This window comes from Nerophis ophidion, linkage group LG06 (genome assembly GCF_033978795.1).
Source record: "Nerophis ophidion isolate RoL-2023_Sa linkage group LG06, RoL_Noph_v1.0, whole genome shotgun sequence".
NCBI lineage: Eukaryota > Metazoa > Chordata > Actinopteri > Syngnathiformes > Syngnathidae > Nerophis > Nerophis ophidion.
In genome coordinates this window covers 48,586,033-48,658,121 of record NC_084616.1, presented here as the reverse complement: position 1 = coordinate 48,658,121, position 72,089 = coordinate 48,586,033, and the positions used below count along the sequence as shown (strand labels likewise).

Genomic DNA, 72,089 nt, shown 5'->3' with positions numbered 1-72,089 from the left:
GGATTGGAAACAGGATCTCCTGACTGTGAGGCAAACGTGCTAACCACTACTTGACCGTCCTGCTGGCACATTTACCGTGCTCAGTAAAATGAAAAAATATGAATTGGTGTTTGCACTGTTTTGTAAAAAAAATTAAAATAAATGTGTAAATGCAGTTAATGACCCTTCAATCTTCAATATCTGCAAAGTGAATTTAACCATGTCATGGTCTAATTGAATATATTTCTATATATTTAAGTAATTCTTAACCCGTACTGATCCTGATGCAGTGTGTTGGGATTTAAATACAGAAAAATTAAACGTAGGCTGTCATTAGGACCTAAACAGAAAAAAACAAGGTTCCAATGGTCTAAGGAAAAACAATCGTGGACTATGAAGATGACTAGATGAAAGTCATTTTCAGTGATGAATCACAAATCTGCATTAAAGCAAGGCGCTGATGCTTGAACTTGTTTGGTGCCATTTAAAGGAGATTTATGAAGACAAACGCCTGAAGAAAACATGCATATTTTCACAGTCATTAATGATATGGGGCTGCATGTCAGGTAATGGCACTGGCGAGATGAATGGATAAAACCTTTAACTGGTACTACTGTTTATTAAAGCCAGAAAGAAATGGCTATAACTTTGTCTCATGTATGTTATCTTACTTTTTCTACAAAATTAATAACTACTTAATCAACATCCCCAAAACTGGTGATTCCATAATCTGTCCCAGGGCTCGGACAAGACTGATTTTCACTTCCATAATACTTATAATTGTTGAGGTCGAAACGTCAAAATCAAACCAGATGTACTTTTAAGAAAAGAGTGCATCTGATAATCGAGGAAAGTTTTGTAGCATCACTTTGAGGAACAGGGCAATAATCAGAACTTCCAGTCACTGTTACGATAGTTGCATGAAGGCCTCCTTTGAGTTTGACAAATCAGCCTTCTGTGTTGACTCATACGGGCTGAGATGTATTTCTGCTGAGTGTGGATGTTCTCTTCATTAGAAGAGACCCCACCTTGTAAGAATATTCACAATACATATGTAAACTGAACTATATGGAAAAACAAGTTCAGGTAACATCACATATACAGAGTTTTGAACATTTTTCACATTATAATCGAGGTGCTAAAACAGATTTTTTCTTATGCATTCATTTAAAAATAGACAGCAAACAGGTTACAAAAAGCACTCAATGGATCAATGTAATAGATGAATGTTATCAAAACACATTTTCATGAGTACATTTTATGGACACTTTCTTTATTTATTACCAATGCACAAATGTTGATTCCTTACAAACACAGCCTTACAGTTTTTTTTTAATTCAAATTTCCAATTGTATTTTATTAATTATTAGAGCATAATATTGAAATACTTTTCTAATTATTTTCTGTCATTTTAACTCAATGTACTGTAGCAAAATGCAAAAGTCACAGTTCCTAATGTTACATAAGACAAGAAGCAATGAGCATGTACAGCCCTATGGATACACAAATATCTTATTTTTCTCTAATTTCATTAATATTGTATTTTAGTAATACATGTGAGCAAGTAAGGAGTTTCTATTTGATATTTATCAAATGTTGTGGAGCATTATATTGTCGTTGTACCAATTGTGAAGTAATAAACTTGTCTGATTAAGTTGATATTTATGTGATGACTTTGATCTTTTTTCTTGGTGTGCATTACAGATTTAAGTGGGGTTTTTTTTTTAACTTGTATCTATACATTTTAGTGCGCATTATGTAGTATTTATTAAAATGTATTTGTTTTTCATTACGTTTTACTTCAGCTACTGTATGTAAAAACCTGCACTGCAAGAATGACATTTCTAAAACTTAAATAAAAGTCTATCCTATCCCATCCAGTATGTATGTGTTTCCAGTAGAAGGTTTTTTGTGGCGAAAAATAACGTTTATAGACATCAATTCATTATTTTTTATTTACCTACTTATTAAAGCTTGAAAATTAATATGGTAAATTTGGTACATGGAGGACCAGACAATTACTTACTTTAAAAATATTGTTTTTTGACCATTAAGAAAGATACAGTATAATAACTGTTTATTTGAATGTTCCAACAGCACTTAAAACAGTAAGCTCCTGCATTAAAATACATCATGAAAACCTCATTTTGCAAACCTGGGGTATTCTAACGAAAATTAACAACCAATTTAATGTCGCTTGTTAAAAAGCTCAAGACAATTGTACTAAAGGTACAACAGCTGCTGATGCTTGACACTTAAGATATTTTTTGTACTCGTCAGTGTTTGGAAAATTACTTTTAAAAAGGAATCAATTTTAGTTACTTGTTACTTTGCCAGAAAAATTATTTAATTAATAACGTAATTACTCTTTAATAAATGCAATTAATTGCTATGGAATGTATTTAGGGCAGCACGGTGGAAGAGGGGTTAGTGCGTCTGCCTCACAATACGAAGGTCCTGCGTAGTCCTGGGTTCAATCCCGAGCTAGGGATCTTTCTGTGTGGAGTTTGCATGTTCTCCCTGTGACTGCGTGGGTTCCCTCCGGGTACTCCGGCTTCCTCCCACCGCCAAAAAAACATGCACTTGGGGATAGGTTGATTGGCAACACTAAATGGTCCCTAGTGAGTTTGAATGTTGTCTGTCTGTCTGTGTTGGCCCTGCGATGAGATGGCGACTTGTCCAGGGACCAGGGTATACCCCGCCTTCCGCCCGATTGTAGCTGAGATAGGCACCAGCGCCCCCTGCGACCCCAAAGGGAATAAGCGGTAAAAAATGGATGGATGAAGGGAATGTGATTATTGTGTTACTTAGAAAAACAAAACTTAAATGGCTGCCATATTTAGTTGAAAGACGTTTCATGAAAGCAGAATGTGTGCCTTTAAAAGGCGGAGCCTGTTGCCAAGTAACGTGAGAAAAAGAGCCAGACAGACCAGAATTAGCTCAGTTGCGTTTGTTAGCGCTTGTGGGACGGCAGCTCTTTTGAATCTTTTTACTGGATTGTGTTACCTCTGTTTCATAAAAAGATTCAATGTGCTTTGTTGGCTGTTATCTTCTTGTCCACCAAAGGGGTGTTGTAGAATTGCAAGCTTGTCACTTCAATCATTGATTTGTTGCTTATTCTTCCGACATAGTAGTAGTAGTGTGTGTATAAGTGTGTGTATTTACACATTGTTTGTTGTTTGCTGTGAGATGTTGCCTCCGTCTATTTGCTATCAAGTTCATTTCAGTGAGGTGATGGTTTTTGCTTTCACTTTAAAAATGATATTTCCTTCATTTAGCTAGCTGTGTTTCTAATGCTGTAATGTTGACATAAACCCACATTGAAAGTAAGTAACATGCCACGTTTCATCAAAAAAATTGGTAATGTTGTTGTAACATACATACAAATAATTACTTAGATTACTCGTTACTACTGAAAGTATGGGCGTGAGTAACGGCGTCCAAACACTGCTCGTTGTATACCATTTCCCTTCTCTGGCACAGTTGGAAGTGATAAACAAGACCCGACACCTCTCCGCTTGTAACAGAGAGATGTCAGAGAATGACGGTACTATATTTTAATTCAATTTTATTTAGAACCCCTTATAGGCAAGTTGATCTGCCGTCTCTTTTCTACTCTGCCCCACTCTCCTTCGTGGAAAGGGGGGCACTCATCTGTGCATCAGTTGAGGACATCTCTGTGCTGCTGACTTGTCTCCACCCAAAACGATCTCCGGCTGGCCCCGCTATGGACTGGACTCTTACACGATGATCTTGATCCACTCGACGTCCTTTGCACCGGTCGCCCAGGAGGGGGTCCCCACATATGTGGTCCCTTCCAAGGTTTGTCATTGTAATCCCATTGGGTTGAGTTTTTTCTGGTCCTAATGTGGGATCAGAGCCAAGGATGTTGTTGTGGCTTATACAACCCTTTGAGACACTTGTGATTTAGGGCTATATAAATATTGATTGATATTGCGATGTGTTGATCGCTAATTCTTAATAATATCTACCACCTTTTTTAGTACACATAAATAGCAAGAAGATCAACGGCATGTTAGTTATACATGTTAAACAACTCGAGAATAAAGATCATTGGTGTATTTGTGGTCCGCTGACTATTGACTATAAAAGTGAAAAAAATATGTACTGATAGGATTACTTCAATTACAAACAATAAAAAGGACATTCAAAATAAAATGGGGTTATTCCTTGACTCACTGTGTCACATGGTGGCTGTTGGCATAAGCCCAGGGTGCAGAGTAAGACTGTCCCTTTATTAGGTGCCAGCAGGCCTTAAGTCATAAAAGTTATGCAGAAACTTAGGTACAATATTCATGCACTGTTGCATACAAGAAACACTGAACCAATAACTTCAAAAAGATGCTTGTGGGCATGATAAGTCTACAAATTGTGCTTTCTCTCAGGTCAGTCTATATCAGTGTTTTCCAACCTTTTTTGAGCCAAGGCACATTTTTTTGTGTTGAAAAAATCTGGAGGTACACTACCAGCAGAAATCTTTAAAAAACAAAAACTCGCAATTGTTGGATATGACTTTAAACCATCACCAACCATGCATCAATAGAGCTCTTGTCTACTGTCACCACCTGTCACATCACGTCGTGATATTGATTTTTTTGGGTGTTTTCCTGTGTGGAAGGTTTTAATTCTTGTCTTGCACTCCTATTTTTGTGTTTTTTTCTCCTTTTTTTGGTGTTTTCCTGTCGCAGTTTCTTGTGTTTCTTTGAGCGATATTAACCGCATTTACTTTGTTTTAGCAATCAAGAATATTTTAGTTGATTTTATCCTTCTTTGTGGGGACATTGTTGATTGTCATGTCATGTTCGGATTAACATTGTGGGCGCCGTGTTTGCTCCACAGTAAGTCTTTGCTGTGATCCAGCCATTTGTTTTCTTTTACTTCGTAGCCAGTTCAGTTTAAGTTTCGTTCTGCATAGCCTTCTCTAAGTTTCTATGCCTTTTCTTAGGGTCACTCACCTTTTGTTTATTTTTGGTTTAAGCTTTAGACACCTTTTTACCTGTACCATGCCTCCCGCTGTTTCCGACATCTACCAAGCAATTAGCTACCAGCTGCCACCTACTGATATGGAAGTGTATTACATGGTTACTCTGCCAAGCTCTAGACAGTACAGACGCTCAACAACAACACATAATTTTCAGACTATAATTATTGTTTTGCAAAAAATATTTTAACGCAAATAGGTGAAATTAGATCATTTGCCACTGCACACCAGACTGCACACTGGTGTGCCGCGGCACAGCGGTTGAAAAACCCTGGTCTATATCACCAACCCAGGACAGGTGGAAACAGCGAGCACTCCAACAAGAAGTCAGGAAGAGGTGAAGAAAGAGCGCTGACACAGAACCCAACACCAAACACAGAAAGAATATGGACACAAGACTATAAATGATAAATGGGTTGTACTTGTATAGCACTTTTCTACCTTCAAGGTACTCAAAGCGCTTTGACACAACTTCCACATTTACCCATTCACACACACATTCACACACTGACGGAGGGAGCTGCCATGCAAGGCGCTAACCAGCACCCATCAGGAGCAAGGGTGAAGTGTCTTGCTCAGGACACAACGGACGTGACGAGGTTGGTACTAGGTGGGGGGATATGTAATCCTGTTATTTCATTGTTTTAAGTATTTGAATAAATTCATCTTGTGTTCAATGAATGACTTGGGATATTTTTTTTTATAGCTGTTTTCGTTTAACTAGTTACAAGCGCAAAAACAAATTAATAGCTAGATTGTTGCTGACCATGTCAATTAAACGTGAGCAATATTAACTTTAGAAAGACAGGATTTGTGTTTTATGTCGGGACCAGTAAGTGTACGTGCGGTAGCCTCAAAGGTCAATGACATAGTGATACATGAACTGTTTTAGTCTGTTTTTTTTTTCTCCAAAAATGTGTAAAATTCTGTGCTTTGGAAGTTTTTAGCTCCCTTAAAAAAGCTAAAACACAATAGGGTTCTTTATTATTCCAGCTAATGTTCTTGTTTTCGAAGATGGCCTTATGTTACACAATAACTGGGCAGAGGTACTTGCTGTGTAGTGACCGCAAGTCACTTCTGCTCCTCAGTTTTGTGTTCTCGCAGTCATTCTGCATCGAAATAGCAGAAGTGGATAGAGATGTTGAAACTTTGGTTCACTTCAAGACCGATCATGTTCATGGCCGTTTACCGTAGCTCAGGCGGTCTAGCTTCCCGTTAGAACCCATGTTCAGGATGTCCGGTGCTCCTTTCGTTTTGCAAAGACAACTGTCATCAAGCATGCAAAACAACCAAATCACAAACAAATATACCTAAAATTTAATATAGATATTTTAATGTAATTGGATACCATATTTTTACACTTTCAAAATAGCATATCATTTCTGTACCTTCAGGTAAATTTTTTCCCTCAATAGTACAGTACAATATTGTTTTTTAAGAGGATAGAAATATGCTTTTATACTACTAATAATGGTACAAGGTGATATTAGAAATGTGTTTAGGTCATAGACAATACCTATTAATGGTATGATTTTAATCAGGGCATACTATTAGTCCATCCATCCATCCATTTTCTATCGCTTATTCCCTTTGGGGTCGCGGTGGCGCTGGCGCTTATCTCAGCTACAATTGGGCGGAAGGCAGAGTACACCCTTGACAAGTCGCCGCCTCATCGCAGGGTCAACACATATAGACAGACAACATTCACACTCACATTCACACACTAAGGCCAATTTAGTGTTGCCAATCAACCTATCATATTATTAGTATTATACTTATAGTTAGGGCAAGTAGAGTAATCATTAATAATAAAATTAATAATAATTATAATATATTTTTCTGTTTTTAGCATCTTTGAGTATTGCCAACATCCTTATTTTGTTAACTTTTATTAATCATCCCTGTCATGATCAACTTTATCCTTCTAGTTTTTTACATATTATGGTGTCTTGGGATTCTACTTTGTTCAATTATGTCTTCAAGCACAGGTTTAGATAATATGGGCACTATCAGCTATTTAAGAGGTTCCTGCTATGTAAAGAACTTTGGGCTGTATGAGGTAAGGGGATTAAAAGGATTGTACTTTAAAAGTAAAAATTGATAAGGTACACCAGGGTCCCCAATCTACAGTCCGCAGGCCAGAAACGGCCCGCCAGAGTCCAAAATCCGGCCTCGTCCCTGGCCATATTTTGCGGCCCCCAGGTCAAAAAGTTTAGGGACCCATGAGGTACACAAACATCTGTACTGAAGGGTAAATAAATGTCTCTCAAACATACACACTCAGCAACAGGCATTGCACAATTTTTACGTACAAGCCGGTACCTTCGATTTTTGAGCATGTGGAACAACACACAGCCTTCTTGGCTTGAGTATTGGGATATGTTCTGTAATTTTCTTTTAAAGTCTGCTAAACTAAATGTTTTCATTCCTCAAACATTCTAAAATCAGCTACAAGTTCTCTAAAATAAAAGTTATGAGTCACCATACTCTGCATGGCTGAAGGTTATATGTTACAACATTAAATGGATCTTCAGTGTGGAAGACTTAGGATACATGTTTCACTTCAGAAGAAGTAGTTTGTAGCCCCAGTAGACTCTGTCTTTGTTTGACTCACCTATTGTATCATTTGGGCTGTCCAGGTCATTTTCCAAAATGAAACTGAAAATTCAAAAAAAGCCCAAGAAAATAATTTTGAGGCGTTGCATATCTTAGAATTTGAAAGGCAGGTCTGCTCGTTTTTTGCAAATCAAATATTCAAAACACATGTATAATATATTAAGACTGGAAGCTGAATTTCCTTAGATGTTTTAATGCCTCACTAATGCGCACTTGTTTGAATTAATCTATGCTTCCCTATGTGACTGTATTGTTGTTTCTTTGTTTGTTGTAATTTTGTGTGAAACTTTCCTGCCTCTTGGCCAGGACTCCCTTAAAAGGGAGGTTTATATTATCAACTGGATTTTTTTTGGTGAAATAAAAGTTACATAAGATAAATGAAAAGGGACGGCGTGGCGCGTCGGGAGAGTGGCCGTGCGCAACCCAACGGTCCCTGGTTCAATCCCCACCTAGTACCAACCGAGTCACGTCCGTTGTGTCCTGAGCAAGCCACTTCACCCTTGCTCCTGATGGCTGCTGGTTCGCGCCTTGCATGGCAGCTCCCTCCATCAGTGTGTGAATGTGTGTGTGAATGGGTATATGTGGAAGTAGTGTCAAAGCGCTTTGAGTACCGTGAAGGTAGAAAAGCGCTATACAAGTACAACCCATTTATTTATTCATTTATATTACCTAAAAACAATGAGGGTGGTATATATATATATATATATATATATATATATATATATATATATATATATATCATATAATCTATATTATATATCACAAAATGTACAGTATATGTGATTATTAAATACAGTGTGGTGTTAGACATCAGAATCTTCAGTACTGTTTACTTTCATTTACTCATGGGAGTTAAAAATAAGGAACAAGAATTATTGGGACTGTTTGCAATCATTAAACAAAACTTGTCATTTGATCTCTTCAAGCTTCAGTTAGATGTCATAAAATAGTTGTCTTTTAACTGTTTGAGGAGCAAACCATTTATAAAAATGTATTTAAAAAAAACGCTTACTTGACTGAAATAAAGTCCATTTCACAACTGTTATAGCATCAGAGTGTGCAGTGTGCTTTTTTTTTTTGGCTTGTTTGCACTGCATTGTCATAGGAGTTTTTGGGAGGCTATTTGGCTTGTAAAGGGGTTGTGATGCAACACTGAGGTTACGGACAAATACTGCCCACTGACGGTAAAATGTGGAAAGGAGGCTGGGCTTAATGTTTAAGAAAGGAGGTCATCCGGTGTGGGATTTTCCCTGTCCCTGTCTCTTGTGAACATTTAAGCAGCAGGCAAGAAAAGACAACTTTAGGAGTTAAGGACAAGAGGAGTTGGGGGAGGGAGGGTGCCTGTCATCTCACAGAACAAAATTCCATAGATGTTTGAATTTTAGCCAAACATCCATCCATCCATTTTCTACCGCTTATCCCTTTGGAGTTGCGGGGTGCACTATCTCAGCTACAATCGGACGGAAGGCGGGGTACACCCTGGACAAGTCGCCACCTGCTCATCGTTAAATAAACCGCCTTTAACGTGGGTGTTGATTTGGTCACACTGTTTTGACATTTTTTTATCGTTACTTCATTTAGCTTGGCCCTGTTTTACCCCAGTCATTATCTTGACATAATTATAAAGTAATGAGATAATAATGAGGCAATAACCACACACCTCAGCAAAAGTCAATTTTTTTCCCATTGACATACACAACATGAGACGAGTGAGCTACAGGAGGTTGTGATTTTATAAGTATTGCTTGTGTCAAATACATCTTGCGTTTACACAATGTTTTACTTACAGTCTTCATCTTCGCTTGGCCAAGCTGCGATTGCCAGGCAGAATAACAATGGCTTCTTTAAACGTGGTTGGAACAATCTGAGCAAAGGGAAAAGGCAAGATGTTCCCCAATATCACGGGCGCGGCACCGCTGCTGGCCACTGCTCCCCTCACCTCCCAGGGCAGGGGTCGGGAACCTTTTTGGCTGAGAGTCATACAAGCCAAATATTTTTCAAAGTATTTCCGTGAAAGCCATATAATGTTTTTTTTTTTTTTTACACTGAATACAAATATATGCGTGCATTTTTAAGAAAGACCAACATTTTTAGAGTATAATAAGTCTCTTATTATTTTTAATAACATTGTTATTCTGAGTCTAACCAAAAATAAGTAAAATACTTCTTACCATTAATGCAACTTCTTGAACAGGTGCGGTAGAAACGTAGAAACCGGATGGATGTATAAAAATGCATGAGAATGTTTTGTATTTTGAACGTTATTTTTGACACTGTGATTACCAGCGTAATTATTCATTACTTATCGTGTTAAGCAATGTCAGCTAAGATTTATTTGAGAGCCAGGTGCAGTCATCAAAAGAGCCACATCTGGCTCTAGAGCCATAAGTTCCCTACCCCTGTCCCATGGGGTGATCAAGGGTGATGGGTCAAATGCAGAGAATAATTTCGCCACATCTAGTATATGTGTGACAATCATTGGTACTTTACCTTTAACTTAATAGTTTCAAGCTTTAATGTTCAACACAGCTTGGAAATAAAATTGACCGTATGCAAGGATTTATTATGGAGTCAAATGCAACTGTTGGAAGTCCTTTAAGGTGAAAGTGCCCTCTCTTGAAAAACGAGCAGAGGTGGTTTTTCCTCTTTGCTTGTTTGAAGTTGCAAACACTCCCCACACGGAATTGTCACAGATCACCTCAACATCCCACCGGGCCTTGTTGCTTTATCTTGCGTCTGGGCCTTGCTTGCTTGGGACATATCTTTTGTGCAAATGATTGCTCAATTCCACAGCACACCAATTGCCAACTAATCTATCGTGTGTGATGAAACTCACTACTCCCATGTTTAAAAGTCTTAAATGTTAGACGACGATTATGTATAGTGACAATGCAGAGCAAGTCTCGGCTGTTGAAGCATGACCTGGGGTGGCGTGAGGAGGTTAGTTGCTGATTAATTTCTCTTCAACCTTGAACCCCCCTGTAGGCCAGTGGACCCAGCAGACTATTGACAGAGCCGTGTGCTGCAGATAAAGCTAACATTTCTATGCTGCGTGCTGAGTCTCTTATGTGCTGCTCTCAGCAGTATATCCCCTCAGCCTAATCTACAAAGATCTGAGAACATTCGTGTAAACATGGAGGGAAATGCACACTGGAATTAAATAATTGCATATGCCTTCGTATTATAATGACCACAAAAATGTTGCACAACGGTATCAGACAATTAATTTATTCAGCACAGGAACATGTCTCACTGGATGCAAAATAGGTGTTTTGTGTAGGACAATAAATAACAAATAGTTGTAACGTTCCTGGTGCATTTACTGAACTAGTTTAAAAAATAGATGTTTGACGAGTCCTGCTTTTGTAAGACATTTTGTAAAGGCAGACGTGATCTGTCGCACACAGACAAGTGCTGCAACCCACATTTTCTTCAAAACAACACCAAATAAAGACATGCAAATAAAATTGTTAGGACAAAAGTAGAAATTATTTTAATTCAACCAAATATAAAGTACAATTAGATGCATTTCACTGTGGGAACATTAAATAATTCGACTTATTTCATCCATTGCCAATACTATTACAAAGAGTTGCATCATTTCACTGCAGCACAACTCTTCCCTTGACAACCAGCCGCTGCTCCAGTTACACAAAAAAATGTATAAATTCGCATGTATGTCGAGCCAGCACACAAATACTGCATATACACACTTACACGAGAATAACAAAGCTAAGGTGACATGTCCAGAAGAGCAGTCAGTGATTGCGCAATCCGTGCAAGCCACTTCTTCAGTCTCATTGCAAAGAGTTTATAATGTAAACTGGTGGTCGCGGCATACCACCCTCCTAAAACTGAGAGTCCTCGGCTCTCTAACACTGGCCGGTGGCCGACAGCAGGTTCCGTAGGGTCGCCAGCTCTCTTGACAGCTGCTCCACTCGCTTCTGTAAACGGTCGTTCTCCGCCGCCAGTTCCAGCACTTTGTGTTGCGTCTCCAAGTTGCGCATTTTGGCTTTATCTCGACTCTTCCTCACCGCCAGGTTGTTCCTCTCCCTCCGCAGCCGGTACTCTTCACTGTCCTTGTCCAGGCGCTTCTTCGACTTCCCGGAGAGCTTGGCGCCGTGCGAAGGGGACCTGCCCTGACCTGCCGGCGCCGGGGTTCCGGGCGGGCTGGAGCATGTGGAAGACGCCGTGGATATGTTGCCCATGCTCCCGCTGGTGGACTGGTACTGGAGGTAGGACCTCATGTCGAAGCCCGTCGAGCCGTTGTCCATCTTGGCGTCCTCGTCTTGGTCGGAGGGGTTGGCGGCGGCCCGGTAGCGGATCAGCTCCGACGCGAGCACGCTGTCCACGCGCGTCTCCTGCAGGTCAGTGTAGCCCAGCCCGTACGGCGGGCCCCGGGGCTCCCGCGGGCCGTCTCGCTGGGCCGCCGCCGCCGCCTCCAGCTCGTTGAGCAGCGCGTAGTTCCGAAAGTTGGCCGCTCTCTTCAGCTTGTTGTCGGCCAGGAAGTCGGACAAGACGTCCCCCTGCTGCGGGTGCGCGTGCCCCGCCAGCTGCGGGCAGTGCACGGCCGGGTCCAGGTAGACGCTGAAGTCGATCGCTCTCTCCCGCTCCTCGATGCCCAACTCGGTCATCGAGTCCCCGAGCCTCCAGTACGAGCCGCCCCCGCCCCCGCCGCCGATCGGGTTGAGAATGCCGTCTCTTGCGTGGATAGCAAAGCCGCCCTCGTCGTAGAAACCTGCCACTTCCATGGATCTTAACACCCTCCGGACTGCAGGAGCACGGAGGTATTTGTGCTCCACTGGAAGCGAGTGCTGCAATGCTTGGCTTTTTTCCCCCCTCCAAGCCAACAATGTCAACCTGCCAACAAGTTGTGCTCGTGTAGTTTTGGGAGGGATTGACAGGTCTTCCTGTCACGAGGGAGTTTTATTGCAGACGAGGGGCGTGGCTTAGCAGGGCAGGTGTGGGACGTGTACACGACAATACTTTACCACACTTTTTCTGAAGTTCAATTTAGGAATAGAGTCGTCCAGAAACTTTACATTAGATTAAACATAAAGTACATTTTCTTTTTTTTGCGTAGCGGCTACATGAATATCACCAGCACTTGTTGACAGTTGCTCTGACCACGCCTTCTGAAGGAACTTATCAGGACAATCATGGAAAATTTCACAAGGCGGTGAAATCTTATAGTGTAGTTTTTCTTACACTGATGCGTAATTGTGACGTCAGCACAGACCACCCCCAGCAGAGCAGTTTATAGATGTTATCCGTTGAGCTGAGGGGATAGGATTGACTTTATTTATCTCACAATGGGGACATTCCAAACAAAGACGAACATTTTCAACAAAGTTTGTTTCAAATAATATTTCATCACTTGTTTTCTAATTTAAATAATACCAACACGCAGTGATAAATACAATTTGATTAAAGGCTGGCGGTCTTGCTATTTTAATTGAGTACTTACTGCCATCTAGTGGTGAAAGAAAGTCACGGCTGATAATTGAAATACTTTTAATGTTTACTTAAATTGGCAATATTGTGGGTTAGGTGTTAGTGCAGGGGCCGGGAACCTTTTTGGCTGAGAGAGCCATGAATGCCAAATATTTTAAAATGTATTTCCATGAGAGCCATATAATATTTTTTTTAATATTGAATACAACTAAATGCGTGCATTTTTAAGTACGACCAACATTTTTAGAGTACAGTAGGTCTCTTATTCTTTTTGATGACATTGTTATTCTGAAGCTAACCAACAATAAATAAAATACTTCTTACCCTTAATGCGACTTCTTGAACAGGTGCGGTAGAAAAACGGATGGATGGATTAAAATGCATGAGAATGTTTTATATTTTGAACTTTATTTTTAACACTGTGATTACCAGCGGAATTATTCATTACTTTTCGTGTTAAGCAATGGCTAAGATTTATCTGAGAGCCAGATGCAGTCATCAAAAGAGCCAGATCTGGCTCAAGAGCCATAGGTTCCCTACCCCTGGGTTAGTGCGTGTGCCTCACAATACCACAGTCAGTGGTTCTTAACTTGGGTTCGATCAAACCCTAGGGGTTCGGTCAGTCGGCCTCAGGGGTTCGACAGAGCCTCCGTCCAAACCTGACTAAATAACAAGTTCAATGTTTTATTATTATAATCAAATGACAGCAATCATTCCCATGAGATTATTTTCTAATATAAGTTTTTTGGCCCACTTAAAATGACATTTAAAAAAAACATTGTTTTTCATGAGCTCTGTACAAGGTGGGGTTGGAAATAATTTGTACCCCTTTCAGATATCGCATTTAGGTCCCACTAAAACATTCACATGTTGCACAATGAGATGTAAACATGGGATCATTTGTACATTCCTGTAACTTTCTGTTTGTAAAATATATCTTTATTAGTATTTCTTTAATATAGTAACATCATTAAATTAAGAAAAAACATTTTATTTTTCACTAAAGAAAGGTTCGGTGAATGCGCATATGAAACTGGCGGGGTTCGGTACCTCCAACAAGGTTTAGAACCACTGACCAAAGGTCCTGAGTTTCTGTGTGGAGTTTGCATGTTCTCCCCATGACTGTGTGGGTTCCCTCCGGGTACTCCGGCTTCCTCCCACCTCCAAACATATGCACCTGGGGATAGATTGATAGCTGATTGGCACCACTAAATTGGCCAGAGTGTGTGAATGTGAGTGAACTCTAATTGTTGTCTATCTGTGTTGTCCCTGGATGAGGTGGGGACTTGTCCAGGGTGTACGCGGCCTTCCGCCCGAATGCAGCTGACATAGGCGCAAGCATCCCCCTCAAGGCCGAAGGGGACAAGCGGTAGAAAATGAATGGATGGATGTATTGCATCGACCAAGTCTGGCTACAAGTTCATTTTCATTCTCTGCTAAGGGAAAAGTTACAACAGGTTAAAAGTACATTTACCGATAACAACTAAAATACAGATGAAAAACATATCCTCATCATTAAGCAGAAAGACAAGTTTAACAACTTTCCAATATGAGATAGAGCTACTGCTCGCTAGTGTCACCATATCTGATCTGAGTTATTGCATAGAAATATGGGGAAATAACTACAAATGTGCACTTCATGCATTAACCAAGTTACAAAAAAGATCAATTAGAACGATACATAATTTCAAAAAGTTAAAGTTGAAGTACCAATGATTGTCACACACTAGGTGTGGAAATATTATCCTCTGCATTGGACCCATCACCCTCACAAGCTTGGAGGTGAGAATATAGAGAACATACAAACCCTTCATTTATTGAGTGAAAAATATTGAATTTCGATGATTTGGTATAGATTGCAAACAGCTAAAATTATGTGCAAAGCAAACTAACCTGCTACCCAAGAATGTACAACAATTCTTCTCTACTAAAGAGGAAAAAAATAATCTTAGAGGAAAATGTAATTAAAACATTTGCATGCTCGCACAACACTAAAAAACTTTAGCATATCAGTATATGGAATTAAATTATGGAAGGCATTAAGTAAAGAAGTCAAACAATGTAATGATATGATCCAGTTTAAGAGGTTGTTCAAATTAATAGTGCTTACAAAGTACAAAGAAGAAGAATTATCATTCATGGATGTCATTGTGCCACAGAAAGAAGTCAGTAAATGAATGTATGTATTTGTAAACGCTCTAAAAGTGGTAAAGGGGTAGGATTAAAAAATAAGCTTTGCTTCTTCATACTCCCTTTCGGAAATGATGTAAAGTGAAACGATAAAACAATTGTGTGATGTATTATGCTGTAAATTTGTTCATGTTCGAAATAAACTAAAGAAAGAAAGAAAGAAAGAAGAAGAAAGAGTTGGGAAACTTAGGTCATCACCTCTCAATTAAATTAGACTCCGATTTTTGGCGTCACGATTCAATTCAGAATTGACTCACATATTATTCGGTATCCATCCATTCATCCATTTTCTACCGCTTATTCCCTACGGGGTCGCGGGGGGCCCTGCAGCCTATCTCAGCTACAATCGGGCGGAAGGCGGTGTACACCCTGACAAGTCGCGACGTATATAAATCATAATAAAAACCTTTTCAAAACAGGTTACAAGGTGAGCTTGATGACATTATGTGGCTATGTTGAGTGTGTTCGTAGTTACTGTTGGTTTGCTGATATCCAAGTTGAAGGAAATTATTTAGCATTTTTACTAGGAAGTGTTGGTAGTCTTAACTTTGACTTCCACAGGATGCAAAATGTGAGCGGATTGTCATCGCCACGGCGGAGAATTCTTTCTACTTTAATTCAAATCAATCTATCCGTATTTAAGTTTCGCGGAACGGTGCTGACATGTCGGTGGTGTTCTGCATCCCTGTGCTAAATACATGCAGAGCTTCTATTTTTGCCAGTCGCCACAAAACGGCAGATCGATTTAGCTAAAATCTGCTTGTGTTGGACAGGAAGTCTGTATCAGAATCATCCGAATCAGAAATACTTTAATAATCCCAGAGGGGAAATAAAGATTTCCAGCACAATGCCATTCAAGATCAGACAAACATTACAGGGAGACAGAACAGAATCGCTGACGGGTTTGCCAACTTCCGGCGCCCCTTACAACAAAGGTGAGACACAGGTAAACACTTGGGAGGGTGAGGGGTGAGAAAAAAAAAAAACAGTCTAAGCCTGGGCCCCTGTAGAGGGGATCCAGCCTGAGGCCAAGGGAAAAGAACTCATAGCCAGAGCACATTTGTGTAAGAGGGAAACATTAAACCACACAAAGGACATTAAAGACATTAAAGTGCAGAGCTGAGAAAAAATACATTTTCCTGTTTATTTTAAAAATAAAATAGTCCATCATCAAGGCAGATTGTATTTTACACTTTGAAATGTTCGAATAGGGGGGAACCGAACAAGAAGTCAACTTGTCAACATTTTTTGGACGTAATTTCACCGCGTTGACACAAATGGATGAAGACATGCTGATTCTGGCGGTCCAAAATTTAAGAAGCATATACAGGCATATACCGGGCAGGTATATGGGAGCCTGTGTCAAATACCAGCTGATACAGGCCGTTGAAGCAGGGGAGTGGTAAGTAGGAGCTGAATTAAATTAATGTATGTGTGTGTGTACAACACTCACCAGGGATGATGTTACTGTTTTGTTGTTGCTTGCTACAAAAAAATAGTGTTGTTTTGCTTGGCAAAACTGGAGATGTTCAGCAGTGTTTACTTCGGTGTTTACTTTATTACGTGATTATCAATGCGCAGATTCACAAGATCTCTGCGCGGCGGAGGCGATTGCTCGACGACAGATGGCGGTGCCGTTCCGTGGCAGCGAGGTTTCTCTGCAGCTCCGCATCATGTGGAAATCAGGGGTTAGCATTTTCTTGAATCGATTAAGTAGCAAAACTAAATTGGCCCTAGTGTGTGAATGTGAGTGTGAATGTTGTCTGTGTATCTGTGTTGACCCTGCGGTCAGGTGGCGACTTGTCCAGGGTGTACTCCGCCTTCCGCCCGAATGCAGCTGAGATTGGCTCCAGCACCCCCGCGACCCCAAACGGGACAAGCGGTAGAAAATGGATGGATGGATAGTAACAATGATGATATAGGTATGTTCCCAACAACTATCACTTATTATCATGTAGTATATACAATACTTAATGACTTGCTTCGCCTGTAGGCCTATAGCAGGGGTGGGCATTACGTCGATCGCGATCGACTGGTCGATCTCGGAGGGTGTGTCAGTCGATCTCAAGCCAGGCATTAAAAAATATACATAAAAATGAGCCATCATCAATCATACCAAGACTTCACTTTCGTCAGTTGTTTGACATTCTCGGCACCCGAGGATCTTGTGAGATGACGCTGGCTGCTGCGAGCTCATATTTAAGAAAAAAATCACTAACAGGGCGGACGCAGAGAAACACATTTTATTTCTAGAGACTCCGTACCTACTGTCAAAACTCTAAAGACCGACTGCACAGTTCCTGTCTTCACCATAAAAGACCTGTTTCATCCTGCCTTTGCTAACAAAATAAGAGTCTCAGAAAGCTAGCGTGCACAAGCTAGCAAGCTACGGAGTTTGATGCCAATGTATTTCTCCCCCGCCCTCAGTGACCGCTTTCTCACTTGCTTGCCCACCCGCACACTCACTGACGTCACTCACCTGCTGCCAGACAAGGGCCACACACATATGCTACTCTCATAACAAAGTGTTTAAAAACGATGCAAGTTGGACAAATGAGATGCCAAATCCAACCACTTTCATGTGGTATTGGACAGAAAGGAGGACTTTTTTTTTCCTCCATTTGAAAATGCGTACGTTATCAGCACCACTGTCTAATTCCAATCAATGCAAGTCATCAGAATCAAATACACCAACTTATATTCTTGTCTTCATGAAAGAAAGGAATCTATGTGTGTTAAACATGCTTGTATTATCATTAAACACCATTAACTTGTTAACAAAAATGTCTCTTTCATAAATAAATAAATATAAATTATAAATAGGAATGAGATAGATCTTCTCGACTTGGTCAATTGAAAAGTAGCTCACCTGCAGAAAAAGTGTGAGCGCCCCTGGCCTATAGTATCTTCGCCAACCAAGTTACTATTGCAGTATCAGTTGCTCTCTGCTGTCGCTTTCCTGCGAATGAACTGCTAGTTTTCCAAAATAATCATTCTCATGCATCCACCTGATAAATGGGACGGCGTGGTGAGGTTGGGAAAGTGGGCGTGCCAGCAACCTGAGGGTTCCTGGTTCGATCCCCAGCTTCTACCAACCTAGTCACGTCCGTTGTGTCCTTGAGCAAGACACTTCACCCTTGCTCTTGATGGCTCGTTGTTAGCGCCTTGCATGGCAGCTCCCGCCATCAGTGTGCGAATGTGTGTGTGAATGGGTGATTGTAGAAATAGTGTCAAAGTCCGTTGAGTACCTTGAAGGTAGAAAAGTGTTATACAAGTATAAACCATTTACCATTGAGAAATTATGACAATTAAGGGAGTTAGCTGTACTATAGCTAGCTGACAATAGTACTGCAGAACACCAGTAAAATATATAATTTCCTCAAGTTAGGAGCTATTAATAACTACCATGAATTGATTAACGTGGACCCCGACATAAAGGCCTACTGAAATGAGATTTTCTTATTCAAACGGGGATAGCAGGTCCATTCTATGTGTCATACTTGATCATTTCGCGATATTGCCATATTTTTTTAACTGAAATTATTTAGTAGAGAACATCCACGATAAAGTTCGCAACTGGAGAAAAGCCCTGCCTCTACCGGAAGTCGCAGACCCGTGTGATCGCTCCTCATATATTCACATTGATTTTAATGGGAGCCTCCAACAAAAACAGCTATTCCGACCGAGAAAACGACAATTTCCCCATTAATTTGAGCGAAGATGAAACATTTGTGTTTGAGGATATTGATAGCGACGGATTAGAAAAAAGAAAAAAAACGCGATTGCAATCGCGTAGCATTGAGATGGATTCATATGTTTTTAGAGACATTTACTAGGATAATTCTGGGAAATCCCTTATCTTTCTATATTGTGTTGCTAGTGTTTTAGTGAGATCAACAGTACCTGATAGTGGGAAGTGTACGTCCACGGCCGGGTGTTGACGTGCAGTGTCTCAGGGAAATCGACGGCAGCTGTACGGGAGGCAGAAGCTCAGCTGATATCCGGTAAGTGGCGACTTTTTAACCACATTTTTCACACCGAAACCTGCTGGTTGACATGTATCGGGATCCATGTCCGCTCTGATCCATAGGAAAGTTTTACCTCCGTGAATTTTAAACAAATAATCACCGTGTGTTTGTGTGGCTAAAGGCTAAAGCTTCCCAACTCCGTCTTTCTACTTTGACTTCTCCAATATTAATTGAACAAATCGCAAAAGATCCAGCAACACACATCTCCAAAATACTGTGTAATAATGCCGTTAAAGCAGACGACTTTAAGCTGTGTGTGTGTGGCCAGCGCTCATATTCATAACAGCCTGTGACGTCACGCGTACACGTCATCATTATGCGACGTTTTCAAGAAAAACCTCCGGGGAAGTTTAAAATTGCAATTTAGTAAACTAAAAAGGCTGTATTGGCATGTGTTGCAATGTTAATTCACGGTGGCAGAGGGGTTAGTGCGTCTGCCTCACAATACAAAGGTCCTGCAGTACTGGGTTCAATCCCAGGCTTGGCATCTTTCTGTGTGGAGTTTGCATGTTTTCCCCGTGAATGCGTGGGTTCCCTTTGGGTACTCCGGCTTCTTCCCACTTCCAGAGACATGCACTTGGGGATAGGTTGATTGGCAACACTAAAATTGGCCCTAGTGTGTGAATGTGAGTGTGAATGTTGTCTGTCCATCTGTGTTGGCCCTACGATGAGGTGGCGACTTGTTTAGGGTGTACACCGCCTTCCGCCCGATTGTAGCTGAGATAGGCGCCAGCGCCCCCCGCGACCCCAAAAGGGAATAAGCGGTAGAAAATGAATGGATGGATGGATATATAAACTATCAGACTGCATGGTGGGTAGTAGTGAGTTTCAGTAGGCCTTTAAACAAGTTGAAAAATGTATTCGGGTGTTACCATTTAGTGGTCAATTGTACGGAATATGTATTGTACTGTGCAATCTACTAATAAAAGTTTCAACCAATCAATCAAAAACGTACTCTTTCACAATTTTCCTCAATGTAAACGTGTCCACTTAACTTGGGCCTCCTAGCGGCCTAGCACCAACAGTGAAAGGTGAAAGGTGACGCAAAAATCACGATATGTAATAGCAACTCCACGGCGCCATCTGCTGTACATCGAGCAGAGCACCACCATGTTGGGGTAACAGAGGCGGGAGGGCACAGCAAGACTGGGTGGGGTCAGGAAGTGCTGTCTCCCCTCTCGCAACGCCATTGGTCAGACGCCTACACCTTTGAGCGTGATAATTGGCTGCCGTCCGCGGCGTCTCGCACCTGATTGGTACAGAATGTTACGCCAACTGTGGGCTGAGAAGTTGACGTTTCCGTTGGCTCTTGGCTAGCAGCTGAGGCCGAATGGGTTGGGCCCAAAGTGGAGAAATGGCGAGAATGGTGGACGATATCGAGTGTAGAGACAAATTACAAAACCCCGAGCAGCAGGGACCGGGTCGGGGTCCGGCGAGATGGGGTCCACAACACGCTGGCGCTCAAGAATTGGCCAATTTATATTCGCCAGGTGAGTAGCGATGTCGCGTCTTCGCACCGACGATTGGTTTGTTCGCCGGGTACAAAATATGTCTCGTGCCGTGAAAATACTTAAATACGAAGATGACAACTTGCCAACACTAAGTTAACGACTTCCATTTAAACCTGAACATACGTCGACCTTTCGGGAATAAGTACTCGTTGCACAATGGGAATCACGTGAGGGAGAAACAATGTGTATTTGAGGCGTTGTTGTGCTTGCAAGCATGCAATAACTATAGAAGGTGAATATTGTTGGGATCATAACGCACAACTTAGTTTTCCTGGCAAATACACACTCATGCGTGTCCCAGGCAGCATGGCTCAACTAAAAAAACTCATTGTAACTTAGTAGATGATAGCTATTCTTAGTCATGGGATCGTTATTCATTTCATTAAGTGGGGGCTCACACCCAGCTTTCAAACCCACTTTATGTTGATATCAATCCAGCAGGTTTGGTGTAGACATTCTTTAAGCCAGTGTTTTCCAACCATTTCTGAATCAGGGCACATTTTTTTCATTTACAAAATTCTGAGGCACACCACCAGCAAAAAACATAAAAACATGAAACTCAGTAGCCAATATTGACAATAAAAAGTCTTTCTCGCAATTGTTGGATATGAATTCAAACCATAACCAACCATGCATCACTGTAGCTCTTGTCTCATAGTAGGTGTACTGTCACATGTCACATCACGCCATTACTTATTTGGAGATTTTTGTTGTTTTCCTGTGTGTATTGTTTTAGTACTTGTCTTGCGCTCCTATTTTGGTGGCTTTTTCTTGAACGCTATTCCCCACATCTGCTTTGTTTTCGCAATCAAGACTATTTAAGTTGTGCGGACGCAATCCTTCTTTGTGGGGACATTGCTGATTGTCATGTCATGTACGGATGTACTTTGTGGATGCTCCACACACTGTAAGTCTTTGCTGTGGTCCAGCATTCTATTTTTGTTTACTTTGCAGCCAGTTGAGTTTTAGTTTCATTTTGCTTCAATGCCTTTTCTTAGCTGTACTCGCCTTTTTGTTCATTTTTGTTTTAAGTTTTAGATACCTTTTTACCTACAGGCTGCCTCCCGCATATTGTGATCACCACAAACCATGTTCCCGACGTCTACAAAGCAATTAGCTACCTGCTGCCCCCTATTGATATGGTATTACACAGTTATTCTGCCGAGCTCTAGACAGCACAGACACTCAACAAGGGCACATTTGTGGATTATAATTACTGGTTTTCAAAAAAATGTTTTAACCCAATTAGGTGAAATTGCTTAATCTCCCACGGCACACTGGACTGTATGCCGCGGCACAGTGGTTGTAAAACACTGCTTTAAACCATTGGGTAGCACAGCAGACAGGTTTTTCGACGTTAGCTGTTCACCAGTCGGAGCAGTGAGGAATATTTCACTATGGTGTGCATGTTGCAAGTGAATATTCGACATGATAATTGTTAACCTTTGAATGGTGATTTGAATGTGATGATGTGAGCTTGAGCCACTGTTGCCTAGAGACACGCTCTCACAAAACCTTGTTTTTTTGCAGGCAAAAGGTGCCAAGAGTGGATAAGTGTCATCCTTTGCTTCTCTCTCATGGCCTTCAATTTCATTCACCTCCTTGCCAATTTCCACCTGGGACATGTGTGGTACATTCTTCTGGGTATCGGTATGTACTGGTCAGGGTACTAATTGAAAAAATTGTGTTTGCATCTTGTGTCAATATTTAATTTTCCTACTCTGCACTTCTTCGAACCTATGTGTAGCTGCAGGGATCCTCACTGCAGACTTTACATCAGGCCTAGTTCACTGGGGGGCGGACACATGGGGATCAGTAGATCTCCCCATCTTTGGGAAGGTAGTCCCAACTGCTATCAACTGTTTTTTGTGTGGTGTATTTCCACCACCTGCATTTACACCCTGTGTTTCCTCTTATTCTACTGCAGGCTTTTATACGACCCTTTAGAGAGCACCACATTGACCCCACAGCAATCACCCGCCACGACTTCATTGAGACCAATGGTGACAACTGCATGTTAACCATCGTCCCGCTCGCCAACATGGCCTTCAACTTTTACACACTATCACCTGGTGAGTTATGCATCAACAAATATGAGGTTTAATTTCAATTTAATTGTCATTTCCGACCAATCAATAGGTTGTATTTACATGACGTCACGTCTGGCTCATCAAATATGTTAGGCTCAAAGTGCTCTGCTGCCATTGCCTTCTGGGGGGCATTTGTCCTTTCCTGAAGAAAAATGCCCTATGCTTGCGTTGTTTTAGGTTGTTTGAACCGTTGAAATCACGAAAAGAATGAACATTTCTTCAGAGTTCCTCAAAAAGATAATCCAGAAGGGCGAAATATGTCAAGAATGCGCTCGTTTGCAGTGATCACTTTTTAAAATCTTTGTTTGAGATACTTTGAACATTTAGTATTTCCAATTTAAGTATTATTTTGATATTTGTATTTATATAAATATATTTATATGTATATATAAATATAAATCCCCAGCTTCTACCAACCTGTGTCCTGAGCAAGACGCTTCACCTTTGCTCCTGATGGGTGCTGGTTAGCGCCTTGCATGGCATCTCCCTCCATCAGTGTGTGAATGTGTGTGTGAACGGGTAAATGTGGAAATAGTGTCAAAGCGCTTTGAGTACCTTGAAGGTAGAAAAGCGCTATACAGGTACAACCCATGTATTTATTTTTTCTTGTTTTGGAGTTTTTTAAAAAGCATTTTTGCTACGAGTGTTTTGTAATGCACCAACTTGGCACGCGTAAATAAAAGAAAGTAAATGTGAGCAAAACCTAAACGAGTTAAGCTTTCACCAAAGGCAGCAATCATAAAGGAAGTTTACAGCATATGCACAACGTTGACATCTATAGTTATACTTCAATGAAGACTGGGAAAAAAAACAAGTACTTGTAAACAGCACGTGCAACAATAAGGCAGCAAACATGGCTGTAGATGCGAAGTTAAATCATGAAATACCTACTCAGTGGCCTAGTGGTTAGAGTGTCTGCCCTGAGATCGGTAGGTTGTGAGTTTAAATCCCGGCCGAGTCATACCAAAGACTAAAAATGGGACCCATTGCCTCCCTGCTTGGCGCTCAACATCAACGGTTGGAATTGGGGCTTAAATCACCCTAACAGATTGCCAGGCGCGGCACCGCTGCTGCCCACTGCTCCCCACTGCTCCCCTCACTTCCCAGGGGGTGATCAAGGGGATGGGTCAAATGCAGATGATACATTTCACCACACCTAGCGTGTGTGTGTGACAATCATTGGTACTTTAACTTAACTTTAACTTAAATGCAACCTTACCCGAGCAAATGTGATTCATGATTTGTCTGGGAGAATCTTAATATCACTTTTCTTGACCCAGTCCCACACAAATAAGTTGTAGACAGCCGTGGTTTTCCAAGTTTTCATCTCTTTTGCTGTGTAGTATGACGTCAAGAACACCAGATTGTTTGACATGTCTTGGAATGCAAATCTTTTTTCGATAACGGATAGTTTGTTTGTTTTTTGCTTGAATCTGCTTTTAATGGTAAAATCTAAGCCCCTTATACTAAATTTGTACTCTCTTTGCTGCACAGCAACCATGTTGGTGTGGTCGTCCACTACTTTGTTCACTTACGTTTAAAAGTCACGTGACTGGATACAATTTATTATGGTATCACAATACTTGTCTCACATCAATAATGATAATACTGAATTTAATTTCATAGCGCCTTTCAGGAAACTCATAGTCGCTTTACAACGGAATAAAATACAATAAAACCAAGGCATATAAATAAACAACACAACACAACACAATAAGAATAGGGCAAGGGTATTTGGTGAGTAAGATGGAGTAGGCAGACCGGAACAGGTATGTTTTGAGTTTACATTTGAAGGTGGGCAGATAGTTGCAGTTACAAAGGTCAGGTGGTAGATTGTTCCAGAGCAATACAATACATTATTATGATACTGTGAAATGGTGATATACTGCAACGCTCTACATCAGTGGTTCGCAAACTTTTTTCACCAAATACCACCTCAGAAAACACTTAGCTCTCCAAGTACCATCAGTATGACCAACATTGAAATACAGTAGCATGGTAGGCCTAAATATTCATTTAAAAGCAAAGCTGAGGTTTTATTTATCAAGTATATTTAATATTTGTAGCCACTGCAACAATACACAGTTTAAACAGTAACACTGTTTGACTATTTAATTTTTGGCGTACCACTCGATGGAGCCCGTGTACCACTAGAGACAGAGTCGTATATAGAGAGAGTATGGCCAACTCGGTTTCAGGCAATCTCCTTTATGATTTGTCAAAATGCACACGCGTGACTACAGGGCGCCATGACTGCTACCAACTTTGAGCTAATGCTATGTGTTTTAGGTGCTTACTCGTTAGTTTTTCGATTAGTAGAAATTCCCTGTTGTGCAGCATTGGGCTGCTCCACCCCCTGACAATTGGGACCATGGATATAGATGCCGTTGAATGTAGCAAGCTACTTTTGCCGTGTGGCTTGTTGTGTGTAGCTTGCTACAATTCTCCGGGATAGCTTCCCCTGTAGCTTAGCTACATTTAATCGAGAGTTACTTGTGGCTTAGCCTAGTACATTTTTCAAGTAGCTTTCCCATCACTGCCGATTACAGCGTCTTGTTCGAGGTAAACACACAACATCTGCGTTTTTTTCAGGAGAAAACATACATAAGCTAATATAAATAATAACAGAAGAAATTAATAAATTTAAAAGACGGTTTGACAGAAAGTACTATCTTTGAATCTCCGTAAAACCAGAATAATGCAATTGGGTAACCGTTGGAAAGAAATTCAAATACAAATACAAATGGGCAGAGTAGACAGAGCCGGAGTATGTTTGAAACTATATGTAGACATATTTTGGGTTGTTTAGTCAAAAAACTAACGTCAAAACGACAGCAATTGCATTCATCCGGGCACAGCTGCACATGTCCTTGTTAACATTCATGGAACCTGTTGTTTAGTTGGCCATACTCTCTTTATACATGACTGACTAGGGTATATGTACCACAGTTAGGGAATCCCTGTTCTACATTTTTCACTGATTAATTTATAAATTAATCTTAAAATATAAGTTGGCCCACGCACCTTGGGTGGCTAATAGTTAGATATATTATGACAATATTCAAACATAGTATACCAACCACAATAACTGTACTAACACAAAAATGACAGCGCAACAATCACATTGGCTAACACAAAGAACTACTCCCCTTCAGCAAGCGGAATAGTCTGTGACCATCTCTTGGGGAACTCCACAGTATGTAAATATAAAATGTTTACATTTTATAATTACTTAGGTTCACTAAAGCTGCTGGTAGAAGTAGTTAACAAATGTACTTGCGTGGTCTAAACGTGATCCTGAAATTAATTCTTTCTGCAGCCCTCCAAACTCTACCCTCAGCAGCCCCAAAGTAGATTGAGTAAAAGACTCCTGGTATAAGGAGAATTAAAAAAATATAAAAAGATTCATAGTAACTTTTTATGCCACATCTTGAATGTTTGGATTAGTGAATCTGGATAATAAAGAAGAGACTATGGATAAACTTGCGTAGTAGCACAGGCCTCAGGTTTGTATCTTCCTACAGGTAATACCGACCGTGTTTTGTCTTCCTTTCCCTGCAGCGGAGATGTACCACATCTACCCGTGGTATTGCTACCTGTTTGCACTCGCCATCTTTGTGACCCTCACCAACCAGATTCACAAGTGGTCCCACACATATTTTGGCCTGCCTGGCTGGGTGGTGTTCCTTCAGGACCTCCACATTATCCTTCCCCGCAAGCACCACCGCATCCATCACGTATCCCCACATGAGACATATTTCTGCATCACCACAGGTTAGTCTTCGTAGAGCCTCGTTGCTGATGCTGTAAGACCTTTGTCACTGAGACCACCTCTTGCAGGTTGGCTTAACTACCCACTGGAGAAAGTGGGCTTCTGGAGGACCGTGGAGGATCTCATCCAGGGCATCACAGGAGAGAAGCCCAGAGCAGATGACCTCAAATGGGCTCATAAAGTCAAGTAATTCCACAGGCTAACATCTCGCTACCTCAGAAGAGGCTGGTTCTGTCCCGGCTTCTCATGCTCTTTTTTTTTTTTTTTTTTTCCTCACTGTAATTCATAGGAAGAAAAACTAACAGGTTTCTGATGCCATAGCTTTAACTCTTGCACATTTTGTCTGCTTTTCAAGGCAATTTTTTCATTACGCCCGATGGAGATCTTCATTTCAAACGGCAATATATTTGTTAACTGCAAAACATGACTGGTTGTTGTTCTCGATAGCAAAGAGGTAGGAGCTCTTTCTAATGTTTCCCTCACTTCAGAAAAAAACTCAAAACAGTAAGACTATAGGGCCTTGGCCGTTTAATCAGATTATTTTTTAGCACGGATTTACTTCAGCGATTTGCAATAATTAAAGGTCTATTAGATGCTCAAGTGCTACATTTAAATTTAGATTTTAGAAATACAAACCCTGTTTCCATATGAGTTGGGAAATTGTGTTAGATGTAAATGTAAACGGAATACAATGATTTGCAAATCCTTTTCAGCCCATATTCAATTGAATGCACTACAAAGACAAGATATTTGATGTTCAAACTCATAAACTTATATATTTTTTTGTAAATAATAATTAACTTAGATTTTAAGGCTGCAACACGTGCCAAAGTAGTTGGGAAAGGGCATTTCACCACTGTTACATCAGTTTTTCTTTTAACAACACTCAATTAACGCTTGGGAACTGAGGAAACTAATTGTTGAAGCTTTGAAAGTGGAATTCTTTCCCATTCTTGTTTTATTTAGAGCTTGAATCGTTCTCCGATGTCGTATTTTACGCTTAATAATGCGCCACACATTTTCGATGGGAAACAGGTCTGGACTGCAGAATGGCCAGGAAAGTACCCACACTGTTTTATTACGAAGCCACGCTGTTGTAACACGTGCTGAATGTGGCTTGGCATTGTCTTGCTGAAATAAGCAGGGGTGTCCATGAAAAAGACGGCGCTTATATGGCAGTATTTGTTGTTCCAAAACCGGTATGTACCTTTCAGCATTTATGGTGCCTTCACAGATGTGTAAGTTACCCATGCATTGGGCACTAATGCACCCCCATACCATCACAGATGCTGGCTTTTGAACTTTGCGTCAATAACAGTCAGTATTGTTCGCTTCCCCTTTGGTCCGGATGACACGATGTCGAATATTTCCAAAAACTATTTGAAATGTGGACTCGTCAGACCACAGAACACTTTTCCATTTTGCATCAGTCCATCTTAGATGATCTCGGGCCCAGAGAAGCTGGCGGCGTTTCTGGATGTTGTTGAGAATGACTTTCGCTTTGCATAGTAGAGCTTTAACTTGCACTTACAGATATAGTGACGAACTGTATTTAGTGACAGTGGTTTTCTGAAGTGTTCCTGAGCCCATGCGGTGATATCTTTTAGAGATTGATGTCGGTTTTTGATACAGTGCCGTCTAAGGGATCGAAGGTCACGGTCACTCAATGTTGGTTTCCGGCTATGCCGCTTACGTGGACTGATTTCTCCAGATTCTCTGAACCTTTTGATGATATTATGGACCGTAGATGTTGAAATCCCTAAATTTCTTGCAATTGCACTTTGACAAACGTTGTTCTTAAACTGTTTGACTATTTGCTCACGCAGTTGTGGACAAAGGAGTGTACCTCGCCCCATCCTTTCTTGTGAAAGACTGAGCATTTTCTGGGAAGCTGTTTTTACACCCAATCATGGCACCCAACTGTTCCCAATTAGCCTGCACACCTGTGGGATGTTCCAAATAAGAGTTTGATGAGCATTACTCAACTTTATCAGTATTTATTGCCACCTTCCCCAACTTCTTTGTCACGTGTTGCTGGCATCAAATTCTAAAGTTAATGATTATTTGCAAAAAAAAAATGTTTATCTGTTTGAACATCAAATATGTTGTCTTTGTAGCACATTCAACTGAGTATGGGTTGAAAATTATTTGCAAATCATTGTATTCCATTTATATTTACATCTAACACAATTTCCCAACTTGTATGGAAACAGGGTTTGTAAGTGCAACTCGAGAAAAACAAGAATGCTTTACCATTATTGATAGCAAAAGAACAAATTGATGAATAACTACTGTTACATTTGTTGAACTCAAGCACTTTTGGCGTGAAGCTGCAGTCGATTACACAATGTGATATTAATATCTGACCTATAATAATAATTGTGACCAGCCTTTTGCTTCAAACACGCATCTCATCGTGAGCCTACAAATATATTAAAACAATTGATATTTTAATTTTAACATTGAAATAAGTGGCAATATGTTTAAACTGAAATCACAGTCAAACTAACTGGTAGCTTAATGAGAAGCTATTTCATTTTTTTATTTCAGTCTTTTAAGAAAACAGCAAATTTTGCGTTTCCCGCTAATTTTTCTGAGATTGCGAAATAAAAAGATAGACATTTGCCACTCTTTTCACAGCTCTTAAAACTACTTTTATCTTGAAGGAATCGCATCTGATTGTACCTAATTTCGTGGCCTGAGTGTCAATGTTCTGAGTCACCCAGGTTGGTAATCTCGTCACATGACTTTGTGGTCAGGAACGACGCACATACAGTTTGGTTAAACTGCCTTAGACTCCACATATGTTTATTGATTGTGTCTTTGTTTGTAATTCAGCTTTATGTTGAAATTCTGTGTTGTGTCTTAAAATTCCACACACAACTACTAATGTTGACCAGAGTACATTACACACATCATTTTTGTTTACTGGGTGTTTGAAAGGTTTTTGTGCGCGCAACATTCCTGTGTGTGTACTTGTGGCAAGTAGACTGGGTGACGGTACAAGGATGGCGGTTGGCGAGCGAGGACTTTTCTTCACTCTCACTGATGAGATTGTGTAAATTGGTCACTTCAATAAGTAGTTTGTAAGTGTGTTATACAGCAAATAACTATGCAGCAAGGTAATGCAAACCTGGGAGGATTGACCGTGCTGCATTGAAAACGGACGTAGGGTTGAACTTATGTACCAAAATTATGTCTTCATTCCAAGGAAAATAACCCAGTTAAAAGGCTTGATTGTTGTGCTTCTGATAGTCTGTCTGCAGTTTAGGGATAGTGACATCTTATAGGCCACAATTATGTTTTTATACTATGGAATATTTAAGTTTTTAAATCTATTATACTTGAATATATTGAATTTAGGGTTTGCAAATTTAAATTAATAGAACGCTTATGCTAGTGTTCTCTTAGGACCATTTTAAGTGCATACAATAGAAAAAAACACTATTTGTTGTATAATTCGGGTCACACTGATGCCGCTGCAACACTGATATATTTCCTTAGAATAGATCAACAGCAAAAGAACACTCACATGTCATAGTATTTGTTGAGTATCGTGAGAATCGGTTTTGTGAGCATTTGGTAGTTAAAACACAACGCTGGTTGTTGTTTTGTGTTTAGAGGTGTTGCATCAGTATTAGGAACAGATGGTAGATAGTTTGGAGATAGGCACCAGCGCCCCTCGTGACCCCAAAGGGAATAAGCGGTAGAAAATGGAAGGATGGATAGTTTGGCTGGAGGCTTAAGTGTATAGCTTTTTGTGATGACATCAGTCATTTTGAAGAGTTTTTGTGTTATTTGGTGCTACAAATATGAACACAATGTTTGATATTAATTGGTTTATAATACTTAAATACTTCTAATTTTTTCGTCACTGAAGCTGGTGTGAGAGTAATGAATGTCAATGGGATCTTAAGACGTGCTTTGTTCAGTTGATTTGCTTGGTGGTGTTATTGAATTGCCTTATCCTTTCCCTGATTGATTTACTGTAAATCATGTCAGCAAAATGGGAACACTTTTGAACCGAGATTAGATTGCCATTCTTTTGTCTCGCTTCTTTTCTGAGGCAAGGCCCTTGAAAATGTTGTAGTGGGGGTGATGGACTTTTTAAATATCACAATAATATACCTTGATGCCTTTTTGTTGTCTTCCGTTTGGGAGATAGACAATGTGTATATGAAACTGTATTTATAAAGAAACTAAATAAAACGTCAATAATTACATCTACAGGTTTTCCTTGTTTTGTTTTCTTTTCCTTGTTTGTTATTGTAACCCTACTTGCACTGAAAATATAAATATATCACTTGCATACTGTATTGTCCTGAATGCAAGACCATTTTTAGATAGCATTTAGAGGTTTATACTGCACCAGCAATGGCCGGTTTGTACACTGGAAGCATCCTTTTACTGTAACTAATTTGAAACGACATGGAATCATGTCAACTCGGCATACTTGAATCGGGATCAGGGGCCCTAAGCAGAATTTAATTTTGAGCCTCCACCCCCTTTCCCATTACAATTTTTTTTAGTCTCAGATGTTTGTCAGACCACTAGATATGTGGCCTTCGCAGATGAGTCGTCTTTTGAACAGCTCCTTTAAAAATCGATTGGGAACCATTTTGATTTTTAAAAATCACTGGAATTTTGTAAAGTACCAGGAAGAGTATCATATAATTTGCATTCACGTGTTTTTATCCTCTCAGACATTATTTTTTATGTATTTTTAATATTTTTCTGTACTTGTTTTTTTCTGTAGTTTTCATTTATTTATTTAGAAAATAAATGCATGTCAATGCATATGGGATAGCATATGGGATATGGCACCACTCAATGAAATGTTTACAATGGCAATATAAGACATTAAAATATTGTTTAAGAATCATCCCGACCAATTGTGTGTATATATAGGTTTGAATTGTGTATATACAGGTTTGATTTATTCTGATTGAAATCTCTTTACTGCTACTTGTGATTTCTTCCTTTACTAAAAACAAGTTACTTCCAAAACAATCTAACGAGCCAGTCTTTAGAACGGCTCTTTTTAAGGAACGGTTCCTCTAGACCAATGGTTCTCAAATGGGGGTACTTGAAGGAATGCCAAGGGTTACGTGATATTTTTCAAAAATATTCTAAAAAACGGCAAAATTAAAAAAAATATATATTTATTGAATAATACTATATAACAAAATATGAATGTAAGTTCATAAACTTTGAAAAGAAATGCAAAAATGCAATATTCAGTGTTGACAGCTAGATTTTTTGTGGTCATGTTCCATAAATATTGATGCTAAATTTTTCTTTTTTTGTGAAGAAATGTTTAGAATTAAGTTAATAAATTCAGATGGATCTCTCTTACAATCCCCAAAGAGGGCACTTTAAGTTGATGATTACTTCTATGTGTAGAAATCCATCCATCCATCTTCTTCCGCTTATCTGAGGTCGGGTCGCGGGGGCAACAGCCTAAGCAGGGAAACCCAGACTTCCCTCTCCCAAGCCACTTCGTCTAGCTCTTCCCGGGGGATCCCGAGGCGTTCCCAGGCCAGCCGGGAGACATAGTCTTCCCAACGTGTCCTGGGTCTTCCCCGTGGCCTCCTACCGGTTGGACGTGCCCTAAACACCTCCCTAGGGAGGCGTTCGGGTGGCATCCTGACAGATGCCCGAAAAACCTCATCTGGCTCCTCTCGATGTGAAGGATCAGCGGCTTTACTTTGAGTTCCCTCCGGATGGCAGAGCTTCTCACTTTATCTCTAAGGGAGAGCCCTGCCACACGGCGGAGGAAACTAATTTCGGCCACTTGTACCCGTGATCTTATCCTTTCGGTCATGACCCATAGGTGAGGATGGGAACATAGATCGACCGGTAAATTGAGAGCTTTGCCTTCCGGCTCAGCTCCTTCTTCACCACAACGGATCGGTACAACGTCCGCATTACTGAAGACGCCACACCAATCCGCCTGTCGATCTCACGATCCACTCTTCCCTCACTCGTGAACAAGACTCCTAGGTACTTGAACTCCTCCACTTGGGGCAGGGTCTCCTCCCCAACCCGGAGATGGCATTCCACCCTTTTCCGGGCGAGAACCATGGACTCGGACTTGGAGGCGCTGATTCTCATTCCGGTCGCTTCACACTCGGCTGCGAACCGATCCAGTGAGAGCTGAAGATCCCGGTCAGATGAAGCCATCAGGACCACATCATCTGCAAAAAGCAGAGACCTAATCCTCCGGTCACCAAACCGGAACCCCTCAACGCCTTGACTGCGCCTAGAAATTCTGTCCATAAAAGTTATGAACAGAATCGGTGACAAAGGACAGCCTTGGCGGAGTCCAACCCTCACTGGAAAAGTGTCTGACTTACTGCCGGCAATGCGGACCAAGCTCTGACACTGATCATACAGGGAGCAGACCGCCACAATAAGACAGTCCGAAACCCCATACTCTCTGAGCACTCCCCACAGGACTTCCCGAGGGACACGGTCGAATGCCTTCTCCAAGTCCACAAAGCACATGTAGACTGGTTGGGCAAACTCCCATGCACCCTCAAGGACCCTGCCGAGAGTAAAGAGCTGGTCCACAGTTCCACGACCAGGACGAAAACCACATTGTTCCTCCTGAATCTGAGCTTCGACTATCCGGCGTAGCCTCCTCTCCAGTACACCTGAATAAACCTTACCGGTTTGTGTGTAGAAATCTTTATTTATAATTGAATCACTTGTTTATTTTTCAACAAGTTTATTATTTTTATATCTTCTAAATATTTCAAGAAAGACCACTACAAATGAGCAACATTTTGCACTGCTATACAATTTAATAAATCAGAAACTGATGACATAGTGCTGTATTTTACTTCATTTCTTTTTTTCAACCAAAAATGCCTTGCTCTGATTAGGAGGTACTTGAATTAAAAAAATGTTGACAGGGGGTACATCACTGAAAAAACGTTGAGAACCACTGCTCTAGACCAGCTACCTTCAAAGAGCCATAAATCCCATCTCTACGAAATACAGCGAAAGCAGGCTAAACACAATCGGTCGCGTGCACGCGACGTTCACGGCGACAATGGCTCGGCTACGTGCGCGCTCCCGTGGTGAAGGAATCAACATGGCGCTCGCCGCCGGATCAGGTAAATATAACTGAGCAATTATTTTACCGCCAAGTTTTTATTACAATACCCAGAGCCTCATAAATAACATTTACATTATTGGTCAAGGATAGCAAGGGCCAACTGTATCTCCTTTGGCATAGTTAATAATATATTACCCGAAATAATTGAAAGCAACGGTATTGGTAAAAACAAGCTACTTGTCCAGGGTGTACGCCGCCTACCTACCGCCCGAGTGCAGCTGGGATAGGATCCAGCACCCCCCGCTACAGTTCCTTCAATTCAGACTAGTAAGAGTATGTATGACTGCATTAAAAAAAGCATCGTTTCAGAAAGCTGAATCTCTAACGTTAACGTAATCTTTTACGTTCTGGCGTTTATTTGGAGGCGTAAATTAGCAGCAGCGTAGCAGAAGGCTTGTCTTTCAGCCACCCAACGACATGATCTTTATTTGATGCCTGTGGTCGTCAGTGCACATCCTATCTAGTCTGAACTGCTCCTTATTTAGGGTCGATACCTGGATCTTGCATTGGATATGGATTTGTAGGTAGGTTGCATTGTGTTGATTGACATGTACAGCAGGGATGCAGGTGGGCTCTGCATGCATGCTGCACCACCACATCTCACCGCAGAGGCCACATGATGCAGCACTCTCCAGGACAGGAAGATCGGGACGGACGCTCCTTCATTGTCTAAAGGTCCGTGAAAGAAAAATATATTCTAACATGTTTTATCGTCTGCACGCAGGAGTTAAAGTCCCCCGCAATTTCCGGCTACTTGAAGAGCTGGAGGAAGGGCAGAAAGGTGTGGGGGATGGAACGGTGAGCTGGGGTCTGGAGGATGACGAGGACATGACTTTAACACGGTGGAGAGGAGTCATCCTCGGTCCCCCTCGAGTAAGTGTCAAGTTAGTCTGAAGGACGTGGTAGTGTGCTGTATATAGACTGCCAACTGCCTATGAAATGTGTCAAAACACAAGCATTGTTGCTGTTTAACATGTACTCACTCCTAACTCCTTCTTCCACAGACAAGCTACGAAAACAGGATGTACAATCTAAAGGTTGAATGCGGGCCAGGATACCCAGAGTCACCGCCGTTTGTCAGATTTGTAACCAAGATAAACTTGAACGGCGTGCATACCTCCAATGGTGTGGTACGTATTTATATTTCTTCTAGATGCAGGGCTCACAAATAATTGCTGCAACTCACAAATCATGTTCCAACCCCCATTCTTTCCAATAGGATTTTTAAGTAATGACTAATTGAAAAATAAATTAGTCTGTTTTTTTGTCCACTATGCTTGATTGGGAATTTCAGGCATGCTGATTTCGTAACACTTACACTTGCGGGGATAATAGCCTTACTAACCAATGCAATAATAACAAGAATAGGCACGGAATTTGGGACTTTTTTAAGCACAGACTGTATCATTTTACATAAAATCAAACAGTGTCCTATTTCAATAACTTTGTTGCTTCTTATGCCCAGTCCGGTTGCAGACTTTGCACCAGCTCAATCATTTGGCAAGGAAACAATCACTCAAGTAGCACTCAAAATGGACTCTAGGTAATAATACAATTTTCTATGCCAACAAAACAAGTATGCTTGATTGAACACACACAAAAGTACAGTAAGGCTCCATTTTTCAAAGTGTGCTTTCTCGCTGCTAATTTACATTGAATTTGCCATAGACATGTTACTGAATAGCATTAGACAGTTACATGGCGATTTCAACACCTCCAAATTTAGTAATGAAAGCTACAACAAAGATGCACGTTACAATCAAATAGCTGAAGTGCAATACTTACAGTATAAATATAGGTCTATTTGCCAAGGTTCTGCCAAGAACCTTCCAATTTCCAGTACCGTATTTTTCAGAGTATAAGTCGCACCGGAGTATAAGTCACACCTGCCGAAAATGCATAAAAAAAAAGGAAAAAACATATATATGTCACACTGCAGTATAAGTCACATTTTTGGGGGAAATTTATTAGATAAAATCCAACAAGAACAGACATTTGAAAGGCAATTTAAAATAAATAAGGAATAGTGAACAACAAGCTGTTATATGACACATAAACAACCAACTGAGAACGTGCCTGATATGTTAACATAACATATTATGGTAAGAGTCATTCAAATAACTATAACATATAGAACATGCTATACGGTTACCAAACAATCTGTCACTCCTGATCGCTTAATCCCATGATATCTTCGTTTTCGGTGTCGCTTCTAAACAATTCTGCCAACTCCAAAGGAAGACAATGCGCCGCTTCCTCTTCTATCGGTACGTCGCTTACGTCAGAGTCATCGTCAGGTGCAGTTCTAATTATTCCAGCCTTTCTGAATCCGGACAGTATGGTTTCGGTTGTCACTGAAGCCCATGCTTTGTTGATCCATCCGATGAAATCCAGAAAAGTTGCATGGCGCATTCTCCCGGTTGCCGTGAAGCTGTGCTCTCCTTCCGTCATCCACTGCTCCCACAGGCTGCACAGGACTGCCTTAAAGCTCCTATTCACGGAGATGTCAAGTGGCTGGAGTATTTTGGTTAAGCCTCCGGGGATGATGGCAGGTATGGAGTTTACTCCAAACTTTCTTTCTGCTGCTCGATTGCCGTTTCCTGCTGCGTATTTCACTACTTCCAGCTTGTAACCTGCAGTAAATGCTTTCCTTTTGGGTGCCATTTTTGTTCAGCCCTTTGTTTTTATAAGTTACCGCCAATGTACCGTAGCAGGTAGCGTCTTCTTTTCCCACAATGCATTTCTGCCATGACCCGCCTCCGCCGAATTTTCATTGGTTGACGTGTGTGTGTGACGATTGCTGACATCCGGCTAGTCTCATACATGAATGAGATAAATAATATTTGATATTTTACGGTAATATGTTAATAATTTCACACATAAGTCGCTCCGGAGTATATGTCGCACCCCCGGCCAAACTATGAAAAAAACTGCGACTTATATTCCGAAAAATACGGTACATTGTAAAATGTGTCAAGGGTTCGTAAAAAGCATTATAATGATAATAATGTGCTTCCTATTGCAGAGGATCATGTCCATTAATAAATAGGAATGTGACACCTGAATGATGAAATGATGAGAGGGCCAACGCATGTACTTTTGATTGATTGAAACCTTTATTAGTAGATTGCACAGTACATTTTAGTCAATTCATGGTATGGTACGTCAGGTTCGGTCTTCATTTATGGCGGAACAAACTGTCCTCAGCTTTATACGGATGGAAATAATATGAAGGGCGCAAGTTTAAACTAGCAAATTCATCTTAATTGTAAAAACAATTTACTAGCTAGGCAAAACACCATAGCCTATATAACCTATGCCGTCTAAAAAAAAAAAATTGAACTTCATGCAAAGTCTACTATATAATACTTACAATTGAGGTAGGACAGCACAGTTTTCATAGTCAGCTCATTTTTAAAAGGGAATTTTGCCTATCATTCACAATCACTGTGTAAGACGAGAACACAGGTATTTTTATTTATTTATTGCATTCTCACCCATAAATAAACGCTAACAATGGAGCTGATGGGAGTAATCTATTTCCCCTTAAAGCCCTCTAAAAAACATCCAAAAACCTCCAACAATACTCTTATTTACATGTTGTGACTTGAATACTAATTTTAGTGTTCTCGTGAGACGTGTAAAAACGCCAACTCAACACCAAGCCAAACCGGAGTCAATGAAGAGAACGTCGTTGTAAGCTTGACCATTTACTTTTGACAATTCCTTCATAGACAAGATGGTGAAAAACTGAAAAGAACAAGAGACACAACACACTTATTGCCTCTGTACATATTCGTTTACAATGACATATAAAAATCTAACGGTAATGTCGGAAAATGTCCAGCAGAGGGAGACTCCCGTCTGCCTAAATGACTTGAACACATTGTATCTAGTTCGACAATTATATTTAACATATCGGCACTATTACACTTTTTTAACGTGTCTGACATGTTGTTAACTTATTAAAGACGACTTACGGCATTGCTTCTTCGCCGCTTTGTGTAGGATGGCAACAGAAAGTACTACAGAAGACCTCAAAATGTATCTCTAGCTTTCGAAGTCAACCAACAGGAAGTAATTTAGCGGAAGTAACATCATCTAACTGCAGTTTACCGATTATAAAGTACAATAAATATAAACAACTTTTACTCCAAATTAAAGCATAGCAGTTACTAATGCAAAATATTATCAAGTAATACAAAAATATTATAATGTAATTACGTAAATAATATTAACAGTTGACTTCAGGACAACACACTAACCAAGTATTAGCAATATTGTTATTATTAGCACTAACACTGAGGAACTACCTGAAGTGGTGCTGTGATCACAGAGAGGTACCTAGTTTATGCAGCTATTGATATACTGAGCCGCTGCTGCTGCATCGCCTCTGAGTTGGTAAAATATAATTCTAAATTATAAATCATGCCCCTCACTGGTATAGTAGAAGGTTGTGGCCATAAACTGAAAAGTTGTTTAACTTTGACATTCAACAATTATGAGAAAGACAGGAATAGCGTCACTTTTTTTTTTTTTACCTGCATGCAGCGTGAAGAGTATGATTAATTCTTCATCTAAACGGGAAGATATAAACATCCCATCAGTCGGCATCCCACTGAAAGTAGACATAGTACAGTAAGTGATTGTTTTATTATGTTTGTAGTCAGTGATAGTAGCGTGCTAAAAGTAGCAACACTTCTTAGCTTAACTATATTTCCCAGTAGCGTGGCGGTACTGTCTCTCTTTTTTAAAACATTAGCGATTCCTGTACTTAAGCTTGGCTCTTTTTAGAGCCATGTATCGTAGTAGCCTCTATCAAAGCTAAAGCTACAACCTACAAAGAGGAAAAATGAACTGCACATCCACAAAACAAAAAAAATACGGAAAATAATCAATGATTGGTTGTTTTACGTATAAGAAAATCCATGATAATTAGGGGTGTAACGATTGATCGATATATCGATAGATCGAGTTATATTCCTAAGATTGAAGAAAATCGATTTGTGCTTGATTAGTTGGCCTTTCAGAACATATATATCGATTTAACATAGGGCTAGGCGATATGGCCTTTTATTAATATCTCAATATTTTTAGGCCATGTCACGATACACGATATATATCTCGATATTTTGCCTTAGCCTTGAATTAACGCTTGATGCATATAATCACACCAGACTTAACGATTCAATGTGTCTACATTAAAACATTCTTGTTCATACTGCATTAATATATACTCATTTTAGAATAGAATAGAATAGAAAGTACTTTATTGATCCCTGGGGGTAATTCAGCACCACAGTTCGCTCACAATAGACAATAATAATAATAAATAATATAATTTATATAATATATTATATACATAATATATGAATAATATAAATATATTCTACATTTAAGTGCAGTCAAGAAGTAACATACCGGTATGCATTATACAGTCTGATGGCTGTCGGCAAGAAGGACCTCCTGTGTCGTTCCGTGTTGGATTTTGGGAGTCTGAGCCTTCCACTGAACGTGCTCATTCTCTCCCCAAGGTCCGAATGTAGTGGATGGGAGGTGTTGTCCATAATGGCTAGGAGTTTTGCTAGACTTCTCCTCTCTGACACCACCGCCAGAGAGTCAAGTTCCACTCCCACCACGTCACTGGCTTTCTTTACCAGCTTGTCCAGTCTGTTTGGGTCTCTCACTCTCAGTCCGCTGCCCCAGCAGGCCACGGCGGACAAGAAGGCGCCCGCCACCACCTACTTGTAGAACATCTTCAACATCTTTGTATAGACGTTGAAGGATCCTTGCCTCCTGAGGAAGTAGAGGATGCTCTGTCCCTTGTTGTAGAGTGCCTCAGCGTCTTTTGATCCATTCAGCTTGTTGTCGATGTGTACACCCAGGTACTTATAATCCTCAACCATGTCCACATCCACCCCCTTGATGGAAACGGGGGTTGCCGGAGTACTCCTCCTCCTTCCCAAGTCCACAACCAGCTCCTTGGTCTTCGTCACATTGAGATGGAAGTGGTTCTTTCCACACCATGTGACAAAGTCCTCCACCAGTGCCCTGTATTCCTCATCATCCCCATCTTCAATACACTCCACCTATACTTTAAACTTTCATGCAGAGAGGGAAATCACAACTAAGTAAATTTACCAAAACTAAATTTATTAAACAGTTATTAAGCAATGGCACAAACATTCATGTTATTTCAAAACGGAAAGTGCAAGATTTTCAGAGACATTTTAAAACAAGCTACTAGTGCACTTTTGTGCATGATGTCACACAAGATATTTCAATAACTGTCAAATAAAAATGAGTTGCATAATATGAAATCAAATAGTGTATGTCCTTCACTATGTGGTATGTTACTGCGGACGTTATTTGCTTCTGTTGTTGACTTTTTTTCATACGGTGTTGATCTGGAAATGTTTGTTTTGGCATTTTGTTGATGTGGCACTGGCCGTAAATGTTGACAAGCAGAGTTTCAAGCACTCTTTATTTCCTAGCGGTTGATTATTCAAATGGTGCTACACATTAGCAGTGCTGCTACTTTTTGTAACAATTCTTTTGTCACACACTTGTAAAACATCTTCCCGCTTGAAGCCAAACCACCGCCAGACGATGGACTCCCTGCTGTTTTTCTTGGGAATTAATTCTTTCTTCATTTGTTACCGGACCGCTAGCATCACAGCTAACTTTACCATGTCGCTACCTGTCTGCTCCGCAAGGGCATATGACATTATAACAGTATGTGACGTATGTAAGAAGGTGCGCTTGTTTCACATCTCTGTGAGATGGAGATACAAGAAAGAGTGAGAAGAGCCTGTAGTGTGATGCCCGCAGCTAAAAGCAGCAGCGCGAAAACGTATACTTGAATATCTCGATACAGCTTTTTCTATATCGCACAGAGACAAACCTGCGATTTATCGAGTATATTGATATATCGCCCAGCCCTAATTTAACAGTTGTAAAAGGTGGCATTTTTCTGGCAAAATATTTTAAATCGCTTTTATCAATACAAGAAAAAAACATGGGCTTTAAGAACATCAGACTTCATATAAAATTGTTTTTAGCACTTACTAATTAATTAAAGATAGTTAAGATTATACGAATAGATCCTCTGGCCCTCCTCAGAGGATGACGTGGCAGAGTAGTTCAAGTCAACTTTTACTTCTTTTTCTCACCTTCTTGTGCAGAGCATGAAGGAAATACTCTGGAAAACAATGTTTTTGATCCAGCAACCTTACTAAAACTGACAAAGTGCAGCAATTTTTGAGTTTTCGACCTAGTTACGCTGGAGTCTTTCTCTGCCATGAATTCTTCTTTACCATGAATTGATTAACGTGGACCCCGACTTAAACAATTTGAAACACTTATTCAGGTGTTACCATTTAGTGGTAAATTGTACAAAATATGTCCTGAACTGTGCAATCTACTAAAAAAAGTTTCAATCAATCAATCAATGCGCTGGCATGCAATGCTAACCAGATGTTTGGACCGCTGCAGACCCCCCCCGGCTGTCCATAGACAACAACAAGGCAAAACGAAAGCGCGGTAGATGGGTAGGAGCTGACGATAGAATCTGGAGCATGGTTAGCGAAGGAAGATTGACTTCCGGTTATACTATTGGCAAATGTTCAGTCTCTGGAAAATAGGATGGAGGAACTTCGTCATTTTAACGGCAAGATTTGGGTAGGTGTATCGGCTGTCCTCATAAAAGAAGCAAGGCGCACTGACAGTAAGGTGATTTCAAACTCCTGCTCTGAAAATCTGAAATATCTTTACTTTGAAATTAAGGCCATTTTATCTGCCCAGAGAGCTGTAAAGTATTATTGTGAATGTAGTGTAGATCTCCCCCATTCCGCTGAGGAGGAGGCTGCGCCAGAGGCGGCCCAAGACATAAGGGAACTAAGTGGCTGCTATGGGCCCCGCGGCCTCTAGGAGGCCGTCACGTGTACATACATTGTTTTATTTTTAGTTCAGAAGTGTCCCCACTACGGCCCGCCGGAGTCTTTAATGCGACCCGAGAGACGCTACAATTTTATCAAGATTGGCCCACGGTGTGTTTTTGTCAAAATGTATTCCTCTGCAAATCATATGCAATATTGGACAGTTTTCACCGCCCCCAGTGGAGTTTGAAGGAATTAACGACCACAAGTATATTTTCTTGTAATTAGAGCACAGCATTAATATATGTGACCCAATCCAAACAACTTTCCTTACACATGGTTTAAATGAAGTATATCCAACAAATAGTCAACATACGGTCGCGCATAACACAGATCTTGCTCATTGAACTTTGTGGACATTATATAAAACACGTGCCGTATTTTTCGGACTATAACTCGCAGTTTTTTTCATAGTTTGGCCAGGGGTGCAACTTATACTTAAGAATGACCTGTGTGTGAAATTATTAACACATTACCGTAAAATATCAAATAATATTTTTTAGCACATTCACGTAAGAGACTAGACGTATAAGATTTCATGGGATTTAGCGATTAGGAGTAACAGATTGTTTGGTAAACGTATAGCTTGTTCTATAGGTAATAGTATTTGAATGACTCTTACCATAAAATGTTACGTTAACATACTAGGCACGTTCTCAGTTGGTTATTTATGCGTCATATAACGTACACTTATTCCGCCTGTTGTTCACTATTCTTTATTTATTTTAAATTGCCTTTCAAATGTCTATTCTTGGTGTTGGGTTTTATCAAATAAATTTCCCCCAAAAATGCGACTTATACTCCAGTGTGACTTATATATGTTTTTTTCCTTCTTTATTATGCATTTTCGGCACGTGCGACTTATACTCTGGAGCAATTTGTACTCTGAAAAATCCAGTATATAGAATTAAAAATTACATGTATAAAAATTAATTATAGGGCACTCTTCCCCGTGTTTGGCATATTTTAGGTGCTTGATATTTCTGATTGATTACACAACTTTAAGGGAGTCGTCAGGAAAGTACACAAGGTCGAGTCAAACTTTCACATACTCTTAATATTTGATGTTTTTTCGTTTATACTTCACCTGGCTTTGTCGTCATGGTATGGGGAGGTTTGTTGCAGTAGTTGAAGTCGTGTTGTTTTTCAGTCTGTCATAGCTTGCTTTAATAAATGCAAACTGAAGTGTTATTTTAGTATACACTCTGCTGTGGGGTGAAAAAAGCGATATCGTACGTGTGTGTGTCTGCGTGCGTGCGTGCGCATCCATATGACAGCGTATTGTGTATTACCCTCAAAAAATGGCTTTATTGTTGTTAGTACTGTATTTTTACCTGTTTGTAAAACTTCCCTCGTCAATTGGGTTTGAAATTTAATATGCAGACAAAGCAGTGCCATTGCAGAACATTCTGTATTCTTCAAAGAACAAATATGTAACGTTTCGGTAACTGAAAAAATTATTGCTATTTGCACAAATATGGAACCAAAAAGCAACCCAAATGCAGTCTTTATGTAACGTTGATTGCCAAAAAGGCTACCTTAATCACAACGTTCTGGGAACCTTAAATGCTTAGCTGTATTATTTGTAAAAAGAGCTAGAATGTTAATATTAAATAATAAAAATGAGTTAAAAATAAACACAGGTAATTTAAGACTAATATGTACCAGACTAATGAGACAAGATGACGCTTTTACTGTAAATACAAAGCTTAATACCGTATTTTTCGAACTGTAAGTCACAGTTTTTTTATAGGTTGGCCGGGGGGGAGACTAGGCAAAACAAAAAAAACAAAAAACAAACCAAAATATATTTTATTTATTTATTTTTATTTTTTTTTAATAGTTTGGCCAAGTCTAAAACGAAATGTGTTCAAATTAATTAAACTGTTCCAGAGTCCATAATAAAACTTTCATTGATTACAGGTAACGTTTTATATAGTCTAGTATTCAAGTCTTAAGTGCTGCATAATATAATTAGTATATATGATATAAGGGTAGCATTCAAATAAGTCACATTGCACTGTTTTATATTTGTAACAGTCTTACACGTGAATTGATACATTTGCTGTTGTTTAATAGAACTAAAATATATAAATAGAAAATATAGATGTGTTAGCTTGGAGAACACATACATTTAAAGTACCAATGAGTGTCACACACACACTAGGTGTGGCAAAATTATTCTCTGCATTTGACCCATCACCCTTGATCAGCCCCTGGGAGGTGAGAGGAGCAGTGAGTAGCAGCGGTGCCCCGCCCGGGAATCCTTTTCGGTGATTTAACCCCCAATTCCAGCCCTTAATGCAGGGATTATTGGATGTGCCTGGGAGGTCAGTTTTTTTTCACACAACACTTCAAAAGAGCCAATTTTATTACTGATGCTGACTTATTGTCACTACAGACATTTCGTACTGAAGAAATTTTGGTTGCCACAAGACCAATACGTTTCCATGTCCGTACACTTTTGACTATTTGCTATCTCTAGCGCTGACTGGTGTAAGACAAAACAATCGTAAACACCATTGGAGTTGATCCTCCAAGTGAGCTAAAATGTCTCAAGCTTTGCTGACGTCTTGCATGAGCTGACACATGGTGTCCAGGTTGATACTACTATTAAGATTTTGTCAAATGTAACAATTTTTTTGTTGTGAATTGCTGAGTTTCACACGGGTCTTTATGTCTGTCTAACACTGTAGGTTGACATGCATGCGGTGACTGCACTGGCCAAGTGGCAGAACTCCTACAGTATCAGGACGGTGCTGTTGGAGCTCCGACGGCTCATGACGTGCAAAGAGAACATGAAGCTTCCTCAACCACCCGAGGGCCAGATCTATACTAACTGAGCCCTGTTTGTCTCCGTACTGTCCCTCCTCCTTAGCTACTGTCCCAACCTCATTTTGTTGGCTAACATTCCTTCAATGCATCCACATTCCATTGGCTAAGAGAACACACGCAGAGCAGAAAACCTAAAGCAAACAAGAACAATTACAGAAACATGCAAACATGAAGTAAATCATCACGCACCTACACACATCATTCCAAGATACTCGTGTCCTCTCCCATCACTGGATCTCTTGGTGGACTCGACATAAGCCGGCAGTCCACACCAGTTGTGACCATTGGAACACTGTATGTACATCTTAATCTTTTGTAATATTTGTGGAAAATGGATGATTGTACAAAAACATAAATCTTAATAAGTGTACTTATTTGTGTGTTGCCTTCTTGTAACATAGCAATAGCTCCATGCCTTTACATGCGGTTGTTGTTGGCAGTCTTCTGATGTGACAAATCATGGGTGGGTCATAGACTGCATACCTGATAACAGTTTTCACAAGCGTGCTTTGAATTGCAGACTTTCATGCACGAAAAGGCTTCGCTCATTTGAGGCAAATCTGTTTAATACGCTATTACATGGACATTATTGTGTCAATTTGCCTTTCTTTTCAGTTCATTAACTTTAAAGCAGGCTTTCTGGCATTGGTGTGGCAAATGAATAATGTAGGACAAGAGTAATTTGGCGACTTGTCCTGGGTTGTACCCCACCTTCCGCCCAAATGCAGCTGAGATAGGCTCCTGCACCCCCCGCTACCACGGACGGTACAAGCGGTGGGAAATGGATGGATGGAAGAGTAATTTCAATCGGTGATTTACAAGTTTTGAGTGTTTTTTAGAATATTATTTGGGAAAAATCAAATGCTATAGCTTATTCGGTTCTGCAACTCTTAAAACAGTGTCTATGTTTGTAATGAACTGAAATCAATTTAATAACAAAATACTTGTTGAGTAACAAGCCTTTTATAAAGATAAACACACTTTCAGATAACATCGTAGGAAAACATAACTGAATATAGTTGTTCATAAAACAACTGAAGTAGTTTTATAAAGAAAAACACACTTTCAGATAACATTGTAGGAAAACAATACAACTGAATATAGTTGTTCATAAAACCACTGAAATAGTTTTATAAAGTGATGTAATAATGTACAGCATTAATGTTTGGAGAGTGGACCTCTGGTACCTTCAAGCTGCTTCTCAGTCACACACACCATCAGCAGCTTTTCCATTTTTTCTGGATACATGTCTGCTGTTTAGATATTTCAATATCCTTGGCTGGTGTTTGAGTCATTTTGCTTTAGTGTGGTGCAGGCTAGCAGTGATACGCTCAAACTGCATCACCAGGGCATGTTTTTGGTGATTTTCTTTCTTTAATTCAATGAATACCAGACACTTCTTGTTTCTTGATGCTTATAACTAAAATCTTTGCTTGCAAATTAAAGCATAACAAATATTCAAGTGACAGCTATTATCTTAAAAAAACACTATTGTTAGAAAAATTGTGTAAATTGTGTGTGAATTATCAAAAAACTTTCAGATCTCTTTTATTTAATTGAGTAGTTGAGAGCTGTCCTTCTTCAACCGAGCAAAGTCTTGGGGCATTCCGCTGTGTACGTTGGAATGCGACGAGAGGGGTTTTGTTTTGTCCTCAAAGACCCGCCGAAGCTGAAACCAGGACGAGCCCAAGCCCGAAGCATCATCTTTCTTTTGTCTTCATTGTGACTAAAGACAATGACTGTTTATATACTCCCGATTCCTGTTTTGCCGAAGCTGAAACCAGGACGAGCCCAAGCCCGAAGCATCATCTTTCTTTTGTCTTCAATGCGACCGAAAACAATGACTGTTTATATACTCCCCATTCCTATTTTGCTGAGACCAGGACGAGCCCGGACCCGAGGCATTGTCTTCAATGTGACCGACAACAGTGACTGTGTGTATGCTCCCCATTCCTGTTTTGACATGTGCTGTTGCGTAAACATTGAATATCAAGAGGAGACAAAAACCTTTTCGCCAGAACTTGGTGCAGGAACTGTGCAAGGTGTACAGAGGCCATGTCTCTCCTCAGATCTGAGTCCAAATTTAACTCTGTCTCTGTTTGATTCTTTGCCTTCTTGTCTTGTTTAATAGATGTCAACAGTGTTTGAACCTGACATCTTCTTGGTCCTTCGAGCCGGATTCCACACGTCTGACGATTCCAGCAAGAGTGAGTGAAACCAGAAAGACCATGGCATCCAAATCCTAATTGAGGAACTGCGTATTCTTCATTTTGGCTGGAATTGGACGACTGACGGAACACCGAGGACAAAAAGGAAGGAACGCAGAGTTCAGTGAGTACGTTTTAATTACAAAGGAAGAACGTGTAACTAAGGGTTCCGACGAATAGAAAAAGCGTGTAACTAAGTATTACGACGCATGGAAAAACGTGTAACTAAGGGTTACGACGCATATACAAACCCTGGAAATCCTAGGCACTAACAGGTACAAAGGCCAATAAGACGGGTGACGGAGCTTGCAAAGGGAAAAACATCCATCCATCCATCCATTTTCTACCGCTTATTCCCTTTTGGGGTCACGGGGGGCGCTGGCGCCTATCTCAGCTACAATTGGGCGGAAGGCGGGGTACACCCTGGACAAGTCGCCACCTCATCGCAGGGCCAACACAGATATATATATAATAATAATAAGAATATTATTATAATAATTATACAAATTCCGGGTTTTCAACATTGGAAATAAGCTAAAAATTAAAATTCTAAAACTGAAGAGGCCAATATACTGAAGGTAAACCGGTCCGCGAAAACTGAAATGTCCGTAGCCATAAACAAACATACTGGAGGGTGGCAGAGCCCACAATGAATTGAAAAATCTGTGCACAATATTCTGAAGGACGACGGAGTCCAAAACGCAGACCTGAAATGGTCTTTTCAGAAAACTGAAATTTTGTCCGTGAAAAACAATAATCTGGAGGGCGGCAGAGTCCACAATGAAAAAATTGAAATTTCCGCCAATCAATATACTGAAAAGTGTGAACGTGGGAGTGTGTGGGAGAAATCGCTATCACTCCATATTAAAGTTGTGAGAAGTAAATAGTGGGTTATTGTGAAAGCATTATTCAAGATACCTCCACTGTGGAACAATCTCAAGTAGAAGCTACGTGTACCACAAAATAATAATCAAACCACTATAGTACAACAAAGACAAAAGTAGTCCTTATAAGTTCGGCTCTGTAGGGGACGACAGATTACTCCAAATTCTCAAAATGGAAGGAGGCACCCAAAGAAACGCAGATCTGATATGGTCTATTACAATCTATTTCAACCAAAATAGAAGACAACAACAACGACAACGGTTACACCCTACTGTGTGTTGGCGTTGCGGCAGAGAGGGACATTTTGCAAGAGACTGTCCTAGGAAAAATAAAAATAAAAATTAACAATCAAAGTAACTCAGCATGACTGTTAAAAGATGACACCAATTAGTCATGTCAGCGTATGCCATTGGTAGTAAGATCGCTACAAACTTGTTTGTTTGTTTGTTAATGTGTGTTTAAGTGTGTATCTTTCCAGGTACAAATAGTGTAAAAACCCCGGAGGTTCAAATAAAAATAAAAATAGTTTGAAATAAAATTAAAATAGGAGAAAATCTCAAAGTGCTAAAGTGAGATAAAAGTAAAATGGATAAAAATGAGAAGAAATCCAAAAGAATTAATGCAAAATGGAATAAACTAATGCGTACGACAGAGATAATGTGGGGGTATTGAAATAAGATATGAAGAAATTGTAGACTGAAGATATACATGTATATTTGTGTATATAAATAGCGCTGTTATATATGCAAATATATGTATGTATATTTTTAAAATAATGGAACAAATAAAAACTTAGATTAATAACAGTTGATAAAGTGATATACACGTTTATTAGCTGAGGAAAGAAGAGGAAAAAAAAAAGAAATGCTCTCAAGTGTTGCTGACCTTTGCCCTTAGGAGTGCAAGCACGCTCTCACACACAACTTTGTGTGTGTGCGTGTGGTGCATTGGGGGAGGTGTGGAAATTAGTGTTTTACATGTAAGTTTAAAGTAGGTTTAACTTTGAAGTGTAATACAACATTCTTAGGTTAAATTATGTGTTAGACATTTGCAGTACACCATACATCTGGGTGTTGAGCTAAGATAAAAAATTAACATAAAATAGAATAAGTGAGACAAGTCAATTAAAACTATCAGTTAGCGATAGACAACTATTTGCTTTGAATATTGTTGAATAATAATTTCAAATAAGAATAACAAAGAGGAAATATAAACAATTGGAAGAATGTAAATTCTGAGTGTAAAAGTATAGATTAAGTGGCGTATAAGTCGCGTATAGAAAGTTAAGTGAGTTTAAAATGTTACTTAAAAAAAAAATTACATTAAGTAATATGTATAAAATTTGAATTAAGAGAAAAATAACTTTAGCGTTATTAAATCATCGACATAGTGAAGGATTCAAAGTAAGCAAAATAAAAGTCAAATCATGCAAAACAAGTAAAGTATGTAGGACATTGTCTAAACAAAGATGGACGCACTATTGTGGAAAGTACAAAAACCACAAACAAAGAAGCAAATGAAGTAATATTTAGGATTAATTCATTACTGTAGAAGTTGGATACCAAATTATGCAAAAAAAGTACCTCTGTGAAGTAAATTAACGTAAACATTTTCTGTAGAGTGGAATTCAGAAGCTGAAGCAGCATTCTGTGAAATAAAAATACAATAGGATGTGTGGTTGTTACAGCAACGAAAATTGTGAAAGCTATCAAATGACCATCAAATTACTCAATGCAAGATGCAGAATTAGTAACACTAATAGAAGCATGTAAAGTAATGAAAGATCTAAAGGTCACAATATACACAGATTGCCAATACACATTTTCAACAGTGCACACATTTGCATAACACTGGAAGAATATAAGAATGATAACGTCAACGGGAAAACATGGATAACTATTAGAAAAAAAATTGTAAAAGCAGTACAGCTACTAGCTAAAATAGCAATATGCAAATGTGCAGCACAGACCAAAGGACGCAGTGTCACTGGGAGGTGTGTTTGCTGACAGAGCAGCAAAACAAGGAACAGAAAAAGAAATACAAATTTCAAATTACAAATTAGTGACATCCATCCATCCATCCATTTTCTACCGCTTATTCCCTTAAATAATGATATACTAAAATACATGCAACAACAAAGTACTCCAAAAGAAAAGGATAAATGAATAAAAAAAACATAGTCACATTGCACAAAGGAGACATCTATGTACAATAAACCGTACTTACAAAGAAAAATCTGTATAAGTGGGTAGCAATTGTGAGCCATGGTTGAACTCATGGCTCAACAGGAGGGATATGACTAGCCTCATATAGAAGTACTATACTTTCTATAGTTTAATTCATATAAAAAAAATTAAAAAATTGTATACAACATTTATGCATGGATTTTATTGAACTAAATAAGAATGGAGGAAAAGATTATTGTCTGGTCATAGTAGATGCATTTTCAAAGTGGGTAGAAATATTTCCTAAAGGAAAAGCAGATGCGCTAATAGAAACAAAAACATTATGCAAAGAGTTAGTAAAAATGTACAGTAAATGAACATTTCAAGTACAACAGGACTAACACCATTTCAAATAATATTTGGAAGACCTTATCAGCTTACAAAATTTAGAAAAATCAATGAAAAGGAAACATTGGCATTCTCCAAGAGGGGAGAGAGTTTGTAAACAACTAAGACACCATTTGAAAGATAGTGGAAAGACCAAGCTGAGCACGCTTAGCACATTGTAAAAAGGTCATATAATGGGGGAAAAAGTATTTGGGATTGTAGTTGTGTTATCAAAGGGACATGTTAACTAGCACACTACAAATTCCACTGTCAGAGTTGTAAGCATACCATATGATGGTGTGTCAAAGTTTGATAATAATTGGTTCCTGTTTTGGCAATGAATTTGTTCCTCATGACGGAGCAAGTGGGAAAGGCTACAAAAATTGATTGTGTTGTATGTATAAGCCCAGACAATTACTCAAGATGAGGTTTAATTGAAGTAATGAGCAAAACAAAATTGACCTTGTAGCTAAAGACACAAAACAGAAACCAGTATTTGATAAATATGTAAAAAAAAAAAAAAGAAGCTAATTATACCTGCATTGACATGTACAACAGTTAGGAAACATATCATAAGATAAGTGCTCACACATAGTAAATGTATGAATATTTGGACAAGGATTGTTAACACGCCTGAATAGTTTTGATATCTGAACATTGGAAAATAACTAGACATGATGTAAACTGGCAAAGTGTTGTAGATCTAACTTGATCGATGCAATGGGTGTCCAAAGAAGTGTATCTGACAATTATAAATTGATAAATTAAGTTGTAGCTGGATTCGAATCATCCGTCTACTGGTGGTGTACGATTAACAAGAATGTTGACAGAATAAACTATGTCCACTACAACGTACAGAGATTAGGAAATTGGACACAGGCCGGACTTGAAGCCGTCGCTGATGAACTCGCCGCCACCTCCCTTATGGCCTTTCAAAACCGTATGGCGCTGGACATGTTGTTAGCGGAAAGACGGGGTGTGTGCGCAATATTTGGTGAACAGTGTTGCACGTTCATACCAAACAACACTGATGCGGAAGGTAGCCTGACCAAAGCACTGGAAGGCCTTCGCACCCTGAACGGTAAAATGAAAGAGCACTCAGACATAGATACGTCTATGTGGGATGGGTAGATGGACGTGTTCGGCAAATACAAGTCCTTGGTATCATCAATTCTAGTATCTATGGCCGTGTTTGTAGCTATACTGACGTTGTGTGGATGTTGTTGTATTCCCTGTCTGCGTTCTCTGCTTAACCGTCTTGATTACCACAGCGATTAGCCCAGCAGATGATAAAGCTGTTCAGATGCACCTCCTGGTGGACGATAAGGAAGATGAATCTGATGATGGGGATACCTACCTATATGGTGTTCCTGATCTGTTTCCAGGCCCAACTAACGATGAGAGAAAAATTGATGTTGAACTCTGAGTGTAAAGATAACTTGGCCCTAGGGAAATGAACCATTAGCTGAAAATCGCAAGAAGAAGTTATTGGGGATGAGCAGAATCTGGGGAAGTTATTTGATAAACAGGAGGGAAATGTTAGAAAAATTGTGTAAATTGTGTGTGAATTATCAAAAAACTTTCAGATCTCTTTTATTTAATTGAGTAGTTGAGAGCTGTCCTTCTTCAACCAAGCAAAGTCTTGGGGCATTCCGCTGTGTACGTTGGAATGCGACGAGAGGGGTTTTCTTTTGTCCTCAAAGACCCGCCGAAGATGAAACCAGGACGAGCCCAAGCCCGAAGCATCATCTTTCTTTTGTCTTCAATGTGACCAAAAACAATGACTGTTTATATACTCCCCATTCCTATTTTACTGAAACCAGGACGAGCCCGGACCCGAGGCATCGTCTTCTTTTGTCTTCAATGTGACCGACAACAGTGACTGTGTGTATGCTCCCCATTCCTGTTTTGACATGTGTTGTTGCGTAAACATTGAATATCTAAATAAAAGAGGAGACGAAAACCTTTTCGCCAGAACTTGGTGCAGGAACTGTGAAAGGTGTACAGAGGCCATGTCTCTCCTCAAATCTGAATCCAAATGTAACTCTGTCTCTGTTTGATTATTTGCCTTTTTGTCCTGTTTAATAGATGTCAATAGTGTTTGAACCTGACAACTATGTTTTGTATACGTACCACTATATCAGGAAACAAACTACAAAGTCTAAAAGAAAGTTTGGACATCCACACCATGACTTGTTTGGACACACATATGAGTTGTGCACCTTTACCAATATAACACACAGTGGCTGCCCTCTGCTGGTGAACTGTGGCTCTTGCAATTGACCTTTGCTACACTTAGCTGAAAGCAGGTGAAGTGTTTGGAGGAAACTTTCATCAGAAGCCAGGCTCCGTCGCTCAAGACAAACACATGGTCAGGCTTAGATGTTACGCACACACATAGAACAGTGTTTCTTAACCCATCCATCCATTTCCTACCGCTTGTCCCGTTCGGGGTCGCTGGAGCCTATCTCCGCTGCATTCGGGCGTAAGGCGGCGTACACCCTGGACAAGTCGCCATCTCATCGCAGGTGTTTCTTAACCATAGGGCCCATTGTTGGGCTGTTAGCACCCCCTCATAAGGGCACCAAAAAAATTACGTATGGGCTGCACACGTACTCCTTTGTAATACAAATTTACACCACTTGTGGCAATAATACCACTCTCAAACAAACAGAAGTCTGGAGTTGAAGTCATACACATGTTTCTTCAGTGCAAAAATTATAACCAAAGTGGTGAAGCCGTATTTTCACTTCAATTTTACTGACAGTCTAGTGAAGAAACATTCCTTTTTGTTGCAGTTTTATTTATTTTAGCGCAACATAATTGTATGGAAATTATTTTGTCTGTTATTTCTTTGTTATTTCTTATGCAGTATATTTGGATCATACATATTTTATATTCAGCCTGAGCTGAGCCTAAGGATTATGTGTTTAGTAAATAATATTTTTGTGTAACACATACAATGTAAACAATAATATACCTTTTTTTTCAACTGCACCTACCAGAGTAGCCGTCTGTATTTTTGTCATGCTCTTATGTAGGATGGCAATAACGTGTTGTAATCTATTCTGTATCATTTGACAAGATTGTCAACTGTAAGTAGGTTAGATATATTTATTGAATATGACTAAAATGAAGAGTCAGATAACTAATTTGGTGTTAATATTTGAAAGGGCCCCAGACCCCTCTGTCCTGGAAAAGTTGGGCTCCATGGTCGAAAAGGTTAAAAAACGCTGGAATCGACATATGTCTATGTCAATGTATGTTCACCTTGGATTACACCTGTTTTTTTGTTTTACAGTTTTAAACATGTATTTTATTTTCATGCTTTTTTGTTTGTATTATTAGATCAGTGGATTCTGTCTATATGAAGCACTTGTTTTCCCCTCTTTAGATTAGTGAATCTGTTATCAATTCTCTTGATAATATGCCTCCTATAATAATACTTATGTCCTTATGACGTGTGCAACCATCAATAACCCCCCTCTTAAGATTGCACTTGTCATGAGAGACAGCGAAGAAGAAGTTCCTACTTCCTGTAAAGTCACAAGCTGCCTCACTCATGGCCTGTAGTGTGAAACCTTTGCCCAGTGTAAGATCAAGTGCGAAATGGTACTTGCTTTTCATCGTCCCAAAACATGCGTAATGACTGACTTGACCTAATTAGGAAAGCAGTGTCCTCTATTATGCGGTATTTACTGCTGGGGTGGACTCTGACCCAAACAGGAACCATGTGACCCCACACACTGTTATCTCTTGTTTTGTTGTGCACTTCTTTGTGGGATGACAGCCACTGGTCTTAAGGCCTGCAGGGACAGAAACACGTAAGTACAGCTTTTATCTTTTTTAAACAAGTAGGGGGGCTTGATACTGTGTGTGTCAGGATCATGTTATTGTTACTAACGTGGAGTTGCATGTGAGATTTTCGTCCCTCATCATGTGTGAGCAGTGATGCGGTTCACATGGTCCTTGACACCAACGGAAGTCATAGAGGAAGTAAAACCAGTTGTCTGTAACCTGAACAACACTTCCCCCCCCCCCACCATATTCATCGAATATTATCTCCCATTTTAAGTTTTTAAATTGCACTGCAGTCAGGGAGTATATTTGTTTTGGCAAGTTATAGCGATTTATAGCTTTCGTTAAGGTTCTCATTGGTTTCCCCTTACTTTTGTCTGAAGGGTGCAGCTGAGTTGTAATAGTATACAAAACTATTAATGGTAACTCTTTAGTATGGGGAACACATATTTACCATTAATTAGTTGCTTATTAACATGCAAATTAATTACATATTGGCTCTTAATTAGTCATTATTAAGTACTTATTAATGTCTTATTCTGCATGGCCTTATTATACAACCAGTAAGCCATTAACTAAGAGTCTTCCCTCAATATCCTCAGAAGTATTGCTTATTAGTAACCTTAACCCTAACCCTTTTATGTTCCATTAGTGTCCAAGTAACTCTAAATTATGTCTTTGTTACTTAGAATATGGTCGTCATACTAAAGTGTCAGCATAGTAATAATATCAGGACCGGATTAAGAGTGTGTCGGAACATGGTGCCAGTGCACTGCAAAAAGAGCAGACAAAATATAAGATGATAAGACTCGAATTTAGGAAAACTAAATACTAAAAATCTGTGAAATGATTTGTCCATGCAGCGAGTTAATTTGACTTGATAAGACATCCTAAATTCATAATTTCATATCGAGAAATTAGCAGGACTTTTGCGTTACAAATAAGTATTTTATTCTGAAAACAAGCATTATTTCACTTCCTTTTCTTAAATCAAGCACTCTCAGGATGTTGCAGAATCTTTAAACTAGACATTTCAATTTTTCTAATTTCTAGTCAAAATATCTCAACAAACTTCAAACAAGTCACAATCCCCAAAATTGTAATTTTCAGAAGAACATGTTATTAGGCAATATATATTCTGAGGGGGGAAAAAAATATTACTACAAACTTGACAACGCTAGTATAGCTAATAATATGTTTTAATTGCTAATTTCAAGATCACTTTTAGGTATTTAAAGCTTAAATATGTCTTGTTTTAAGACAAATTTGAATTGTTCCATTGGCAGATTCTTTTGCTCATTACAAGCAAAAATAAATTGTATTGTTTTTTTTGTTTTGTTTTTTTTACTACAAAATATATTTTTTGAATAGTTATTTTCGCAATTTTAACCTTTTTAAATTAGAATCAAAAAAATATATGCATTCATGCTAAACTTAAGATAATGATGTAAAGCCGATGACTAAAATTAAGTAGCTTTTAAAACTGGGGAAATTTCTGGGAATAAAAATTTGAAATCTGGATAAGTAGAAAATAATTTGCTTAGTGCAAAGTTTATGCCGTGTTTGAAAGATGTGGAATGTACAAGCATGAATTTTGTGTGTGTGTGTGTGTGTGTGTATGTGTGCGTATGCATGTGCGTGTGGTTCAAGTGACATTTTACTTGTGCGTGTAATGGAACGCTGCAAATAATAAGCAAGTTCTGCAATATGATGTCATGTGCATACAACTCTCCTTAGTCGTTGAGTGTTCTTCACCTGATTCCGCAGTCAATGTGTTTTGTTCTTTATTTGTACATTTTGTGTTCAGTACACAGCCAAGTGAACAATTCCACCGGCCAAAATGGAGGTATGAGGCTAAAACATTTCTGTACCTAAATTTACCTTTTTTAAGAATTTTCTCCTGAAAGGATACTGTTGGTCTTCAAGAGGATGATCTACAGTACACATTTGTACCATTTTAATGGTACCCTAAGGGTACTTGCTGCATTAAAAATACTTATTATCATAAGTATTTGAAGTAGGACATACTAATGGTAATATAGTTACAGGACAGGGGTCTGTAACTTTTTTGGCTGAGAGAGCCATGAAAGCCAAATATATTAAAATGTATTTCCGTGAGAGCCGTATGATATTTTTAACACTGAATACAACTGTCAGGTTCAAACACTGAGGACATTTATTAAACAGACAAGAAGAAAGGAATTAAAAAGAGACTGGATTCAATTTAGCTCAATGAGGAGAAACTCGCAGACCTGTACCCTCCTCTTTTATTTGGACTTTCCCTGATTACTACAACTAAATGCGTGCATCTCTTATTCTTTTTAATAATATTTTTATTCTGAAGGTAACCAATAATAAATAAAATAATTTTGACCATTAATGCGACTTCTTGAACAGATGCGATAGAAATGAATAGATGGATTAAAATGCATGAGAATGTTTTATATCTTGAACGTTATTTTTACCACAGTGATTACCAGTGGAATTACTAATTACTTATCGTGTTAAGCAACGTCAGCTAAGATTTATCTGAGAGCCAGATGCGGTCATCAAAAGAGCCACATCTGGCTCAAGAGCCATAGGTTCCCTACCCCTGTTATAGGAGGTGAAGCATTTAAGCCATCATTAGTAATAATAATGACAATACAATTCTAATACAATACCATCCATCCATCCATCCATCCATTTCTACCTCTTATTCCCTTTGGGGGAAGGGGGGGCGCTGCTGCCTATCTCAGCTACAATCGGGCGCAAGGCGGGGTACACCCTGGACAAGTCGCCACTTCATCGTAGGGCGTAATACAATACCAATTGTGTTATTAACATTTTTAATTATTGACATCTCTACTATATTAACTTGTATTCATCATTCTTAACATGATCTTATCTTATGGCAGTTCTTCTAAATTTATTGCTTTTCTTACACGGACAGCATTGTTCATACGTTTAAGTCAGGACTTTGGGAAGGCCATTCTAAAACCTTAATTCTAGTCTGATTTAGCCATTTCTTTACCACTTATGACGTGTGTTTGGGGTCATTGTCTTGTTGGAACACCCAACTGCGCCCAAGACCCAACCTCCGGGCTGATGATCTTAGGTTGTCCTGAAGAATTTGGAGGTAATCCTCCTTTTTCACTGTCCCATTAACTCTCGGTAAAGCACCAGTTGCATTGCCAGCAAAAAAGGCCCAGAGCATAATACTACCACCACCATGCTTGACGGAAGGTGGTGTTCCTGGGATGAAAGGCCTCACCTTTTCTCCTCCAAACATATTGCTAGGTATTGTGGCCAAACGGACGTGACGAGGTTGGTACTAGGTGGGAATTGAACCAGGGACGCTCGGGTTGCGCACGGCCACTCTTCCACCGCGCCACGCTGGCTAAAATCAATTTACTGCACTGCAGAAAAGGCTCTGTACATATGTGCTTTCTATAGATCACATTCTCCTCCATTAGGGGTGGCGGTACCTGTTCCAAACACTGTCACAATTGCAAAGCCGAAAAAGTTAATGTCTAGAACAGTGGTTCTCAACCTTTTTTCAGTGATGTACCCCCTTTGAACATGTATTTAATTCAAGTACCCCCTAATCAGAGCAAAGCATTTTTGGTTGAAAAAAAGAGATGAAGTAAAATACAGCACTATGTCATCAGTTTCTGATTTATTAAATTGTTTAACAGTGCAAAATATTGCTCATTTGTAGTGGTCGTTCTTGAACTATTTGGAAAAATAAATATAAAAATACCCAAAAACTTGTTGAAAAATAAACAAGTGATTCAATTATAAATAAAGATTTCTACACATAGAAGTAATCATCAACTTAAAGTGCCCTCTTTGGGGATTGTAATAGAGATCCGTCTCGATTCATTAACTTAATTCTAAACATTTCTTCACTAAAATATAAATCTTTAACATCAATATTTATGGAACATTTCCACAAAAAATCTAGCTGTCAACACTAAATATTGCATTGTTGCATTTCTTTTCACAGTTTATGAACTTACATTCATATTTTGTTGAAGTATTATTCAATAAATATTTTTATAAAGGATTTTTGAATTGTTGCTATTTTTAGAATATTTTCAAAAAATCTCACGTACCCTTTGGCATACCTTCAAGTACCCCCAGGGGTACGCGTACCCCCATTTGAGAACCACTGACATGGACTAAGATGAGATCTTATGGATAAAAGTTTTGTGGTCAGATGAAACAGGGTACACCCTGGACAAGGGAAAGGGCATTCATTTATTTTAATCATTCTGTTTTAAAAAATAAATAAATAAACATTTCGACCAAATTGCTTCCCCTTTCATCCTGCAGGTGTCATTTTGGCAGCAGACTGTATTATCCTGCTCGTCCAGCTGCTGCAGGATGTCGCTGCTGGTCCACATGCTCGCCTGTGCCTTTGGTCTGGGCTCCTGGGTGGCAGTGAACGGCCTGTGGGTGGAGCTTCCACTCATCGTCAACACTCTCCCTGAAGGCTGGGACCTGCCCTCCTACCTGACCGTCATCATCCAGCTGGCCAACGTGGGACCCTTGCTCATCACGCTCATGCACAAACTGAGCCCGGGCCGCATGAGCGAGCGGGCCGTCATCTACGCCATCCTCTCCGTCGGCGTCTTGTCCTGCGTTTTACTGGCCTTCTTCTGGGATGAAACCACCATTGTGGCTGGCGCCTCACACAGCACGGCCTTCTTCATCATCACCTTCTTCCTCTCGCTGGTGGACTGCACTTCCTCCGTCACTTTTCTGCCTTTCATGTCTCGGCTCCCGGCAAAGTACATCACCACATACTTCATCGGAGAGGGGCTAAGCGGCTTCCTCCCTGGCGTTGCTGCCCTCGCCCAAGGCGTGGGTATGGCCAAGTGTGTTAACTCGTCTCAGACTGCAGGAAACAACACAGGTGGAAACGGGTGGTTCCTCCAAACCCAGTATCTCCCACCCAACTTTTCCATAGAGGTGTTTTTTTCCTTCCTGACAGCCATGATGTGCTTAAGTCTGTCTGCGTTTGTGGCGGTTAACAGGCTTCGTTTGCCATTGAGCGAACACCTGGTGGCAGACTCAGTGGTGCCAGTCTGCTCAGGCCTGGACAATCCTGCTGTGGACACTGATGCAGATGACCTAAGATGCCAGAACAAGGAAGAGAGCCAGATAGTTCCTCCTCTGGCAGGCCTGAATCACTCTGTGTACCAGCTGGCCTTCATGTACTTCCTGGTGGTGTGGGTTAATGGTGCTACCAACGGCGTGCTACCCTCCGTACAGACGTACTCCTGCATGCCATACGGTAACCTGGCCTATCACCTTTCTGCTGCTCTGGCTTCAGTGGCTAACCCTGTGGCTTGCACCATTGCCATGTTCTTCCAGAACAGGTACTACCAAACCCAAAACTAGAGATGTCCGATAATGGCTATTTTGCCGATAATCCGATACTGTCCAACTCCTAATTTCCGATTCCAATATCAACCGATATTGATATATACATTTGTGGAATTAACATATTATGCCTAATTTTGTTGTGATGCCCGCAGCACGGTGACAGAGGGGTTAGTGCGTCTGCCTCACAATACGAAGGTCCTGAGGAGTCCTGGGTTCAATCCCGGGCTCGGGATCTTTCTTTGAGGAGTTTGCATGTTCTCCCTGTGAATGCGTGGGTTCCCTCCGGGTACTCCGGCTTCCTCCCACTTCCAAAGACATGCACCTGGGGATAAGTTGATTGGCAACACTAAATTGGCCCTAGTGTGTGAATGTGAGTGTGAATGTTGTCTGTCTATCTGTGTTGGCCCTGCGATGAGATGGCGACTTGTCCAGGGTGTATGAGAAAAAGTGGCAATGTTGACATAAAGCTGCCATGCAGGCAGTTTTTTTTTTCCTTTTGTCTTTATGTTCTTTTTTTTCCATTGCTCCAAAAAAAAGGACAAAAAAAAATCTATGTTATGATGAATTATTACTTAAAAAATATCACTTTAAAATGTTTTATATGGAAAAAATATTGCATATGTTGTTTGGTAGCCATATAAAAATGACAACGTTTTGACAAAAGAGCATAAAAAAACAAAATAATAGTTCAAACTTAAAATCGACAGATATATCCGAAGTTGACCTTGAAATTTAAGTCTTAAAAGTAAAAAACAAGCTAATAAAAATGTATCACATTATGAGTGGGGAACCTTTCGGATCTCCAATATATTTAGTAGGATTTTATTTAACTTTTCACTGTGATTACTCAAAAATGTTAAATAATTATATAAATAATAAAAATAAATGGTGTCATGCATTATTGCACTTTGAGGGGTTTAATTGCTAAATAAAGAAACTCTCCTGATGGAATCAATAAGGTACTATCTATCTATCTATCTATCCATCCATCTATCTATCTATCTATCTATCTATCTATCTATCTATCTATCTATCTATCTATCTATCTATCTATCTATCTATCTATCTATCTATCTATCTATCTATCTATCTATCTATCCATCTATCTGTCTATCTAAATGCTGCATATTTCAGTTTTACTATAAAAAACAAAGTTGTCTTGACAGAAAAGGCATAAAACCTTATTTGTTTTACTTTATATCAACCTCAAGTTGATATAGAGATTTACTATAAGCATTAAATAAAAAATAAAAATAATTTGACTTATTTTTAACATTTTAGTGACTGAGACCCTCTATGCTCCCCAGGAGCCCTAAGGATTAAAAAAAAAAAATCCATATATTTTGTTATGGTTTGAAGACAAAAAATATCAAAATGGCCGCCCATGCTTACATTTTTACGTTTGCGCCCCTCTGTGGAAAAAGTTTGGACACCCCTGCACTACAACTATGGGAAGTACTATACTTTGACTTTCACAAAGTGCATTATTATGATTTTTTTAAACATGCCTCAAAACAACAGCTACAAAAACAATGAAGGCACACAGCTTCAGTCCAGAGCATACTAGAGTCATGAAGTAAACAATAACACAGTCCTCATTTAGTGCAAGACTGCCTGGTTTACTGTATAACAGGGAATTATAAACTGGGCTCACATCCATCTTTCACTTGTATTCATCGTGTATCCCCTTATGATTCTTGAAGAGGTGGGAGATCTAATTGCTCGTATTAAAAGAAGACGTCTTGGTTCCTCCTCTCATTACCAACTTTTTATAGTCATTGCAAATTGTCCGTTTTTTATTCATCAGACACACTTTAAAATAATCCTAAACCATAGACATGGCGTCGTTAGTCCGTCACCGAGCGAGCTTGCTTGTTAACCACGGCTACAGCACCGGCAACAACACACTCTTGTTGTTATGCTGCTCTCGCAGCGGTCTGATGAGGTCATCAAACGTTTCCAGCAAACCTCTCATACTGCAGTTGTCAACTCTTGTGTTGTGTGTGAGAAAGGGGAGGGTGGAGAGGTTGCTGACTGGGAGACGCAACTGCTCTGTACTTCTCCCTACGTCCATGTTTCAGTTTCAAGTATCCAAATATAAGATATCTTAACAACTGTAAATTTGATGACATATTCTTGAATTGTGTTATTTTACAACTTTATTACTGTTCATTCTAAAAATGCCACTTAAAATATGAGCCTAATTTTCAGCTTCCATCTGTTTTCAGGTCTCTTACGTTACTGGGTGTGCTGATGGTGATTGGAACAGGCTTTGGTAGCTATAACATGGCCATGGCTGCTATGAGCCCATGTCCTCTACTTCAGGGGTCTGAGGCTGGACAAGTACTTATTGTGAGCAACACACAAATATATTGTGTGACTGTTTCCTGGTGGCTTAGTGAGGAAATATCAAAGTTCAACTTCTCAACAAGATAGTGTCAACTCATAGTAGTTATGATAAGTGATGACTGTTGTTGTTTTAGGCCATTTGTAAAAAGGCAACACTGTGCATTGGCTCGAAATAATGAAAATTCCCTCTTGCCACGGTGACCCCAGATATTTTTATGTTTGTACACCAGCCAGGACACCAATCATGTAATGTCACCACTAGCAAAAGTTACTGTTCAGAGTTGTGTCATGATTGTTTAAACTCAATTTTGCCACATCAGCTTGTCAGTAATCAAGTAGTAATTACCCATGTTCTGTGAGTGATGAACAGTGTTGGGTTAGTTACTATAAACCAGTAACTAGTCAAAGTTACTAGTTACTTTTTTTCAAAAGTAACTCAGTCACTAACTCAGTTACTTACACCAAAAGGTAATGTGTTACTGTGATGTGTTGATTGTTTATGTTCCTATACACATACATAAATTATATATATACACACACACACACACACACACACACACACACACACACACACACACATATATATATATATATATATATATATATATATATACATATACATACATACATGCATGTATGTATATATATTTAAGTATGTACAAACCCCGTTTCCATATGAGTTGGGAAATTGTGTTAGAGGTAAATATAAACGGAATACAATGATTTGCAAATCCTTTTCAACCCATATTCAGTTGAATGCACTACAAAGACAAGATATTTGATGTTCAATCTTATAAAATTAATTTTTTTTTGCAAATAATAATTAACTTAGAATTTCATGGCTGTAACACATGGCAAAGTAGTTGGGAAAGGGCATTTTCACCACTGTGTTACATCACCTTTTCTTTTAACAACACTCAATAAACGTTTGGGAACTGAGGAAACTAATTGTTGAAGCTTTGAAAGTGGAAATCTTTCCCATTCTTATTTTATGTACAGCTTTAGTCGTTCTGTCAGAGTTAGTTTGTGACGAACCCCAAGATGCAGAGATGGAGGCAGGCATGGAGTGAGAACACATGATTTAATAACAATACTAAAACAAGAACAAACCAAAGTGGTACAACAAAAAGCGCGCACAAGGCGGATAAACAATGAGAGCTAGCATGGAAACTACAAAATAAACAGAGCTTAGCATGGAAGCTAGCAAAAAACAAAAAGGCGTAGCGAGAAGTCGTAAATGTAATATGAAAACAAACTTGAAAACAGGGAACAAAAGGCAGTAAGCTAAAAACCGCAATCAAATATAGCCTACCACAACGCTGCATTGACAAGACATGATACGACACGGCACGACAGGTAGCAACGACAAGAGCGACATGACATGACAATAATCCAGCAACTGACTGGAGGACAAACACAGACTCAAATAGAACTGGGCTGATTGACACCAGGTGTGGCCAGGAGCCAATCAGCCACAGCTGAGAGGAAAACAGCACACGGGGAAAAAAACAGGAAACAGACAAAATAAGAGCGCTGACAGGAACTAAAAACAGGAAATACTAAACACACACAGAGGAAAAACTAAAACACAAACAAACTGTCAGTGGCAAGCCTGACACGTTCAACAGTCCGGGGTCTCTGCTGTCGTATTTTACGCTTCATAATGCGCCACACATTTTCAATGGGAGAGCGGTCTGGACTGCAGGCGGGCCAGGAAAGTACCCGCGCACTTTTACTACAAAGCCACGCTGTTGTAACACGTGGCTCGGCATTTTCTTTCTGAAATAAGCAGGGGCGTCCATGATAACGTTACTTGGATGACAACATACAGTATGTTGCTCCAAAACCTGTATGGACCATTCAGCATTAATAATGCCTTCACAGATGTTTAAGTTAACCCATGCATTGGGCACTAATGAACCCCCATACCATCACAGATGCTGGCTTTTGAACTTTGCGCATATAACAATCGGATGTTTTTTTTCCTCTTTGTTCCGGAGGACACCACGTCCACAGTTTCCAAATATAATTTGAAATGTGGACTTGTCAGACCACAGAACACTTTTCCATTTTGCATCAGTCCATCTCAGATGAGCTCGGGCCCAGCGAAGCCAGGGGCGTTCCTTGGTGTTGTTGATAAATGGCTTTTGCTTTGCATAGTAGAGTTTTAACTTGCACTTACAGATGTAGCAACCAACTGTGGTTACTGACAGTGGTTTTATGAAGTGTTCCTGCGCCCATGTGGTGATATCCTTCAAACACTGATGTCTGTTTTTGATGTAGTACCGCCTGAGGGATCAACGGTCCGTAATATCATCGTTTACTTGCAGTAATTTCTCCAGATTCCCTGAACTTTTTGATGATTTTACGGAGCGTGGATGGTAAAATCTCTAAATTCTTGCAATAGCTTGTTGGGAAATGTTGTTCTAAAACTGTTCGACAATTTGCTTACAAATTGGTGACCCTCGCCCGATCTTTGTTTGTGAATTACTTAGCATTTCATGGAAGCTGCTTTTATGCCCAATCATGGCAACCACCTGTTCCCAATTATCCTGCACACCTGTGGGATGTTCCAAATTAGTGTTTAATGAGAATTTCTCAACTTTATCAGTATTTATTGCCACGTGTTGCTGGCATCAAATTCTAAAGTTAATGATTATTTGCAAAAAAAAAAAAATGTTTACCAGTTTGAACATCAAATATGTTGTCTTTGTAGCATTTTCAACTGAATATGGGTTGAAAATTATTTGCAAATCATTGTATTCCGTTTATAATTACATCTAACACAATTTCCCAACTCATATGGAAACGGGGTTTGTATATATGTATATATATACATACATATATACATACATGTATGTGTATACATATATATATATATATATATGTGTGACATAACCTCATAATTAGATGAACTGATTTAAGTAAAGCATGTGTCCAAAATTGTCCTTTTTTTCCCTCATTAGGTGCTCTCGTGGCTTTTCTTCACTGGTACTCTGTCTTACGTTAAGGTGATGGTGGGCATCATCCTGCGTGACCACAGCCACAGCGCCCTGGTTTGGTGCGGAGCTGCAGCTCAAATGGGATCGCTGGTGGGCTCGGTTACCATGTTTCCTATGGTAAACATCCTCAAGCTCTTCAAGTCTGGGGACTTCTGCAACACTAAATGCCCCCTCTAAAATTATTAGTATTTTGTTAATGAGGAGAGGCGTGGGGTGATTTCAAATACAGTTTTCCTTGTCAGAGTAACTTAGTAACAAAGTAAAAGTATTTGTAAGAGATTCACTGTCATAATTGGTTTAACCATGATATGACCTTTTCCTTAGTTTCCATGTTTTGCCGTTTATTTTCTGTGTTTTCCCTGGTTGTAGTGTTCACTTGGCTTTAGTGTTGTTTGTTTTGCAGCAATTTGACCACTGCTTCTGAGCACTGGCACCTTCATCTGTCTCTAATTGCCAATCGGGGTGCTCACCTGTCCTTAATTGGCAATCAGGAGGGTTTGTCCTCCAGTGTTGTCAGGTTGACGGTGCTGGTTCAGTGTGGACTGTGCATGGTTTGTCTAACCCTGGATTTGTACTGCAGAACATATTTGTCAGATTTAAAACAAACAAACAAACAACAACAAAAAAACACTCCAAAAACAGCATTCAGTGGCATCCAAAACTTTGCGCAAGCTCATGACCAAATGCATCAACTTAATGATTTGACGTTTTGATATTGTTTAACATGGTTATCCAACATGTAGGAAAGGAGGAAATTCATCAAAGGTCCCCTTTAATGCTTATATGTCAACTTGTTCCACTTTTTTGTATTTTGTTCTATCCATCCATCCATTTCTACCGCGTGTCCCTTTTCGGGGTCGCGGGGGGTGCTGGAACCTATCTCAGCTGCATTCGAGCGGAAGGCGGGGTACACCCTGGACAAGTCACTAACTCATCGCAGGGCCATTTATTAATTTTATGAAAATCTAACAAAATATCTAATAAAAATTAATCAATCAACATAACATTAAAGTAAAAATATGAATGAAAAGTATCACAAATGAGTTAAAAACGTTTAATATTTGTCCCTTACAAAGCCATATTTTCATTTTACAAGATTTAAACCAATATAGAAGAAATCATTTTACTCAGTCGTATCTTTTCATCATTGTGTTTTTGTTTAATACAGAAAAATATTGACATTGTTTCATTCAACTGCCAAGTCCGTTGCATAAACTAAAACCTCTGATTGAAATACTTACTTCCATTATCACTGTTCTAAATGTAGATGTATTAAAGATCCCAGGTTCTGTCAGAATATATTTACTGTCTCATTTTACAAATCTGTTTTGAATGTTGGGTAGGATTGTTGCATGTGCTTTGTACATGATTTTTAGGATATTATACTGGAGAATGCCATATATGTTGCTAAATACTCATATGTTAACATGAAATAAAGTCTAAATTGAAACATTCTTGTTGTTATCTTTGCCGTTTGACAACAACAAGTGAATTTGATCATATTACGCCTATACTGGCTCACCTGCACTGGCTTCCTGTGCACTTAGGATGTGGCTTTAAGGTTTTACTACTTTAAGTATAAAATACTAAACGGTCCAACTCCATCCTATCAGAAATGGTAAATAAATTTCATTTTTTAGATATCATACTATTTGATTAAAGTATAAAAAATGCAATGGTGTGTAACCGGTTGACACAGCAAGAAATCAACTCTTCAGTTTATAATCATTATAGTTCCCAAAGTCATGAAGCCAAGACAATGTTATGTTTGACCAGTAGGTGGCAGAAGCACAACACCAAAAGCTGTAACTCAAATTTTACAAGCACTCAGTGACCACAATACAAAAGCTATTCCCTTGACTATGTATATGTAGTCTGTGCAGCAGTGCCTGGCAGGATTTAAAGAATTTTTTTTTACTGATCTTCAGACATTTTGCTTGTACTGGCTAGGAATTTTCAAACAGGGGGGAAAAATACGTTCAAAACAAGCTAACTGATCATTTCAGAAAGTGAAAGGGTCAGTACACAGTGATTTTTATAGATAGGGAGGTAGCGACTTGTCCAGGGTGCAGCTGAGATAGGCTCCAGCACCCCTGCGACCCCAAAAGGGATAAGCGGTATTAAATGGATGGATGGATTGGAGAACAGGCATGATTGTCAACACTCGTATTTTGCCAAGAGAGGGCGCTGCCTCTCAAGTTGTTGTGTGGAAATTTTACAGAATTCGGTTCAGAGCTCGGCTTCATGGTGGCAGAGGGGTTAGTGCGTCTGCCTCACAATACAAAGGTCCTGAGTAATCCTGGGTTCAATCCCAGGTTTGGGATCTTTCTGTGTGGAGTTTGCATGTCCTCCCCGTGAATGCGTGTGCTCCCACCTCCAAAGACATGCACCTGGGGATAGGTTGATTGGCAACACTAAATTGGCCCTAGTGTGTGAATGTGAGTGTGAATGTTGTCTGTCTATCTGTGTTGGCCCTGCGATGAGGTGGCGACTTGTCCAGGGTGTACCCCGCCTTCCGCCCGATTGTAGCTGAGATAGGCGCCAGCGCCCCCCGTGACCCCAAAAGGGAATACGCGGTAGAAAATGGATGGATGGATGGATGGGTACTAATTGGTTTCACCTGCCTCTGTTTAGTGTTCGGTACTTTCACCTGCTATTGAGCACTAATCAGAGAGCTATTTATTCATGTTGCTCGCCACACTCGGTCTGGCTTCATTGTTTGCGGTATGCAACAAGTTACGTTGGTTTATTCCTGTTCTCGATTCCTGATTCCTGTGCTAAATTGTTGTCTTCGCTTCCCGTGCGATCGGCACACTTTTCTTTTGTTTGTTTCCTGTCTTTTGGTATTGTGTATGATTTATGGATTAAATCATGTTCCTACCTTCACGCGTTCATCCGGAGTCGTCCGTTCTGCATTCCTGGGAGAACGATCCCCACGTGTCACATACTAGGTGTGTGGAATTTTGTCCTCTGCATTTGACCCATACCCATGTTCACTAACCTGGGAGGTGAGGGGAGGATCGAGCAGCAGCTGTAGCTAACTAATTGTTAAACAGTTAACTGTGTACATGCTGGCAAAACATTCCTGTTGGGGTTGGTTGCCAGATTGTCTTTGGGATGTATTGTCACATCCTACATAACACATACACAGTTGGATTGCTTAAAGATGTGTTTATTGTTTATGTTCCTTGCTTATTTAGTGTTGTGTAAAGATCGCTTCAGTTATGTATTTTTATTAAACTTTTTCATTTATAGTTCTGCCTTCTTGAAAGATTTGTTCCCATTGAAGTAACATTGTGATAACTGACAACTATCCTGATGTGAAAGTGTTAGTTGTCACAATGTGTGAGTGTCTTTGATAGTTTATTTCTCCTTTGTTACAAAGAGTTTTAGAATAAGTGGGATTCGCGTTTCAACACCGTAAGCTTCATTTTAATGTAAAAAAAAAAGATAACAGATTGAAAGATGCATTTTGTTATTCTGCCAGACCTGTGTTTACTTTCTTCCGTGCCTGACGGTTTCGGCACCACAGGACAACCTCTGAGGAAGGCAACAGTTGTAGCTGAAACCATCATCTACGAAGGAAGTATACACACAGGTCAATAACAAATTGCATACGTTTTTCAAGACCTAATTAACCTCTTTGGATTAAGATCGAAATATGTTTTATGATGAGCAATTCACATTAGAGTTGCACAGATCAATAGTTTGATCGATTAATCGTCTGAGTGTAATTATAAAAAATGTATGCAATCCAGACCGCATGCAATGCCCGTAATTTGAAATACGGGCACACAGACTACGTTTACACTGCAGGCCAAAGTGGCCCAAATCAGATTTTTTCTAAATCTGATTTTTTCCAGCTGACTGTACACACTACAAGTAAAATGTGGTCTTTATCAGACTTCCCAATAAGGCCTTGACTTCACTTGCATGCACAGTTCCATGAAGTTAAAACAAATGAAATTGACCGGATTCCATAAATGAACAAGGGAGTTGCTACTACTACAAAATAAAATAAATGGCTACGGTCGGCACATCTCAAAAGGGGTGTTTTTTTTTTGTTTTTTTTTACGTGAAAGAGAGTCAAAGTAATACAATGTATGAATGGATGTATAACGTGTAATATATTTAAGAGGGTTCTAATCATTTTATGGCTGTTAAATAGAGAAGACACAGACATCAGCTGTATTTCTCAACTCACATACGCCACACCGTCAATGCCGGTCCAACATTCGCTATTTCTTCGGAATCAAAATATATATTTGTATATAACATTTAGCCTAATATTGGTGCACTATTGACAAGGGATGTACCAAAAATTTGGCTGTTGAAAGTCGACTTTGCTCACCGAAATTGGATGTTGTGATGAAGTATCTACCTATGATTGTGGGCTGCATTTTTCCCCGCGCATTTGAATGACTTAACTTGGCCAAAGATGACGAAAAAAATCACATACGTGTCACGGCGTAAGTGCATGCCGCTGTGCATTCCTCAATGTGTTCCACAGAGCGCCCCTCAGAACACACCCACGGCGCTCATCTCCTGCTTCAGCCGGCGGCTGCAATCAATCTTCTGCAATTTAAAGCACCTGTCGCTAATGAGAAGACCTGCCTTCATAAGCCAGTACAACCTGCTATCCCGGGGCAGAACGTAGTGACCTGTCCTGTACAGTAAGCTGAACCTAGCAAGCTCTATGCAAGTCTTTCTCTCTGTATTTTCTCACCCGTCGTGCGCAGTTGTATCGTGTACTCCTTGTCGCCTCTTCCTGCAGCGTACCTTTGTTTCCACGTTATGAGCAGTGTGTCTCGTCTTCCTGTGTTCCCTCTGTTTTCCTGACTGCCTCTTGGATCTTGACCTCCCACCTGTACACTGACCTCTGATGCCTCGCTATCGCCTGACTACCTGCTTTTCTCATGGATATTCGAGCCTGCTTTTCCCACATTGGACTTCTACAGCTAATACTACGCCCCTGTTGTCTGTGCCGTCTCCTTCCCTCGGTACACACAACAATAGGGGTCACATTCAGGTTGCTCTGCTGTTTACACTGAAGTCACACTTGAAAAGATCAGATTCCAATCGGATTTGGACGACCTCCTGATGTAGCCTGCATTTGATGCAAAAAAAAAAATCAGATTTTAAGTACTTTGCAGTGTTTCGACTGACAAAAATGTTTTGATATCTGTCACTTGAAGGCTAAAAAAATCAGATTTGGTGTGCAGTGTAAACTGGGCTAGTTTACGCACTGTTTCTGCAATAAATAATTTATTTTTATATTTTAATATATATTCATGCACACAGGTTGAAAGTGAAGTTTCAATGATGATGAGGTGGATTTATCAGAACAAAAAAAAAAAAGCTTGTACCTATCTGTACTAGTACCTATCCCATAAACCCGGAGGGTCGTTGGGGCACCACAGACGATCTGTTGACCAGCTCTCTCCATCCCTCTCTGTCCTCAGCACCTCTCATTGCCTCTGTGAGTTTCAAGTGAGTCCATTCTTTGATGTTATCTTCCCATCTTTTCTTTTGTATCCCTCGTCTCTTGCCACCATGTACGGGGCCTTGCAGGATGGTTTTTGCAAGGCCTGAGGATCTGATGGTGTCCGTACCACCTCAGTTTTCGCTTCATGACCATAGTGTGCACGTCATCATGTGGGCCGATGGCTTGACTGATCGTTTGCCGGACTTCTTCGTTTGTGAGTCTTCTGTAGCATCTCATTTTTATGCTCTGAATTCTCTTCTGCAGCTCTGCTGTAAGGGTCAAAGTTTACCAGGCGTAAAGGAAGATCAACATTACAAGTGAGTGCTGTAATCCCACCTTAGATGCCAGACAGATGTTTGTGTCTTTCCGTATGGGTTTAAGTTTTGCCAGGGCAGCACTTGTTTGAGCACTTCTGGCAAGGACTTCCTGTTTGGATCATTCATTGGACACGATTGCTCTGAGGTACTTGAAGCTCGACACCGTGTCCAGTGCCTGTCCATTGACTTTGATGTCTGAGCGGATGCCTTTGTTGTTGGTCATCATTTTGTGTTTTTTCAGCATGGATATCCATTCCATAGGCTCGGGAAATGGTATCAAGCCTTACAACTAGACTGGGAAGTTCTCTTTGTTTTTCAGCTAACCCATAGATTTCATCTGCAAAACGGAGGTTGTTGATTGGTCTGCCTCCAATGCTGACAGTTCCTTCATGATCTGCCAGGGCATCCGTCATGATAAGCTCCAGAAAGCTGAGAATGGGAGAGAGAAGACATCCTTGGCGCACTCCAATTGTTGTCCTAAACCAGTCTCCGATAGCTCCGTTGTAGAAAACTGTGCAGGTAGCTTTATTGTACAGATATTGAATGACTCTGACAAGGCTAGCTAGCTTTGATGTTGTATTTCCTCATGGTTTCCCACAGTGCAGCATGCTATACCTTGTCAAAGGCTTTCTTAAAGTCTACGAACACATGGTAAAGGTGTTGTTGATGTTGCAGTTATCGCTCACAAATGATTCTCAAGTTGAAAATCCGTTCTGTGGTGCTCCGCCCTGTTCTAAATCCCACCTGTTCTTCAGCTATGACCAGTTCAGCTTGGGGTTTTAAACAATTTAGTATTATTTACAGTAGGTATTTGCTGGGATAGCTAATAAGACTAAATTATGCATTGATGGTATGAGGTGTGTTTTATCCAAGTACTCGACCAGCCCTGTCCCGAGGAATAGGTAGGCATGAGAAGCAACCTGATTGGCAACCACAGACAGGTTTGTCCTGATTGCCAATAGGGACAGGTGTGTCCTGATTGCCAACTAGGGATAGGTGTGTCCTGATTGGCAACCAGGGAAAAGTGTATCCTAGGGCTTCACGGTGGCAGAGGGGTTAGTGCGTCTGCCTCACAATACGAAGTTCCTGCAGTCCTGGGTTCAAATCCAGGCTCGGGATCTTTCTGTGTGGAGTTTGCATGTTCTCCCCGTGAATGCGTGGGTTCCCTCGGCTTCCTCCCACTTCCAAAGACATGCACCTGGGGATAGGTTGAAAGGCAACACTAAATTGGCCCTAGTGTGTGAATGTGAGTGTGAATGTTGTCTGTCTATCTGTGTTGGCCCTGCGATGAGGTGGCGACTTGTCCAGGGTGTACCCCGCCTTCCGCCCGATTGTAGCTGAGATAGGCGCCAGCATCCCCCGCGACCCCGAAAGGGAATAAGCGGTAGAAAATGGATGGATGGATGGATGGAAAAGTGTATCCTGATTTCCAACTAGGGACAGGTGGCTCAAGCCATACAGTAGGTGAAGTGGCAGGAAATGAACACACGCAGGAAGTGGAGACAAGAAAACAAGAGCGCTGAGACAGAAACAACTTCAAGTATGGGAATATAGTCCAAAGTCCAAAACTGTCAGAGCGATGAC

General features: G+C 39.9%; 4 protein-coding genes and 1 long non-coding RNA gene across 6 annotated transcripts; 3 read left to right on the top strand and 2 right to left on the bottom strand.

Moving 5' to 3' along the window:
- Positions 1-10,809: 10,809 nt before the first annotated feature.
- On the bottom strand, positions 10,810-12,508 carry cebpb (CCAAT enhancer binding protein beta). The gene has a single exon (XM_061904017.1). It carries the CDS (start codon positions 12,346-12,348, stop codon positions 11,470-11,472), a length of 879 nt encoding a protein of 292 aa, XP_061760001.1. The 5' UTR covers positions 12,349-12,508; the 3' UTR covers positions 10,810-11,469.
- Positions 12,509-20,546: 8,038 nt separating this feature from the next.
- peds1 (plasmanylethanolamine desaturase 1) lies at positions 20,547-30,869 on the top strand. Its single transcript, XM_061904014.1, has 6 exons — positions 20,547-20,759; positions 22,311-22,430; positions 22,528-22,619; positions 22,708-22,852; positions 26,432-26,644; positions 26,711-30,869. Exons 1-6 carry the CDS (start codon positions 20,600-20,602, stop codon positions 26,830-26,832), a joined length of 852 nt encoding a protein of 283 aa, XP_061759998.1. The 5' UTR covers positions 20,547-20,599; the 3' UTR covers positions 26,833-30,869.
- A 2,746-nt stretch (positions 30,870-33,615) lies between these two features.
- On the top strand, positions 33,616-44,907 carry LOC133554828 (ubiquitin-conjugating enzyme E2 variant 1-like). Of its 2 annotated transcripts, none has more exons than XM_061904015.1 (4): positions 33,616-33,763; positions 34,490-34,638; positions 34,770-34,895; positions 44,399-44,907. In XM_061904015.1, the coding sequence occupies exons 1-4, from the start codon at positions 33,700-33,702 to the stop codon at positions 44,543-44,545; spliced, it is 486 nt and encodes a 161-aa protein (XP_061759999.1). In that variant the 5' UTR covers positions 33,616-33,699; the 3' UTR covers positions 44,546-44,907. The 2 variants fall into 2 exon arrangements, with proteins under 2 accessions (XP_061759999.1, XP_061760000.1); XM_061904016.1 differs by lacking the exon at positions 44,399-44,907 and adding an exon at positions 39,300-40,052.
- Positions 37,460-37,833, bottom strand: LOC133554829 (uncharacterized). The gene is made up of 2 exons (XR_009807228.1): positions 37,746-37,833; positions 37,460-37,515 (listed from the first exon to the last, which is right to left on the bottom strand). It is a non-coding gene; the product is annotated as an uncharacterized LOC133554829 (long non-coding RNA).
- Positions 44,908-53,761: 8,854 nt separating the features above from the next.
- slc52a3 (solute carrier family 52 member 3) lies at positions 53,762-67,287 on the top strand. The gene is made up of 4 exons (XM_061904013.1): positions 53,762-54,005; positions 58,297-59,345; positions 61,581-61,704; positions 64,668-67,287. Exons 2-4 carry the CDS (start codon positions 58,348-58,350, stop codon positions 64,878-64,880), a joined length of 1,335 nt encoding a protein of 444 aa, XP_061759997.1. The 5' UTR covers positions 53,762-54,005; positions 58,297-58,347; the 3' UTR covers positions 64,881-67,287.
- Positions 67,288-72,089: the final 4,802 nt, after the last annotated feature.

Bases quoted from the DNA above. Each gene is read 5' to 3' on its own strand.
- peds1 (XM_061904014.1), top strand. From the start codon at position 20,600: ATGGGTTGGGCCCAAAGTGGAGAAATGGCGAGAATGGTGGACGATATC. The intron at 22,853-26,431 runs GTGAGTTATGCA...CTTTCCCTGCAG, and splicing joins CTTTTACACACTATCACCTG to CGGAGATGTACCACATCTAC. The intron at 26,645-26,710 runs GTTAGTCTTCGT...CACCTCTTGCAG, and splicing joins ATATTTCTGCATCACCACAG to GTTGGCTTAACTACCCACTG.
- LOC133554828 (XM_061904015.1), top strand. From the start codon at position 33,700: ATGGCTCGGCTACGTGCGCGCTCCCGTGGTGAAGGAATCAACATGGCG. The intron at 33,764-34,489 runs GTAAATATAACT...GTCTGCACGCAG, and splicing joins GGCGCTCGCCGCCGGATCAG to GAGTTAAAGTCCCCCGCAAT. The intron at 34,896-44,398 runs GTACGTATTTAT...CTAACACTGTAG, and splicing joins TGCATACCTCCAATGGTGTG to GTTGACATGCATGCGGTGAC.
- cebpb (XM_061904017.1), bottom strand. From the start codon at position 12,348: ATGGAAGTGGCAGGTTTCTACGACGAGGGCGGCTTTGCTATCCACGCA.
- slc52a3 (XM_061904013.1), top strand. From the start codon at position 58,348: ATGTCGCTGCTGGTCCACATGCTCGCCTGTGCCTTTGGTCTGGGCTCC. The intron at 59,346-61,580 runs GTACTACCAAAC...ATCTGTTTTCAG, and splicing joins GCCATGTTCTTCCAGAACAG to GTCTCTTACGTTACTGGGTG. The intron at 61,705-64,667 runs GTGAGCAACACA...TTCCCTCATTAG, and splicing joins AGGCTGGACAAGTACTTATT to GTGCTCTCGTGGCTTTTCTT.